The 58,302-nt window shown below is 38.8% G+C and overlaps 5 protein-coding genes across 7 annotated transcripts; all 5 read right to left on the bottom strand.

Annotated features, from left to right (window-relative positions):
• Window positions 1-9,442: 9,442 nt before the first annotated feature.
• Window positions 9,443-33,509, bottom strand: LOC133836155 (steroid receptor seven-up, isoforms B/C). Of its 2 annotated transcripts, XM_062266484.1 has the most exons (5): window positions 32,128-33,469; window positions 22,862-23,011; window positions 18,086-18,637; window positions 10,675-10,832; window positions 9,443-10,562 (listed from the first exon to the last, which is right to left on the bottom strand). In XM_062266484.1, the coding sequence occupies exons 1-5, from the start codon at window positions 32,756-32,758 to the stop codon at window positions 10,446-10,448; spliced, it is 1,608 nt and encodes a 535-aa protein (XP_062122468.1). In that variant the 5' UTR covers window positions 32,759-33,469; the 3' UTR covers window positions 9,443-10,445. The 2 variants fall into 2 exon arrangements, with proteins under 2 accessions (XP_062122468.1, XP_062122467.1); XM_062266483.1 differs by lacking the exons at window positions 9,443-10,562; window positions 10,675-10,832 and having other exon boundaries at window positions 16,342-18,637; window positions 32,128-33,509.
• Window positions 9,522-10,175, bottom strand: LOC133836662 (putative uncharacterized protein DDB_G0277255). Its single transcript, XM_062267253.1, has one exon. It carries the CDS (start codon window positions 10,173-10,175, stop codon window positions 9,522-9,524), a length of 654 nt encoding a protein of 217 aa, XP_062123237.1.
• Window positions 33,510-45,677: 12,168 nt separating the features above from the next.
• Window positions 45,678-45,983, bottom strand: LOC133836661 (keratin-associated protein 19-2). Its single transcript, XM_062267252.1, has one exon. The coding sequence runs from the start codon at window positions 45,981-45,983 to the stop codon at window positions 45,678-45,680; it is 306 nt and encodes a 101-aa protein (XP_062123236.1).
• A 4,428-nt stretch (window positions 45,984-50,411) lies between these two features.
• LOC133838554 (probable cytochrome P450 313a4) lies at window positions 50,412-52,095 on the bottom strand. The gene is made up of 6 exons (XM_062269700.1): window positions 51,890-52,095; window positions 51,648-51,833; window positions 51,507-51,579; window positions 51,323-51,449; window positions 50,688-51,264; window positions 50,412-50,572 (listed from the first exon to the last, which is right to left on the bottom strand). The coding sequence occupies exons 1-6, from the start codon at window positions 52,062-52,064 to the stop codon at window positions 50,412-50,414; spliced, it is 1,299 nt and encodes a 432-aa protein (XP_062125684.1). The 5' UTR covers window positions 52,065-52,095.
• A 2,667-nt stretch (window positions 52,096-54,762) lies between these two features.
• Window positions 54,763-56,716, bottom strand: LOC133838552 (probable cytochrome P450 313a4). 2 transcript variants are annotated; one of them, XM_062269698.1, is made up of 7 exons: window positions 56,481-56,716; window positions 56,227-56,427; window positions 55,986-56,171; window positions 55,855-55,927; window positions 55,677-55,803; window positions 55,044-55,620; window positions 54,763-54,977 (listed from the first exon to the last, which is right to left on the bottom strand). In XM_062269698.1, the coding sequence occupies exons 1-7, from the start codon at window positions 56,623-56,625 to the stop codon at window positions 54,817-54,819; spliced, it is 1,470 nt and encodes a 489-aa protein (XP_062125682.1). In that variant the 5' UTR covers window positions 56,626-56,716; the 3' UTR covers window positions 54,763-54,816. The 2 variants fall into 2 exon arrangements, with proteins under 2 accessions (XP_062125682.1, XP_062125683.1); XM_062269699.1 differs by having other exon boundaries at window positions 56,227-56,434; window positions 56,481-56,539.
• Window positions 56,717-58,302: the final 1,586 nt, after the last annotated feature.

Here is a 58,302-nt window from a genome sequence, read left to right as displayed (position 1 = left end):
GCGTTTGTCAATTCGAATTACGAATTACGAATAACGACAAAGTGCGCTTAACTTATGTGCGTTGTTCGTGTCGGGTATTGCTGTAAAAAGGGTCGCCGCCATAAACTTGATTCCCCTTTAGTGCATGTTTGGGTCTTGGCCCTCTCTCTTGTTGTAGCTGTTAACCGTAAAAATGGTAAAATATTTATAAGGTTCTTTTTTTGTGTTGTGGCAAAGAATGTGCCTGCAACTGCAAATCTTTGATGCAGTGGCAAGTGTTAATTGGAATCAATTTGATAATCTCCCAGCACACACACACACACACATACTATAAACACTCAAACCCACACACCCAAACGCACATCTTTTTGTTGTGCTGAGTTCATGATAATTTCGCGGATGTGCGATTTTGATTGAAAATTACGCTGTGGGGGGTTGCGTCGTCTGGTTGCACTTTTTGTATAAGGCACGTTTTGCCTTTGGTCCCCATAAGCCAATGCCGTTCTGGCAGCGTCATCCCAAGGCACATAACTCAAATTGTATTAATTTAAATGCCAATTTATTGCCAAAAACACGATTCGGCTTCGGGTTTTGATTTGGTTGTTGTTGTTGTTTTTTGTTTTGGTTTTTATTGTGAGAACCAGTAAATAAATGGAGCAGAGAATGCAAGATTAAATATGGGTATGCTAAATCCAGTGCTGTAACTGTAAGCGACAGATTGCGTATAAATATTTATATCCTATACCCATTAAAGCTGGCTAGAAGAGGGAATGATTGAGAGATCCCTTTCGAGACCAGGTCGCAATTTATATTTCGATGGTTTTTTAGTTTTTCAAATATTCTTTAATAAACTTTTCATATTGTCATTGCATCTCTTTAATAACTTCGACCATTTTTATCTGATAGCAACCAAATTTTCAGAAATCGGAAGTCATTAAAATTACGCTTGTTATTCGATTTTTGCGGGGGCGGAAGTGGGCGTGGTAAAAATTTGAAACAAACTTGATCTGTGTGCAAACATAACAAATGCTGTCGAAAAAAAATTATCGCCCTATCTCTTATATTCTCTGAGATCTAGGTGTTAATACGGACAGACGGACATGGCTTGACCGTCTCGGCTGTTGACGCTGATCAAGAATATATATATTTGATGGGTTCGGGTTCGGAGATGTCTCCTTCATTTTCTGCCGGCACAAAGTTATAATAACCTTCTACCCTATGGGTAGCGGGTATAAAAAGTGCTAAAATCAAGAATCAAATCTTGAATCAGGATTGTTTGTATATCAAAATTGAACAAAGAAGGTTTGAAATTCAAGATTATAATCCTGTTTCAAGAATGGAAAAATCTTAAGATTGAACCAAGAATGCAAAATCTTAAATAAAAATCAAACGTTCTGATTAATTGTAAATATGAGATTGATTATGACTCAAATAGAAAGATGAAACAATCTCAATTCAAGATTATATATTATATTATATTATATTATGTTTCTTACTTCAAGAATGAGTAAATCTTAAAATTTAATCAGAAAGATAAAAACAAAACAAATAATTTGCATGTTTTTTTTATATACTTATACATATATGTATTTTCTCAATTTTTTTAATATTAGTTTAAATTATAACACTTTTTTTTATATACGAACCAATTAGAGCCTAAACCAAAGACTACCGACCGACCATACTAAACAATGATTTGCGACATCTTTATTTACTGAGTTTACAACTATAATACCAAAAGTTGAGTTCTGATTTTAAAGGAAAGATATTCCAACATTTTAAAGAACAAACTTATTTTTTTTTAAGGTCGAAAAGTTTTTGCCCAACCGATGAGCAGATGGGATAAAATTTTGTTGAAAAGTTCTTAAATCAATATGCCCAATCTTCCTTTCAATCTAGAATGAAAAAATCTAGAATCAAGAATCTAAAAATAAAATGTTTCTAATCTTAAAATGCAAATTTTACATGAAAATCTTGATTTAAGATTTCAACCTAAAAAAACTTATTTCAAGATTTCTTTATTCTAGATTTTTTCTCTCTGTGTATTGTATTACTATTATATATACTTTTATATTATTTTTAACAATTTACAATTACGGGTTTGATGTTTTCCACCTGCCGATTCGTAATATTTTTTGCAATATTCGTTTTCTTTTTGCACATTAGTCAAGAGCAAGAGCATATGAAAAAATAGTCTTTTCTTCTACTTAGATATCTTAAATTGCTTTCCAAGTTATAAATATAATATCTATATATTCAAAAAACCTTAAATAATTCTGAGTTTTTATGAATTGTGGGTAAAGAAAGAATGGCGCTAAAAATGTAAGGTAATCATAATCCAAATGAATGCAGAAACTTGCATGCATCATTAACGTCAGACGAACAGTCTGACATGGGTAAATAAACTCGGCTGTTGATATACTCGTAGATCAAGAGTATATATTTTACAGAATAGCAGCTGGCTGTTAAATACATTGTATTGCACATACATGCATATGTAAAATTATACCAACTTGTTATGTTATGGTATGCTTATATCATATTTTTATTTACTGTGGGGTATTGATCGGGATGCAACTATTAGAATAGAATTAGTACGATGAAGTTTAAACCCGTCGGCATGAAATGTATGTAACAGGCATAAGGAGGCATCTCCGACCATATAAAGTATATATATTCTTGATCAGCGTCAACAGGCAACACCATATAGCCATGTCCGTCTGTCCGTCCGTATGAAACACTGGATCTCAGAGGCTATAAGAGATACATATATTTTCATTTCCATTTTTTTTTTTATATAATTTTTCATAAGTTTTTCCAGATCAAGTTTGTTTCAAATTTTTTCCACGCCCCCTTCCGCCCAGGCAAATCAACAAAAATCTAATAACAAGCTAAGGTCGAATTTTGGTATATACAATAATATCTACAGTCTTTGTGATTCCTGAAAATTTGGTTGCGATCGGATAAAATTGTTTTATATAATATATATGAATTATTAAAGAAGTACTTTTGTATTGCCAAAAACGCAGTTGTTTTTTTGGCCGACAATCTGGTATATTTTGCAGTATATGGTATATTTTGAATGCGGTACTATATCGATATACCAAATATATCATTTGGTAGATTTTTAATTTTTTTTAAGTATATTATTATATTTTGGTATAATTTGGGAATATTACTGCAATATATTTCATTTGAATGAAAATGAAACCGACTTTGCCATGTTTAACTATAAGCTCACTAAGTCGATCTATGGCAGTTTGAACTTTCCAAAAAAGAGTCACAGAAATGTTGAATGCTGAGTAATCGAGTAGGAATCAAAAAGTCCCACCCACACGGCTAAATTGCCAACCACCCGCAATTTGATTTGGACCTCAAGCTTCAGCAAATGCTGCCCTGTCATGTGGGTCTGCTGATTAACATATTATGCGACAAAGTGCCACCGCAAAGGACAGTCGGACAGTCCGAGCCATAAACAGAGTCCAACAAACGAGCAAAACTGTGGCAATTCAACGCCTGTCACTGCCTGTTTGCACAGATAATTCACGCCAACGCCAACAGAAAGCGAGATAGAGTGAGCAATACAGAATGAGAGCGAGAGGGAGAGAGAGGCACAGTTGCAGATCCAGCTTCAGTTCCAGTTACGGCTGGTGGATAATTGAAAAAGTTGCTGTCGTCGTCGGACTGCGAGTGTATCTCAAATCTGGCGCGATGGCAATCAATGTCAGCGATAGGTGAGCGTTGCCAGTGGCCACAAAATGTCGCTGCGACGTATGGGCCAATTAAGGGTTAAACATTTTGCATATGCAGCCGACAAGTCGAGTCTTCGATTTGCATAATTTCGGGTTGATATCTCCACATCTTTTTCTGCTTCCCTCTCTCGCTCACTCGCTCTCTGATTGTCGACATGCGCACGATACATTAATTTATTTTGCCAAATGGTCAAAGGGGTGAGGGGTGCGGGGTAAGGGGGGAATGGGACAACGCTGGTGTCCAATTTCATTAGGAACGTCAGCGCCTTAGTCTCGGGGAACGGGTAGATGGTCTGTGCCGTGTATCTGTCATTGAAATGTGTTTCCCTTTTTTGTCACATTACGACAATTTACATGAAATGGAATACGCACAGATTTCGGACATGTGGCCCTTTTGTTGTACTCTCTTGTTTGTCCTTTTGTCCTAGACATATTTCGTAATTTAATTAGCAGTGCCAACAAATCCCAGGCCACACCCCAAATCTCGACACTCCAGCCTCCAGTTTGACCCGCCAATCCGCCAATGGGGGAGACTCATAATAAATATCTTACGATTTCATAAGCCATAAATTAGGCAATAGGAATTTGTTTTCCAATTACACATATTTCACACCGCATGCAAAAAAAAAAAAAAAACGTAGAAAAATATACAAAAGAAAGCAGAATAAATTGAAAACTATTTCTATTTGATAATTTATAACGCACAGCAGCGGACCTCCAGCAACAAGTACAAATTGTCAAAAGTGTTTTGCTTTTCGGTATTTTGTATTTTGTATCTTGGCCATTGGCCCACCCATGGCGTAGAAGCCAATGGTATTCAGGCATATTCATACTCATGCACTGGGTAACTGCGACTTCGATCCTTGCCCCCGACCATTGCCACGCGCTCTTAACGAGTCACAAATTCACGTTGCAATTGCCAGTCTTGGCCGTAGCTCCCATCATAACTTCGCAGTCAACAACACCTTCGTCGCGATGGGGAGAAGAGTGGAGTCAAGGGAACTCAGACTGTGACTCTGGCAACACCAAGTTGCATGCTGCATGCTGCATGCCCCATGCTTCATGCCCACCCGTCTAGCCGCGTCGGCGGCCTGCCACCCAACCAGTTGCTTATTTTTGCGTATTAACGCGCGAAATAATATTTTATTTTGACCATCGTCAAAGGATTGAAAAATGCCCCCTAATATCTTTGGGTCTTTGTGACGGCTTTGTGCATGCCTCTGACTCTGTAATTGTGAGTGTATATGTGCATGTGTGTGAGTGTGTGTATGTGCGTTGTGGTATACTCAACTCGTCCTGAGCTGCCTAGTCTTGATAGCACCACACACAGTAGTTGACTTACGATTGCCATTTTTCTTTCTATTGTTTATGCCTTAAACAAGATTTCTGCCTCTTTGTCATAAAGATTTGTTTATGGAAAATGTTTAAAATCACAAGAAAGGTTATTATATACGTGTAAAATGCATAAGCAATTATTTCGCGACAATTACATATTATTAATTTCTCACGTTTTTTTTTTTTGGAATTCGTAAAGTCAGTAACTAAATTATATTGAAATTAATTTTATAGTTTATTTGTTGCACTATAAGCTATACAATCGAGTGTGGTTAAATGTACCTCCCGTTATCAATATATGAAAAAAAATTCGATATAATTATTTAAATATACACACACAAATATAGTGTAATATAATATATTGGTGAAATGAATTTGTTATATTGATATGACAAGTGCCCTTCGCGATTAACAGACAGTCATATCGGCTGTTGAGGCTGATTAAGAATATATATACTTTATGGAGTCTGAGATGTAATCTTCTGCTTTTTATTTCTTTATTTCATTTCGTCCCAGCCTAAAGTTCCCTTCAACCCTATTAAATTACACCAGAAGCTATATTTGATATGTCGATGCATTACTATATTAAAAATATAGCATTATAGCAAGGACCCGAAACCTGCAGCTGTTTTTGCAATGTTAAATTTTCTTTTGAATAACTTCTAAGATTTTATCTAATTGAAAATCAGAAATGCATTGAAATCACGATTTTAGCATTGCAATTCGTTTATTATTATTGTTTTTGGATTAAGAAGGATTGAGGAGGACGTTGCCATGACAAAAATTTAAAATAAACTTGATCTGCGTGCAACAATAACAAGTGTTGTAGCCTCTATCTCTGACAGTTTCTCGGCTGTGGATGCTGATAAAATCTACTCTTTTGGAATGAATATCAATAATCGCCATATGAGCTTCCAAATAAACGAATATTAATTTATTTTGATAGACATTTCATTGAGATAAAATTTAATTACTGAATCTACGCAAGTATTTCGACTTGACTGCTTGACAAATTTCTGAGTAAAACTATAGCGACAGAATCAAGTTATTTTGTAGCATAATTTGCCTCGAATTATTCAATCAGCCGCAGTTTATTCTACGTACTCGTAACTTAAATAATTTTTTGCAGCTGATTTACAGCTCATAAAGATTATAATTTGCTGTACGAAAAGTAGTGCGCAGACACACCTCCAATTCTTTAAGCCAAATTCCCACGTTTCCCAACCGCAGAACGAATCAATCATTTGCCTAGGAAATGCAGCAAAAATTCACGCAGACTCTGATCAAGGCATCAAGACATCAAGGCATGCAAAATAGTTGAATCTGCAGTTGCAACGTTGGCGGCGTTGCAACCGTTAACTATGCCAGCCAGCCAGGCAGCCTTGTTGGTGAAGGTGGCAACAACAATAACAAGTTATCTGTGGATTATCAGGCCAATTGGTCACAAAATTTTAGCACCTTCAGCGCGAAGACAGTGAAGGCATCAACGATGATCGACTGGCTGATCGGATGATCAGATGATCACTCAGTGGCGACCATTAAAGTCAAATCATTTTTCACATTTAGATATTGGCCGCGGGGGCATGTATATGGAAGAGTTTCTGCTGTGAACGGCGGCACAATTGAAGACCCCAACTGCAAGTTTAGCTGCAACGCCAACTCCAACTCCAACTGCAAGTCGGAACCAAGCCATCCAAAATTAGCCCGATCACGATTTAAAAAATATGTTCGACTGGCGACTGACGACTTCCAGACTACAGATCTCTGGCAACAATCTGACTGGGTGACTGACTGGCTCACTGGCTGGCTTATAGTCTGTCTGTCTGTTTGGCTCAAGTCGGTCGCTTACATAAAAGTAATCAAATCAACACCTTCATCAACTCCTTTGGATATGCTAGCCAAAATCGTAACCGCAAAATGCCTTCCTTATTTCAAGCAATTTAGACTCACGGTTCGAGCTGCAATTTAATGCTGTCCTACTCCTCTCGTACTTTGTACTTTTCTGCTCATTTCTCAATGCCAGCCCCATCGGTGGCGATCGCCTGTCGATCAAAATGTTGTTTTCGATATCTAATTTGTCATTCGGAACCCGCAACGGGCCAATCAAAGCCAAACAAGACTCGGAAAACTTGCCGCAATTTGTACATTGCACTGGATGGCAACACTCTGTCTGCGTTGCACGATCCTTTTTTTTTTCGACTGAGTCCACTGACTGAGTTGCTCGGAGCAAGTTAGGGAATCCCGGCATTATATGCGACGATTATCTTGTCGGCGCGTGAAATTTCGCTCCGCCTTCACCCGCCGCCGCCAAAAACAAAAAGAGAGAAAAATTCGTATTCATGGCGTTGAGAAATTGACCTGCAATTGATACCAATCCATGGCAATCCATTACAGAGGCTAAGCGCGCGAGTTGCATGTCTCATTATTGGCAATTTTGGAGCAGTTCGGGTAATTGCTGGCTTCGAATGCGGCTTGGCTTGGGTTGTGGCTCTGACTCTGTCTCTGTCTTTGGGCCTGTCTCTGAACTCAGCCGAGGGTCATTTGTATAAAGGTCACTGTTGGGTTCGTATTTGAGTTGAGCATGACTTGAACATTTATTTTTCCCCTTCATTCATCAGCAGCACCTCAAAACCAAAGCGTTAACATGATTGAGACAAGAATGAATTATAACTGATTATTATATATGTATATAGTTTTTATTAAATAAAATTAATTTAACTGACACCACACTTGCATGTTGAAATTATCAAAAACTTTGTGTTTTATTATACTGATCAATACCTAAATATATTTGCTTGATTACAGCAATCGACGTGCATTGCTTTTGATGTCAAATTCTAATTCTATCATATTTACACTCACATATGAGTCTTTCTGATAAGAAGAAATGTACATACTCGATTATCTACTTGATCTATTATATATATGCACTCGGCCTGCCTCTGTCTAATCGTACGTATTTTAATTTATTTACCATTTTGTTGACATCGATTGTGAATTAATTTACAAATTACGTTTCCAATAACACTAGAAATTGTATTTACACGAGCTCATCAGCTGCATTCAATAAGTAACTGTATTTATTTAATTATCATCTAATATGTCAAATATATTATTTACACCAATTTTACTTATATGTAATGCACAAATCCCATTTTGATTTATACAAATATTTGTGGAATATTATTCGATTTAATTCTCAAAATGTCTCTGACAAATTTATTTACAATCATTTTACTGGACTTCTCGTAAATCTACAAAATGAAATATTTATATTTGACAATACTTTCACAAATCTGACAAAATCAAAAGTAAATAATTAAAGAAGAAACAAAAAAAAAAAACAATTTGCTTTTATCTCATCAAAGACAAAAAAGTTGAAATAAAACAAGTAAATTTCTTTGAAAACGCAATTTTTATTATTATAAAATATATAAAACGTTTATATTTATACATATAAATAAAATAATGCTTAGTCTAAAAGATCGTTTAATAAACTGAAAACTTGCACTGATCTGGTGTTTTTGCCCGTTTTTTTATATGTTAATAAAATAATAAAAAAATTTGCTAAATTTTGTATGCTGTTTTAAAATTGTTTCAAATTTGACATATCTTTGAGATATGACCTCGATTGGAGCAGTTGAGAATTTTATATTCTTAATTTCATTTAAATTGAATATTAAATTTAAATTTTACTTAAAGTAAAATAAAATTGCTAAAGCACACAAAAAATGATTGCCACACATAAAGTAAAAATATATATTTGGTATAATTCTTCAAACCACTGGGGAAAGAGTAAAGTAAAGTACTCTATATATATATATAGTATATACATAGTTAGTAAGTATCTATGTATAATTTGATTAGGTAAATGTATGTATATGTTATAAGAAATTCATAAATAGTTTTTTCTAACATACATTTACATTGTCTTTTTTGCATTCGTCTGTTTTCCAGGGGAACATTTAAGATATTTTGCTTGTTTTCGCTTTCCGTTAAAAATTAAGTAGAACTCAGTGCCTTTAAATATTATACAGATACAGATTACATATTACAGACTACAGTTTAACGATACAGATACATTTATATAGAAAGAGATGCCACCCATTCAATTGGCAAATGGCAACTGGCAACGACTTTAAGCGTTAGACGCTACATTTTTGGCCAGAATTGATCAACTGCAACCATTTGGCAGCTTGGCGATCTTTGCGAGCAAGACGCGAAACTCCTTTGGTTGTTGGTTGTTTAGTTGGGGGCCTTGGAGAAAGTTGAAATCTTTTGTTTATGTACAGGATACAACGACTAAAGGAGATTTAAAAAACAATTAAGCTACTTGATTCATTTTTTTGTTGTTTGTTTTTACATTTTTCATTAGATATTTTTTTTCTTTTTTTGTATTGTTTTGTGTTTTTTTTTTGTTTTTGTTTTTTTTTGTAATATGCATAAATAATTACACTACTTGACATCCACAATAAGAGGAACTTCGCTGATATCGATTAAATTTGGCGGCGATGACAGCGACTGTTGCTGCTGCTGTGGCAGCTGCTGCGATGCCGCGACAGCAATGGTTGTCGGTGTCGACGATGCCGATGACAGTGAACCCGTTGAGCATGAGGAAGAGGCCATGACCGCTGCTGTGGCAGTGGCCATAGCCACTTGCTCATTGCTGTTGTGATTGTGGTTGCTGCTAGTATTGCTACTGGCCAGCAGCAGTCGCTGGTGGTGTTGCTGCAGGCATTGATTTGCATTGACAGCGGCAGCAGCCATCATCATTGTGGCAGCGTCGCAGTAATTAGACAGCATCGTTGTTGTACTCACATTGTGTGGCATTGTGGTTGTTGTTGTGGTTGTCATTGTTGCTGCTGTCGCTTGTGTCGCATATGCAGCAGTCGAATTGGCCATGTAATCGCTGCTGTTGCTGCCACTAACACTGCCGCCGCCACTGTCGTTGCTGCTGCTGCAGCCGGCGCCGAGGAAACCGCTTGAATGCATGTTGTTGTTGTTGTTGATGTTGTTATTGCTGTTGATGTTATTGAAGTTGTTGATTTGCTGATTGCAAATGTTGCTGCTGCTGTTACCGCAGTGGTTGCCTCCGTATGTTGCATGCATGTTGCTTGCAACATTGCCGTGCTCTGCAATAACATTGACGGCGCCTTCACCCCGACCGCCGCCTTCACCACTGCTGTTATTGATGCTGATGCTGCTGCTGCTGCTGGCACTGTTGCTGCTGCTGATGTTGTTGCTGTTGTTGTGGTTGCTGCCAGTGATGTTGTGGCAGGAGTTGATGTTGAGCGTAGTGTTGCTATGATTGGCTGCCACAGCGGCCGCCACAGCTGCGGCTGATGATCAAGTTGTTGTCAATTGGCGCCACATTGTGTGTCACATTGAAGGCAGATAGGGCCAAGAGAAACTGTTGCCGCTGAGCAACATGTCGCGTATCAGCGTTTCGATGGGCGTTTTACCGACTAGACGCACAAAAAACAATTGCTCAATAACCTAACCAAGCGAAAAATGCAAAGATAAACAAAAGTAAAGGAATAATTAGATTTCAGTCTTAAAATAAAGAATGCGACTGCGAAAAGTTTAAGTTTTGTTGAGCTCTACTTACTTGTGAGGAGACGGTTCGCAAGGAGGGCAATCTCAGCAGCAACTTGCCAAATCTCGTAGGCTGATTTGGATACTGTGTTCGACAGTATTCCTCGAGAGCACACTGGGATTTCTCTTGCAGGGATTCAATGTGTGTGACATCTGACAGACCGCAGGCATCTGTAATGGGTAAAAAAAAATAGATAACTTATAGATTGAATGCAAATGAGATATTTGATTCACTCTTTCATATTTACAGTTCACCTACGCTAAAAATTCGATTCCAGCGGCTAAGAGGAGGGGCAAATCCATCGTTAAGTCAACATAAATTGCGACCACGCCCCCCACACACAACTACAACTAGAAATGGCACATGACGGAATACGGCGATTGCGTCACTCGAGCATGATTTACACTTAATTAAGAGCCCGGACTTATGACCAAACGAACAGACGGTCCAACAAGAGGCCATTTAATTAAATTTTGGAAAATTAAACTAAGCGGCAACGCCCTCAACAAAGTCATGTAGCACTATAATAATACGGAACCATAAACCGAAGCAGACTGAACCGATCCAAACGGTTGGGGTTTTCTTTATGCGTCTGACTGGTCGTTAAATAAAAAGACAAAGACATTGCGCATACGCAGCGTGTGCCGTCAAGTGTTAATTGCCAGACACAAAGTTTGCTTATCAATTTTTTCGTGACAGCTCGCTGTTTGTAAATGTGCATGTGCAGTTGTAAAACGTTGTAAAAGTACAACTTCGACAATTTTACACACACGAGTTTTTTTTAGTTTTTCAGTTGTACACACACACACACACAAACTGTGGTGTATACTTATTATTTTCAGGGTTTGACTATTTGAAATTCAAATTAGACATCAGCATTTACAAATTTGCATAGCTTTGAGCATTTTAAATAGTTGCTAAGAATGCCGTACCGAAACCGCATATTAGTTTGTTTGTTTAATTAGCCAGAATGCAGCACTTTCGTAATTGACAAAACTGAATGATTTCAGTGCTGTGATAGATGCACCAAAGCGCACAAGTATTTGAGTATCTTTTGCGTTATCGCGTCGCTCAACACATTACGCAAAAGTTTACAAGTGGCATTAATATCGTCAGCAGCTGCAATTTGAATTTGCAAACTTGCTGCTTAATGAATTGGCCATTTGCTGAAGCTTACGTGCCAATCTGATGGCATCGCTCGAGCCAAAGGCGAATCGCAGTCGCCGTCGCCGTCGCTGTCGTCGTCAACATATCCGATTGCGGCGTGAACTCGAATTTGATTGCATTGCAAAATGCCACCAATGGGACGTAATGTGTCGTTTTAATGTCTCGTATTTCAGTTTTCTAAGCTGCGCTCTTTGAATTTCATTATTCGATTTGCTGCTTGCCACATGCCGCAAGCAGACTCTAAGTAATGGTTATATACTAGTTTTTAACTACACGCAAGCGTACTTCATGTTGTCAACTGTCAATTGAAAGTCAATACACTGAGTTACAAAGTAAAAATAAAAACCTGGCGATGGGTTCATTAAAGTTAACCTTCTCTCCACTGTATTGCCGGTAACTGATAGCTAACACTCTGAGACTTGAATGGAGTTAAACTGGGTTAAGTCTGTTTCAAAGTTAACGTCTCTTTTAGTTGTACTAAATTTAACTTATATCTAAATTACACTTACTGACTAATCACTATTTCATAATTTTATAATTGTTGAAATAAAATATGGAAATATAAAATTTGATATTAATACTGATTTTATTTATATATGTACTCTGAAAATTTGATTAATTATTACTAAACTTATTAATTTATTTAATATGCGCTTTGCTATTCATCTATGAAAGATCAAGTGTTAAATGCTTTGTACTGAGCTATGTGCAATAATAAATAAATGACAAATTCTTTGAATGTTTACAATGCATTAGGAAGTTGTGTGTCAATCGCTAAGTGAATTGTCAACATTGAAAATAAAAAGTGCAGAATTTGGACATTATTTATACGTTCAGTAACTAAGTAAAAAACAAATTTTATTTAAAAGCATCTTCAATTGGTTTGGAACTATTTTAAAGTGCCTCTCTTGGTTTAATACTTTATGATCAAGTGTTAAATGCTTTATACTGAGCTATGTGCAAAAATAAATAAATGACAAATTCTTTGAATGTTTACAATGCATTAGGAAGTTGTGTGTCATTCGCTAAGTGAATTGTCAACATTGAAAATAAAAAGGGCAGAACTTGGATATTATTTATACGTTCAGCTTATTGCACGTAAAAACAAATGTTATTTAAAAGCATCTTCAATTGCATGGAACTATTTTAAAGTGCCTCTCTTGGTTCAATACTTTATGGCACCCGTTGTGGCCAAACTGAACTAACCAACGGGCAAATAAATAAAGCATAAGCATAAAGACTACATAAATATTAAATGAAAACCAAACTCAGGTTTACAAACGCCCCCACACAATGCGCGTAAATCAAGATAAATGATTTGTCGCCAAGGGCAACAGAAATTCAATTAGCAATTATTAACCATTTCATTTCATAAACAAGTCACAACAACAGCAACAATAACGGCAACAATAGTCGTGAACCATAGATACAAATTTGAGTTGGTCCGTTGAGATGAAAAGCTGAGCGAATCACTTCATTGACCATGGTCATAATTGTCAATTATCTTGGCCATTATCTGAGATGCTAAATTGCCTATTTGGAGAACAGAAAGTCAAATAGTTGCACAAGGAAGACATGCAGCAAAATACGAAACAAAAATTGTGCCACAATTCGAATCAATATGCCATGTAAAAATTGTATTTTCATTAAAATGCAGAAGACTTCGATAACGACGAGGAGGACAAAGAGAAAGAAATTCCAGTTTTAAGTTTGGCCAAAAAGTAATGCAAGCATTGCGAGTTGAAGGCAGCACAGCTTTCTCGGGATTTAACTATGGTTTTGGCTTAACTTGGCTTCGATTTTGGTTTTAGTTTTTGGCTCTTTGGCTCATTGGTTAACCGTTTCAGTTCGGCTCGGGCTTCGATTTGGGGACCTTTGAGTCTCCTCCTTCAATCTTTTCCACCTTTTGTGCAGTTACTAACTCAGCGCGGAGATCGTGACCGCGTGTTTTAAATGCATAATGACCGTAAAGTAGTTGATGTAACTACGTAACCGAATTGTGCTTCCAATAACAGCAACAGCAACAACAACAACTTCATGCATATCGAAAAAGAAGCACATTTTTTGGTCACACAAGAACGTGGCACAGGCCCCAAATCAAGCTTCCCTATCGCCCCCTCTCTCTCTCTCTTTCTCTCTCTTCCCGCAGCAGTTCTTTTCGGACAGACTCTGACCATAGGAGAGGTTAAGCTCTTTAACGAAAATTATGAATTGCTGCATTATATTTTATTATATAGTCTTATGGTCAACGAGTCCAACTACGAGCAACGTTGTTGAGGGCGACTTCGAGGCAGCTCCGTGTCTGCCCAGCAATAGTTATAACTTTATTTAGTTTTAATAAGCATTAGGAAAAATGATTTTAGATATGGTCGAAGCTTTGGGGTCTATGTGAGGTCAACTATGAATTTATTTTCAAGCGGCATTCTTACAAGTTGTTAAAGAAAGTCCACCACAGAAATGACAACTATTTGGCGTAGATCCGTAGATCCATCTATAATGAACAGAATTATTATTTAAAAATAGTTGTTATTTCTAACAACAATAGTTGGTTTTATTTTCGTTTCCAAAATTATAGTTGGAGGGATTCATATCAGATTAATCTTAGGTAATGGTTGTCTTGGAGTTTAACTAATAAAACCAGCAACATCATATCATTTCACAATGTAGCGTATCGGTTTAAAGACCGAAACGCGCCCAAGTGATGATTCTAATCAAAGATGTCTGTTCGAAACTGTTAATTACAAGGCACAGGCACAAAAGGCATGTCTATGGCAATTTTCAGAAAGTAGCGCAGCCAGCTAGGCAGTCAGGCAGGCAGATCAATGAGCAATCCACAAAACGATTTGGGCATCAGCAACCGAGTGCAACAAGGCAAACACAAAGGTTGCCTGAGAGCCATAGACGAAGCTTAAAACCAACATAAAATGTTGGTCAAAAAGTGTGGCCAAGACATGAAAGCTACAACTCTTAACAACTGCAACAAACGACAGCAATCAGGTGGAGTGAAGATCTCCGACGAGAGGGAGGCTAGAGACGCAGGCGAAAACGAAGACGATGGCGATGCTGATGCCGAGGCCGCAGCCAGATTGGAAGATGCACCAAAGAGTTGCAGACATGTCGTCAATGTGCTGCCGTTGTTGCTGTTGTCGCTGTTGTTGTTGCTTTTGTTGTTGCTGCGACTGCCTGGGCCAAAAAGCAGAAGATCTTCTAAGTCTATACCCGGTATTTTACTACCACGATCGTGTCTACCAAAATCAGCGGTAAAGGCTGGCAAAGAGGGGGAAATGCTGCTGCGATGCAGCGATTGATCGGCTGCAGTTTATGGACTCATGCAGCCAATTCAAATGCAATTGCTGTGCAACAGTCGAGTCAGAGTTGGAGTCGGAGTCGAAGTCGAAGTTGGAGTTGGAGCTGCAGTCTAAGCACAGGCAACACGAACTCGCGACGCCCCCTCACAACAGAGCCAAACTCCGAGTCCAAAGACAGACACACACAGCGTTTTGGAAATTGGAAAATTATTTTCATTGCTTGCTGCTTTTGCCAGAGCCAAAGCTGGACCTGAGTCTGAGTCTGAGCCAGAGTTTCGGCCAAGGAGCAGCAGTTTCGGCTTGTAAGTAAGCGACATAAACGAGTGTTGTTTTAATGTTCATAATGTGGTATCTCGACGTCAATAAACGTCGCCAGCCACAGGGAGGAGCACACCGGAGGAGGAGCTGGAGGGGATCTGTGTAGTCAGTGTCGCAGATCGAGGACAGACCCGACGCGATGCGACGTGCGCCCGGGACAGCTGCTTGACATGACCAGACAACGGTTTGACAAACGAACTGAGCCGCCAGCACATGGGAACATATTTTAAGAGTTTACAAAGCAATGCAGCTGACCAGTTACTTGAGATGACTTGACCACTAAAAGGGGGAAAATGCAAAATGGGAAACTGAAGCGAATGTCTTACAAAAATAATCATGAAATTAGCTTAATATTATACATATTTTATATTAAATTTTATAAAGAGTTGTTTGTGTTTATAATAATATTTGCATACAAATATAGTTGATTTATTTCAAATAAAAATCAAACATAAAAATAATATTTAAAACTTAGCTTTAAACCATGTGCCATGTTATTTTAATACTTTTAAATATTTTTAGATTCGCTTATAACAATAAATATGCGTGTGTTAGATGTGAGCAGGCGTGTATGTGTGTGAGTGTGAGTGCAAGTTGATCCCAAAGTCCAGAATGTGTGCCGAAGCCAAGTTAAAGATGAAGTGTGAAGTTGTAATTTGTTTGTTTTTCTTAGCTTTTATTTAGAAAAAAAATGCAAAATTATTAAAAGAAAAATAATAATAATGTAGTGCAAAAACTACGAAAACAGCTTAAATATCATTAATTAAAAATTGTTGTTTGTATTACGTTACTCCTTGAAGAAGTAAGTATTACTAAATATTTTAAGCTGAATTCGTAGTTTTGGATGCTTTGAAGTGCAATTGTATGTGAATTAAACAACAAACAATTATTTAATAATCAGAAACCTTAATCAGCATTTTTTTTTTTTTTGTTTTAGTATATCATCATTTTAAGGTTTCCTTTTGTTGAATTTTCATTGATGAAAGTTCTTGTAATAAGTTTGTTAGTTTTTAAGTTTGATCAGCAATGTTCAAGTCGTTTATATTTTTATAATAAAATACAAACGACTAATCATTAAATAATACAAAAAATACTTTTCTTAGGCTTTGCAAATTAAGAAAAAGATTTTTTTAATTTTTAACAAATTTTCATTAGATTCGATTTGAATTCAAAACTTCAATGATTAAAATAATTAGTGATTAGTACCAAAGCATGAACATTTGTTAGTATCCAAAATATTTTAATAGTTCAAAATAAAAGCAATTTAAAAATTAGTCAACAAGCCATAAAGAATTAGTAACAAATAGAGCGAATAAAAACACAATCCAGGATTAATTTGTTTAACAGCAACAGCAGTATGTATATATTTTTTTTCATCTTCGACTTCATCGAACTCTCTTCTACTCATCTTTCAATCATTTTTGGTAAAGTAGTTTCTAGTTTGGTTTTTGTTTTGTTTTGTTTTGGAATTGATTCTAAGCTAATTTAGAAGTAGAATAAATAAGACTTAGTTTAAGGCAATAAATACATAAGAAGTAGGCACTAAATATAACTTTAAATAATTGTAGATACATAATTAAGTACAGCATAGTTACATAAGATACAGGTAATTACAGTAGCTAACCTAAGGCAATCGACTAGTCTAGAGGTCTACCAAGAACTGGGTTTCGATTGAGAGGCTAGCTGAAAGACACTTTCGAGAGATTCGGTCTACAACTGCCATCTACTGCCGGCGAGACTGTATGGCGAGTATCTATAGCTAGGACTACCGAAGCTGCCACCGCTGCCGGAGTGTGCAGCTGCCGCAGCCGCTGCCGCCGCGTGGCTGACACCGAAGGGCGTGCTGTGGTGGAACATATCAAAGGCCGAGCCAAAGGCGCTGCGCGGCGGCGTCTGATAGAACATGGCCGCAGCGGCAGCCGCCTGCTGTTGATGGCCCTGCGTCTGATATGCTCCAGCCAGCGAGCTGTTCGCTGCTGTGGTGGCAAGGGAAGTGGCGGAAGTGGTCGCGGCGGCTGCGGCGGCACTCAGCGGCGAGGCGGCTGAATTAAGAGAGGACGAAGCGCTCTGGGACTGGGATTGGGATTGCGTTTGTGATTGCGATTGGGTGGCAAGCGAGGCGCCAAGGCCACTGCTATTGTTGTGGCTGGCGTTGCTGGCGACGCTGGTCTCAGCATTTGCGTTGTTGGAGCTGGCGTAGAGTGCAGCGAGCAGATCGACCTCGCCGGCACTGGACTTGGCACAGGTGCTGAAAGCGCTGCTAGCGGAGGGCACAACAGCAGGAACAGCAGGCACAGCACTGGCAACTGGCTTCGATTCGCTTTGTCCCAGCGGCAACTGTTGCTGCTGCAGCTGTTGATATTGCTGTTGTTGCTGCTCCGCTTGCTGCACTGCAGCCTCAACGCCAGCCACGCTCTTCATGAACGTGGCCAAGTGCAGCGGGGCCTGCTGCAGCTGCGACTCAAACTCCTGGCGATTGAGCTCGTCGAGATGCTCGCGCACCACGCTGAGCACATCATCGTTGTTACACTCAGCTTCCCCAGACGCCGCCGATGCCCGCTTGCCGAGGAGTGCTGAAACTTTGGTTAGCAGTGCGGGCACATCCTTGTAAAGAATGTCCAGCAACTTACCGGTGGTGAAGAGCACAATCGCCTTGAGGCAGGAGTACTCCGCTGAGTCGACGTGCAGCGCCTTCAGCTTCTCCACCTGCTCCTGGAAGATGCGTATGTGATCCATGAAGGCAACCACGCGATCCGCCGCCATCGGTGAGGCGTGCAGACCAGCGGCAGCCAGCAGGGGCGCCACATGCAAAGGCATCGAGCATTGGCTCGCATTCAGCACGAACAGCTCCGACCAGACGAGACGCAGCAGCGCCACCTGATCGGTCACCTGCAGCTCCGGAAAGAAGGGAATATTTTTGGCCCACTCGACTGCCGAGAAGAGGAGTCGGGCGGCCAGCTCGCAGATGTTGTCAATGCCCATGATGTTGTTCGGCTGCAGGCATTGACCGTAGCGGGATGTGGGATACGGTTCCGCACGCAGCAGCAGCGAAATGTAGGAACTGAGGTACGAGTGGCCGTTGAAGCCAGCCACGCTCATTGGATCGCCATTGGCCAACTGGTATTGACCGTGCATGCCAGCCAGGCCGGTCTGTGTGGGCGGCACGCGGCCACGTTGAACAGCTGCAAGAAAGAAAGAGAAAGAGAAAGAATAAGTTAGTATATTTGATCTCAGCATCTTCAACTGTGTTTGTAATCTTATATATTTTTTTGTGTATCTGTGTGTGTCTTTTGGGTTTTCGGTAATTCAATATGTGCGCCTTTATGCGCTTATTTTGACCGCGACATCACACGCCGCACAATGTTGCGCCATTCAACTGTTGGCAAAGCTGCCACAACGCACAATGCCTATCGGGCACCTCAATCTGGACGCACTCTTTACAGTCTGCTCTCCTCCTTGCTCTGTGCTCTCTATTGTTAAGCAAAACAACGTCATAAGATACTTTTCTGCTTTGCTCTATGGGGATGAGAACAACCCTAAGCACTAAAACCCTTGCAACTTGCAACCCCTTTTGCTTAAGCTTCGTTTTGTTGCCGCAACTGCTTAGATATGCAAATTCAACTAAATACTTTCAACGCATCTTCAAGATACAAGATACATGCACGTGTTTTCAGCTACGCATGATGATGAATTGTTGATGTCGATAAACAAAATAAAACATCTTCAAGGTAGCAACAGCGATTACTCATTTTAGAGTTAAACTAGTATTAATTGAACTACAAAAATGTTGGGTGCGCTTGAACTTTGGCCCAATATTTCGATCTTACACCTGCATAGAAAGGCTTGGCCATTCCTTAAACGCATTTTCCTCACAATGCAGTGCTGGCATGGCGCAACGCTGTACTTAATGTGATAGTAAAGTGGGTTAGCAAAGGTTTTTACACCTTCAAGTTGGAGGTACACACCTAACATAGAGTCGCATTCACCACACCTAACCCCACTCAAGACATACACAGCATTACAGGCTGGGTCGGGTCGTATTTCAGCCTCGACTTAATCGAGCCACAAAATCAGAAATATATTGTGCCTTGGGCGCATTTAAGAAACAAAAATGTTTGAGAGACAGAAAAGCAAATAAAGCTAAACATGATTATTGATCATGCCAAGTGTTGGGTCCAGCCATTGTTTCAGGCACAACATACACACACACACACACACACACGCTCGCATGGGGCAGGCAAAAGTAACGTCTTTTGTTGCTTGCAACGAAAAGCGAAAGCATTTTTGGTCAGTCGCACAATGAGGACAAGATCCTAACTGTTTCTGCATAGGATCAACGCAAAGGGGAATGGAAAGTGGGTTTGTTTATTGCTTTACCCAAGCAATTAAGTTCCGGGGGTTGATGTTGATGTTGTTGTTGTTAATGTTGAAGATCCGAAGCCGAAACCGAAACCGGAAATCGGAACCTAGACTGACCACTGTCCAGCAATGCAACGACACAATTATTTATACAATACATTTGCGTAATTGTGACCCAAGCACATCTTGGACTATACCCATTCCTGTTGAGCTACTGAGCTCCTGAGCGCTGAGCTGCTGATCTATGGGCAGACAGAAGACACAGCAAACCAGTTCTAAGCATATCTCTCTCTTTCGCTCAATCGCTCTTTCTCTGTCTTCCCACTCTCCTGTCCAGTTTGGGCTTATTTATGCGCCTGGGAAAATAATTCTTTGACCACAGAGATCAGCAAAAGCAGCAACAGCAGTTGAAGTTGCAGTCGCAGTCGCAGACTGACCGCAACTAAGTGTTGCAGATGCCTCACAAGATCAACTCGATCGACTTTACAGATAACGCCAGCAACAACAAAAGCAGAGAACAGACAACAAGCTGTAGATGCTGTGGAAGCGCTCTTCCCATTGCTGATTACTTAATGAATGAATCTTCGGCCCCCCCTCTTGAGCACGTGCTCAAGTCCTGGCTGCGCTTTTGCGTTTTCAAAGTTCACTTCATGTAATCGAATATTAAAATTAGCAATCGCTCATAACACATTATAGTCGTTCTTTCAGTGCGTGCCCAAGTGGCTTAAAGCTAATTGCTAGACTAAGTGGCTTAAGCAACTCGTTGATTTCTCTGCCTTCGAATATTGCATCCGGCCTGCAATTTGCATGTCGTTAAGTAGTTGAAAATTTCCATTCTTAATGCCTTAGCTTGCAACTGCATTTCAACATTTTGCTTAAAAGTCCCTCTTTCTATCTTTCTTTTACTTAAAAGAATTCCTCTTCACTGGATTATTTCTATTAAAAAATACCTTTATAATATGCATAAATTAAGCGGTGCCCACCCTTGACTTGAATAAAGAATAAATAAACTCGTTTTTGGACAAATTATTTGTCCAGTTCGCTGAGCCACCCCACCGACAAAATCACCATCACTCTTCCGATTGACACTGCAGTTTAATTAGAGCGACCCCGAAGGTTGATTCTATGCGATTTTTCTGGTTTTTCTTGACCGCGGCAAGTTCAGGTCTCTCAGAGGCATAACCTTTGTGCCGCTTTTGTGCTAAGTAGCGTTCAGTAGAAACACACCGAAAAAGGAACCCAAAATTCCATGCTGAAAATGTATTTTCTCACGATTTTTTAACTCAGATATTTTGTGAATATGTTGAACTAGTTTTTTACGAGGAAGTTGTCTTTAGGACGGTACAACATCATCATCGCAAAGGTGTTGAACTCTTTTGGGTGGTTTTTTATTAGGTTGACAACTCGTCGCCGGTGACAGCTACAGGTAATCACATGGTACCAAGAACAGGTAGCCCAAAAAAAGAGGAGAACAAATGTCCGGTTCAAGCCATGTGTCATTAGCCACAAACGACAGTAGTTAAATTTGTTTGTACTTGGCCTAGGCAAATTTATCATAATTTTGCGCAATGCCAGCGCGTACGAGAGTCGGTTAAATCAATGTTTAGATACATTTAATTACAATGTTGCTGTTAGCTGCATTTTAATTGCCATCGTCGCCAAGCAGTGATCATATACTCGTATACTCGTTCTTAACCCAAATCGCACTAGCTCACATTCAACATCTGCTGCTATAGCTGTAACTATGGCTCTATGTAGTTGAGGCATTATTAGCATTTTGCGAAAAACCTGTCAATATTAGTGCAAATAATAACAGCTTTGTGCAGTAACTCGACAGGTCCCCAGACAGACGTTAATTGTTAATGTCGACAACAGCGACTAACCAAACAATCAGTTAAGCAGTCAGTCAGTCAGTCTGTCAGTCTGTCAGTTGGTCAGTCAATCAGTCAGGCAATCGGGCAGTCAGTAAGTCAGCTGGGCAGTCATTGAATCGAAGTCGCTGTCAATTTGTCGTCGTTTGCCAATTTGTGGACAAAACATTTGGCCCAACTATGCCAAATATTTGCTGACAAATGTTGCCCACAAATTAGTTGCATACATTCATTATTTTCAACTGCCTTTGATTAACTCTCAAAGTGCACTGAACAAAATCGTATGCTTATCAAAAGTATATCAAGAAAATCTGAAATGTGCTCACAGTTTTTGGCTGCGTAATACGTAATTAAATTAATTTCAATACATCAATGGCGCTCTACAATAAAGTGTCGACATACAAATTACAATATCGAGATATTTTCCTTGCTCAAGCGTGCGCAATAATTCAGCTATTCAACCTCTCAGCTATTCATATATTCTCGAGTATTTCTTGTTCTTGTAGCTATGGCATTTTTTTCTTCTTAATTATTAACCAGTGAACGAACAAGTTTGCATTTGATCTTTAGGGTCAGCATGTTCAATTGAAAATACGCATACCCTGTAGCCATGAAAGAGAGTTGAATAAACTTATAGAACTGAACAAAAGTAAAGTTTAAGTGGCATTAGAGTAAAATACTTGTAGAGTTGCAGTTGCAGTTGTCGCTAAATGTGATATTGATTTCGTTTTTCGACTATTCGAAGCATTTACTCTCATTCAACGGGGTTCTATAAGTCTCAAGCACTTGGCACCCTGTCCACATTCCTTGGCAGACCAAATAGATGAACCATCGCCACCAGAGACCAGAGAGAGCAGATCACACTTGTCAATTGTGTGCAGCATGTTGTACGAATCTGACATTTAGTTGTCCCATTTATTGGACGTAGTCTCTAACCCAAATTCACCAAATCAAATACAATTGTTGTGGGCTCTAGCTAGTCGTGTGCTACTTCCGATTTGTTGTTTCTAGTTTGTTGTTCATTTTGTTTCTTGCCTTGGTCTCTGCGCATTTAATTTATTTATGTATTTGCCTCACTGTTTGACTTTTAATTGACCCACACACCCGATGCGAGAAATTTCGAATTTCATTCGCTTAGCGTTAAATTGCATTGTAGACCCCAAAAGTGAAACTTACCTTCGCGTCGCATGCCCATTTTGAGGCACTTTTTCAAACGGCAATATTGGCATTGATTGCGATGATGTTGATCTATCGGACAGTTTCTGCTGCCGCGACATGAGTATGTGAGATTACGTCGCACGGAGCGTTTGAAGAATGATTTGCAGCCTGAAAGAAAGAATGAGAATAAAAATTAGTTTTGTGGAAATAAAAAGAAGAAATTAATTGGTCGAAGAACTTGAAATCCTCTTCCTTAAGCTTACACCCTTCCAGTTCTCTATTCAACTGCAAACTAATTTTATGAGGCACCTTGTACATATTTATAACGAGGCTGAGGAACAAGCGAAGCCCATGTCAGTTGCACCTCCGAAGGCAATTTTGCAACAAGCGAAACAAATTCCATGGCACTTGCATAAAAAAACAAAACCGAAACCGAAACCAGCAGAAGTACCGAGTACCGAGTACGAAAGGAAACCAAAAATTGTTACCACTTGTAAAGCAAAGTACCTAAGCGAAGAACATGCCACCAAATGCGGCAAGTCGCGCTACACTTCTCCATGATGCCTGGCAGTTGTCCTAGTGATCTCCCTTAGACTTGTCTCTCCCTCCCTTGCCCCACGAAGTCTTGCAGTTGATGCCTATGTCAATGGTCATGTTACACGTTTCATGGCTTAACGCCTTCCATAAAATTACCTTTAATGGCTTTCAATTAACAAAGTGTATCTTGGGCACGAAGATACGACTGACTGGGGCTCTTAACACACTCACTCACTCACACACACAGCTGACGCTGAATTGTTTTTTGTTTTTTGGCTGGCACAACACGAATTTACTGTTAATACAGAAGACTAGGCTACGGCTTGTTGGAGGAGTAGTTGGGTAGTTGAGGTTTCCCTATTAAGTACTCGCTGCGATAGGCTTAGACGTAGCTGGCGTGTTGTTTACAAGCTCAACTGCAATTCGATGTCGGCATCCAGCTGAACATGTGTATCACACGAGAGGAGAAACAATGGAAGGGGGGGGAAGGACGGAGAAACTCGTCCTGATGGGAGTCGTAGACGTAGGACTTGGTCGCTTTGGGCCATGCCACACAAAAATTTCTCACAATAACTCAAAACAATGGCATATGCTCATAAAATTCGTTTTAAGCTGTAAAATCATCATCAAACAAAATATGTAAGCTGCAGAGACCGAGCTCAGAGCCACAACTATAAAAGATTTTCAATGCGCACTCTTTCGGCAGAGCGGAGAGAGCAAGGTGGGGGAGGAAGAGGGAGATGGCAACAGAGGGGAGTCTGCATTCTGCGATCGTGTGGACGAAAACGTGGTTAGCGCAATGAATGTGCGCTGTGGGTAAGTTGAGGTCGAACACTTGATGCGCTACACTAGAGCTTAAAGCTTAAAGAGTGCAGCTAAGGAAATAAAGCTTTCGATTAAGAATTAGCGAAAGTATTTGAAAGTTATCTGAATTTACTTGCTTTCTGAAGTGTTTTATATTTGAGCAGTCGACAAAATGTAATTTAATCGAGAAGGGCATGTCGCAGCTTTGATGCCGCGCTAGACAAGCCCAAGATCCAACTGAAAGGTATCTAGGAAATATCCAAAACATACACACATACACACACACACACACGTTGAACACACACTTAGGCTTTTACACCATATGATCTACGAATAACGATATTGTACCAAGTCACGATTTCTGCACAAAACGTACCGTTGCCTTTACCTCTTTTTCCACAAAACTTTGACTGCACTTTCGTTGTTGTTGTTGTTGCTGTTGTGGTTGCTGTTTGTGGGACAGCTGGACAGCTTGGCAGCCTGGCCTGGCTTTGGCTATGGGTTTTGGCCAGCCGTAGTATATGAGTAGAAAAAAAAGAGAATACAAGAAGAATAGAAGAGGAGAAAACGCGGCGATGCAGGCGCTGTCCATATGCGCATATCGCGGCTTTATCTGGAGCTCAGCTTTGGCTGAAAGCAGACGCGAACGATGCGAACGCTGTGCCGTGTCGTTATTGATGAAGATACGAGCAGAAGAAGCATTCAGCTATGAGTCGCAGATACCGTAAACAAAATCTCAGATGGCATATCATGTTATATCAATAACCGAAAAAGGGTGGAGCCGTAGATACTTGAAGTGCAGATGCAGATACAGATACAGATACAGTTGCCGATTGAGCTGTATATAGATGCAGCTAGGCTCTCCCCCAAAAATGTCATGCTAGTCCTGCCCAAGGGCTGGCGAAGGTGGGAGGGAGTGAAGATGAAGCCTTAGAGCATCGAGTGCTGTGTCATTGTCTTGCTATGGCTTCAAAATGTATCTCATAAGCACAGACAGTTTAGCCATAAGCCGCAGCGCACTTTGCGGTAGTTTCAATTACGCTTTGGCTTAATTGCGTGCTGTCTGAGAGGCAGAGAGTACGAGAGGCGTGGCAAGTTGTGAACGCCCTCGCGTGTGTGCTACGCGCCATAAAGCGTTCAATACAGTTAGACTTCCAAGAAGAAGAACAGCAAACAGCAAAGCGTTCTATTAATTGAACTTCCCGAACGTGTGTGTGTGTGTATGTGTGTGGATCTGCACGATACCCGCCACATCATCCGCCCCCTTTCACCCTTGCGTGACCATGGCAGTGGCGATGGACCCACAAATGAAAGTGCAGGCAAACGCGAGACTTTTGCCGCATCGCCGCTTAATTTAAAGCGTGAAATTAGTTTGGCTCGACGAGAGTGCAAATGCAACTGCGAATAGAGATATGAGTGTCTGCGAATACTAGATATTTATTCATTCACACAGCAAGCAAGCGCCTCATAATTGCCTATCAGCGAATGCCAATTTCCAATTTTTGCCCAATTTCATGTGATTTGCAATCTGGCTCGACTCAGTTGCATTCGCTGTTGGTGTTGCATTTGCGGTCAATGCACCGTTGCCAGAAGTGTAACACAAAAGTCAATAGCAGCCCAGACACCGCCCCATTGTTGGCTCATTTTCTAATTATTAAACACACACACATATAAACACACACACACAGAGTCAGAGACTCGGAGCCATCATTAAGTCGCAATAATTAAATGTTAAGCTTACATGTGCAGGCAACTAGTCAAAGTAATTAGCACAGAGACCAAGACTGTGACGGGAGACGTAAGAGGAACGTGAAGGCAGCGAACACTGAGATTCAGTTGGCGGCGGCTTTAGTAACTAAAAGCAGCAGGTAGACAACGTATCTGGAGTACAACCGAAACATAATTGCAGACCAGACACGAACCGCAAAATGCTTTAAACTTGCATGCACTTCGAGTATCTACAAAATGCGCTGATTATGAACGCGCTTGAACTTCAAGCTGATGCGGAAGCGCAGTTGCAGTTGCAGTTGCTGTTACAGGTGGCCAACTGATTACTGGGTAACAGCAGGGCATCCCCATCACTTGTGGGTTGACATTGCCATAAAGCAGCATGCTTTATGCCCCGATATAGGTCAATGGTATCTCTGGCTTTGTGTGTGTGGGAAGCAAGCAGTTGCTATAGCTCTGCAACTGTGGCAAATTTAAGAACTTTCCACTTAATGAAAATGCTCTTGCTGAATACTGAGCGAATCGTAAATTGCTGCGACTCAGATTGAAACAAGCTACGTGCATGCAGCTCTCTTGGATTGAAGAATAATTTTGTATAGTTTTATATATGTATATGCATCAATTGATGTAGTTGATTATCAATGTAAAATTGATAAAGTAGGTTATCAACACTTCGGGTTAAATACTCGATTAAATTCATCTTTTTAAATAAGAAATCTATTCGTTAAAGTTAATCTGTTTTTCAGCTAGCTTCAACGATGAAAACGGGTTTGCCACAGCAAAGGGTTCGCAATTTCCATGGCCTGGCCCATATGCCACCATATGCAGAGCAAACTGCAGCAATTCGCACGTTGCAACAGCCGCAGCAACAACTGCGCCAAACGACGACGATGACGACGGCAACAACATCAACAAAAAGCCGACTTAGACTCGACGAAAATAAAGATAAGCGATTTAGCTTTGATTTAACTGATGCTATGTGAAGTTATGCAGTCCAAACTCTATGTTGCAGTTGCAGTTGCAGTTCAAGTCCAGCTCTGCGGTCATGTACAGTGTCTGGGGCTTGGGCAATGGCAGCGACACATGGCGATAAGAAAGGTTATTGCTACGGATTTGCACTATTACAGCGATGCACACTCTTTGCACCGCGGGGCATGTCGTAGTCGTAGTCGTCGTCGTCGTCATGGCGAGCCACAAGCTGTGGTAAAAATGTTGCAAGTGCATAAGCCACAGAAGATGCCACAAAACGTGCTAAGCAAAAAGAGCAGAAACCAAAAATAAAAGCGAATATATTTCTATGGAAGACGTAGAAAGGAGCAAGGAGGATGCGGATGTTGTTCGGTGGTTGCTGCTGCAGCTGATCGATTAGCCAAGTTAGCTGAAAACGTAAATTGCGCATGAAGTGGCAACAACTGTGTCTGCTGCTGCTGGGCCCAGTGTTGCACGTTGCCGTTGCACGTTGCCGTTGCTCGTTGCAACTGGCCCAGAGAGCCGAAGCTTAACATAATTAATTAAACCGTTACATTATAAAGCGGATCAACTAGCTCAGAGTTGCTCAGTTGCTAGTTCACGATTTTTCCAGCCCAAAAACCGGGGGAAAAGGGGGATGCATTTTCGAAATCACATCGTGTCAGGATGCATTTTTTGCGCCTCATTTGGTAGAGAGGCAGAGGAGGCACAACTTCAGGCTGAAACTGAACTGAAGCAGCAGCTTTATTGGCTTTAACATTTCCTCTAAGTACAGCGATTTGTACTACAAGTCAGCGCTTAATGATTACAATGTCTTGCCGCATTCATGTTGTTGTTTTAGTTACTCTCAGTTTGTTTTTGTTTCTGCCAAAATCTGTATAATTAAGTTTCTGCTGTTGCTTTTAATGAAGGGCTTCGATTTCGATGGCGCTTGTGCCGAATAATTTCCAGGCCAAGTCGCTGGCTCATTAAAATGTTGACAGGGAAAAAGTTAAGCAATTCCCCAAAAAAAACAAACCACAATCGACAAGCAACAACGAGCAACAATTGCTACCCCAATAAATTCGAATATCAATGCTATTATTTTTCCTCACTAGAATATTTTATTGTCACGTCGTGAGGCGAGTCATAAAAATAATTTGTCAAAAGGAAATATTGCAACACAGTCCTAACGGCTGTTTATGCGTATGTTCGATCAAATCGTACGGAAGTTATAAATGTTTATCAAAAAGCGATTTATTTTCATATTCATTCACTCGTAATAAATGATATTTTTCTCCTCCTTTGCGATGCAATGCAAATTTAATACAAGCTCAAAATTTATTAAGCTTTCCATTGCTAATTAATAAGTAAAATACGTTTGCTGCAGGCGTTACTGCCACGCCCAGTGCGCCTCCACAAAAAAACACAGAACTGCATAAGGCTGCAACGTCATAAATTGCAGCACGAAACACGAGAAAAAAAGCAAAACAGATCTGAAAAATGCGCATTGGGCGTAGTTAATTTTTTTTTTTTTTGGTTTTTATTTTGCAAGTCGTATTTACTTTGTTGCTCTTACTTGATTTTTTTAATATTTATTTATTTTGTTGCTTTTTTGGGGCATTGAGAAGACAGCTAATTGATTTATGTGCGCCTTTGTTAAAGCGCAGCAAATGTGTCGACCAAGTGGAATTTTCATGAAATTTATTAAAGGCTCTCACTGTGATCAACTGAAGAACTGCCCCATTCAAAGTGCAAAAGTGAAAAGCCAATGATTTTTATAGTACAAGTACAAAATAAATCCGCTCAAAAAATACTAAAGTGAAATGTGTTCAAGGAGATAAGCAAAAAGTATAAATATTCAGCAAATTTTATATTAATTTTTTGCCTACTTTGCAGTGAATTCTACTTTCATCGAGTCTGCATTTATTTTGTAACTTTCAGTGTGCGTTATTCGTCCACATCATAATGAAGTAAATTAAAAAGCCACACATGTTGTTCAGCAAAAATAACGAAAAAAAAAAAACCAAAAAGCATGCAAATGGACAGCAAAGATACGCGTATGTAGATACAAAGATACATTTATGGACAAGCAGGAACAAAACAACAACTGTGACATTGTTAACATCGAAAAATTTGTATTTTTTGGAAGAAGACTTGACCGTCGCATCGTGAGGTTCCCTCTCTCTCTGTCTCTATCCCACTCCTCATCGTTCTTCCCGTTTCTAAAGATATAATAATAAAACTGAATTCTTGAGCTTGGGTTGCGCTTTAATTGCGGAACGTGGGAACCTATTTAAATGAGTTTACATCAAACTTCCTTTTCGTCGAATGCGAATACGAATGCGAATGCGAATGCAACAATTCTGCCTACAACAGTTGACAAACTGTCTGTGTGTATCTGAGAGATACGCCGAATGGAGTGTATCGCGAGACTTGAAGATACTCGCACTTAATGCGCGCCGCTCGCGCTTAACAATTAGACATGTTGGCAATTTTTCATATGTTTTTATCAAGCGCCAGTTCGTCATGAGTATTTTCCTTTTAGCGCATTGCATTTTAAATCGTTGCGCGGTGTTGTGGAAATTGTGTCTGCGTTGACTTAGTTTATGTTGATGTGTCAGTTAATTAATTACCTGCCCGGTGGAACAAGTACTTAGTTTGTTGCAACTATTTTTCATAGCTCAAATTTATTTGTCATTTTCATGTGGGCCACGCAGATAAATCAACTTAATTAGCTTTTGACATGGGCGCTAAGATACTTTTCTTGTCATAAATAAACGCACTGCATTCAATTTGCAATTCAAAGTGAACTACAATTGAAGCAAAGTTTCTTGGAAATATGTTAGAGTGAAGTGAGGTGTCCATATCAATGCTCACATTAATGCTGGTCTCGCTGGCCAACTAATAGCCATGACAAATAGCTAAATTAATAGGCGAGAAGTCAACTCAAGACTCGGAGTCTGAGCCTGAGCCTTAGACTGAGTCTGTGGCTTGCCCCATTGCCACATTAGAGGCATGCACTCATCATTAATATTATCTGCAGGCTTTTATCAGCGGGCATTTTTCAGGCGGCTTGAACCGTGACTTTTATGAAAGGTTAGACGGCATTTTGCAGCCAATACGACGAAGAGTACGAGACATGAATCTTCCTAGTTAGCCTCGTCTAATGAGTGGGGACTCGAACGCTGTTTTTTTAGTTTTCAGTGCCTAATTTCAGCAAGTGCGACTCTCGAGAGCAGCCAACGAAGAACAGCTGTGTTGTGTGTGCTGATATCAAACAAGTTGCTACTACAATGGGTTTCCTAGACAGGAACAGGAACAGACCGAAGACAGAGAGAACGGAGAGAACAGAGAGTACAGAGAGAAGCGGCAACACGCATAAGCTACAATTAATCTTATGGATAGGAAGAAACACGGAGTGGGGTGGCTTTTGGCATAAATTTCACATACATCGCCGACAGGCAGACAAACGGACAGACGGACAGTCAGACAGCAAGACGTACAAGTGAGACAGACAGCGAAACGAGTTGTGAGAAGTATCTTGCAAGAGCAAAAGTACGTGTATCTTGAAGTGAATGAAGCCGAAAGGACGCGCCGCACATTATGGCATTTGGTTCAGATCCGCAAAACTAAATATCTAACTGCGAAATGATATGAGTCTCGGTCGCCGAGCAACAACAGAGCGCTTTCTAAGCGCTTCACCATTTATTTTGATATTTTCTTGTACTTTTTATTGTTGTTGTTCGTATTTTTGTTCGTGTTGCCTTGCCTCAAACTTGAGACTTGAGACTGAAGACTGAGTGTCCGTCTGCGACTGGCGATTGCATAGAACAAAATAGATTGCTATCGTGGCAACATCATCAGCCGCACAGCCCAAAAGATACACAGCTACACAGCTACAGATACATTGTATCTGTGAGCACATGCATGTGAGGCAAGCGGAGAAACACCTTCAGAATGCAACGAGGCGGTCACCGAGCAACATATTTTGATTGTTCTTCTTGTTATTATTGCTATTGCCATTGTGGTAGTTGTTGTTGTTGCTGTTGTTGTTGGGCATGCGTACAAAATGCTTGGTGATTAATAATAATAATAATAGCGCCTACAATGCAATGCACAGTGGACGGAGTTGTGTGCACATTTGAGTCACAGATGAATTCCAAGCATACAGTGTTTAAGTGAGTTGGTGCCACTGTGCGGCGTATCTATGCATTGTTGCACTACTCATTTCTCTCTGACTAAAAGCAGAACATTTCAAGAGATACGAATATGACAAGTTCAACTTGAGTTTGTACTAAATGCCAAGCACTGCGTGCAGCGTTAATCTTAGACCTCATGAATGCACTTTTTCCCCTTCGGTATTCACAACCCCGCTACTGAAACACAGCACACAACACAACACAACTGTCTGGCTCTGAATGTTACTCTGACGCTGGCTAAGACAATAAAAAGGTGGGCGCTTCATTTAGCAGGCAGCCGCACAATTTGCATGTTTGCACAACAATTGTTTGGCTTAGTACAAAGCGCACCGTATTTTATTTAGATAATATTTTTTGTTGTATTCTTTTCCCCCTGTTTTTTGCTTTTTATCTAGCGATAAGCGCGCCGAACAGAGCACAAGATGCGTGTTGCGGGATCGCGGCAAGCGATTCAAGTGGCTGTAACGGCAAAAGTATCTCTGAGATTCTGCGAAATTCCATTGACTCTGGCGCAAGATATAAAAGTATCTCAATGAGCAAGTAGCTGGTGAGAAAGCCTAGCGACTTGTTACACTGGTAACCATCTAGCAACATTTGATTGAAGCACTGCAATTCAGTTCAGCAAATAGTTACAAAAAGTATCTAAACTGACTGCCAGTCTCCGTCTCCATCTAAATGTCTGACTGTCTGTCTGTCTGTCTGTCCGTCCGTCTGTCTGCAATTCGCAAGCACACACACCCACCTAGACAACTCGCCATACATCTCCAAATTTTATTGCCAACTCATCAAACTGCCATAATTCACCGTAACTGTCAAAATCAGCGGCTGGCAGGCACGCTTTTGAGTTTCCCAACTCGAAAACTATTTAGAGTTGGAAGATTTCTGTTTGGTCATCATCCCACAACAGATCTCAGTTCTCAGTTCTCAACAGATCGCATTGCGATGCGCAGATTGAATTCAACTGGCGATTTCTTTAGATTAACCCCTCGACCCCGCTTCGCACTTCTCATAATCACAATTACAATTACAACTACCACTACAATTACAATTATCCCCTGTACTCACCTTCACAGGTAAATTGTCCGTAGTGCTTGCCGGAACTCTTGTCGCCGCAAACGACGCACTCGATGTTCTGTTTGGAGTCGATCTGTGATCCGCTGTTGCTGCTCTGCGAGTGCGAGCTGTTCGCCTGCGAACTGGGCGTGGTGCTGCCGCCTCCGCCTCCTCCTCCGCCGCCACAGCTGGCCGACTGTGATCCCTTGATGATGGGCACCAGATCCGGACCATGGCCGGACTGAGCGGAGCTTGTGTGATGTGCGGATGTGGAGCCATTATTGGCGCTGGGCAAACTGGACAGATCCTCCTTGATGACATGGTGCGCGCTTTGGTTCAGATTCGCTGTGGAGCCACTGAGGCCGGACAGATCCTGCTTAATGCCCGCCGACTGTTGGCTGGCCACACTGCTGGGCGTGGTGCCGCCGCCACCGCCGCCTCCGCTGCTGCCAGTGCCGCCAAGGGATCCGGGTCCGGCGGAGGCGTGCAGATGGCCACCCAGCGTGGGATCGTGCCAGGCACTGTGCGGCGGCACGCCCAGCGTCATGGAGCGCGGGAGGCCCAGGTCGAAGGCGGACAGCTCCGTGCCGGACTGTGGCCGCGGGTTGAAGAAGCCGGGAGCTGTGGACGGGGAGGCGCACATGACGCCGCCACCGTACACGCTCAACGAATTGTGCGTAATAATTTTGGCGGCCGGATCGGAACACGTGGAATAACTGCTGGAATACACTTTGCACGGTCCTCACTTGGGCACACTGGTCACAATGCAATCAATGAGAGTCGCCAATTCAATTCGATTTTCGAAAAAATTTATTTTCTCTTTTCTACTTCTTTAATATTTTTTTATAGAATTTTTCTTTTGCACTTTTTTATGCAAAGTATTTTTGCTTTAATTTTTTGTTGCAATAATTTGTTGTATTTATTTGATTATTGCACTGCACATTTAAACACAGCACGAAAAACACTTTTGCGTTTTTTAAATTTTTTGTTGTATTTTGATTTTCTTTGAATTTCGTTGTATTTGAATTTGAATCAACACACACGTTCAAAATATAAGTAGTTGAAATTTGTTAACTCGCTCAGCGACACTTGGAAAATATATAAAAATTTTCAAAAATTTTTCTATCTTTGTAAAAATGCGCGTCATGCGAGCAGCAAAATCTCAGCTGTTCTCGTAAGGCCTTTTAGAGCCTGACTGGCAAAACATTCGTGGCAAAAGGTACACGACCCGACCCGACTCGACCGTTTCGACCTAACGACACATCACACAAATCTCTCTCATTCCACCACTGACTGCGGCACCACAGCCACAGCGGCAGCGGCTGCGGCACACAAATACAATTGCACCCTCGATGTCAGCTATCGCTGCGCTGCTTGCACTCCCATCGACCCATTGGCCTAGCTCCGTTTGAGTGGAAATCATCGCTCGCAGTCGCACACACAGCCTGCTGCCTGCTGGCTGCTCTCACTCACTCTCTCTCTTTCGTTGTCTCTTTGGTGGCGGGGCAAGACCTTCAATGCGTTTGGCTGATTTGCTCACTGGCGCTCCGTTTACCACCACCACCAAAAGAACTGCCACCACCACCACCACAATTCTCATCTCACAATCACACACATGCTTACACAATTGCGCTCTCTGCTCTTTTTCGTTGAGTGAAACTCTCCCTGAACTCTCCTGCTCATTGGATTTGGCTGTGGGCTTTGGCCGTCCAACAAGAACTCGTTCTCTCGCCTTCTGTTTGCTTTTCTTGTTGCTGATAGATTTTGTTCGTTCGTTCTTTCGTTCTTATGTTGTTGTCGTTGTTTTGTGGGCTTATTAGTTCCCAGTTGGCGCATCTGTTAGCTGCCTTTCTGTTAATGTTCTTATCTATCCACCCATGCCACTACTTCTACTCTTCTCTAGTTTCTTAATTTGGGCCATGACTTTAAAATGAGCTCCACCTATCCAACAAAAAAACAAAAGTTGATAAAACATTTTGTCGGATAGGTTTTCTGGTTGGTTGATTAAAGTCTGCTGTTTACTGTTCTCTACTTTTTGCCCTTATCTCCAGCCAGCAGCTAAGTAAGTAATGGCCGATCTGAAAAGCATACATGCATATATGCATATATCACAAGCTCTTTCCGATTGGCTACTTTATAGATAAGCTAAAAAACACGCTTGACAATGTCTGGACTTTGAGACTACGTAGATAGTAAATTATTCTTCCCGTAATTTCCAAAATTGTATTAACTAGGAGGATTTCTGAGAATCGAACTGAGATTAGAATAGCTTGAATCATATATTTCTATCTATATTTGCACTAATCGAAAACTATTCCACAAAAATTTACAATATATTTAGTTTTGTATAAAATGGCTTGAAAAGCTGTGTATTTGTATGAAGTTGAAGAAAGGGAAGCTTAAAGTCAAATAAAATTAAAAACAACTTGATAAATTTATCACAATTTTTTTTTAGAATTTAAGCATCAACATAATATTGCTGAATATTAAAATTAACTTTAAAGTATTTCCTTCAGACTATTTAAAGAATAATATATGTTTATCAATATTAAAATGAACTTTCAAGTATTCCTTGCTGGCAGTAAGAGTACTTTCCTCGATACCGTTACTTGGGGGCATTCGCCCCCTAAACGCAGTACTGAAGCCCATTGAATGTTCTGAGTCTACAAAAAATGGGAATGATATTTTATGCTAATTGGATAAGGTGTTCGCATCGGAGGTGTCGCGACATGCAATACGAGTAGGCGCTACTTGAAAAGTGCCAAAACATGAAATCATAATTTAATTTGATTTTAACGAGCCTTCGTCACTCCCCCTCTTCCTTTGCTACCTTCGTACAATGTGCAATGAAATCTGCAGTTGGGAATGCTAACAGCTTTCAATTACAGACGCCAACATACATTTTTGTATTGCATTATGGAATTAGCATTTTGCTGCAATTTGCACGCAAAGAGCGTAGAAATTGAAAATTTAAATGGCTCTATTGCAATAGGGCCTAAACAATTCTTAGCCACGCGAACTCAGCACATCATTTGTCTTCAAGAGAGAAATTGTCAGGGAAAGAGGGAGCTGCAACTGCCAGTGCGAGTGTAGATATATTGGAAAAGTGTCGCCCCAGTTGAGGGGCCAAATAGTGACACGCCACTTGGTATTATTGCCTCTGAGAGGGGGCGTTCCGAGGTGGGGTAAATGTGCATGCAGTGCAAACGTTCAATTGGATGATCAAGGAGCAACTGGCCATTTGAGCAGAGGGTGGGGGAAGTCACTGCAGTCGTTGCTACTAATAAGACAACGCACAACAGCAAGTTGAGTTGGTTTCCAATAAGCGCCGTTCAATTCACTCAACATGTTTCGTCAAGTTTCGTTGAGTCGTTTGCCTTCTCACGTACAGCGCTCTTCTCTCATGCGCGCTTACACACACACACACACACAGACACACGCTCTCTCACTCAAATGCGATTGCTGGCAACGCCCACTGTAGCTCTTGCTCACTTGCACTGTTGCAGCAGCTATCTTTGTCGCACTCGTCAGCCAAGTGTGCGAGCTTATCATTAACTGTATCGGAATTCGCTTTCTGTCTGCTCTCTTCAAAGTAGAAAAACAAAAAAAAAACAGAAATAGAGAATACCAAGTGGAAGAAGCTAAAAATGTTGAGTTTGCTTTTTATTAACACCGCTAGATGTCTCTCTCTGGCACCCATTAAAGTCTAATTCAATTGGATTTGGATGCTGTCGCTGTCGTTGTGCCCCAACACCCCAAAAAAAAAGAGAGAAAAAACACAGTAGAACTAATGAAAAAAAGAAAAACGTTCAAGAGTTATGGGGCGCCACCGCATCCTGCTGCCATTTTTTGCGTCCTGCTTGCGCCTTTGCCATTGCTTTTGAACCTAATCTCGTGGTTCTCGGCACCTCTTGTTAGTGCCTCGTATGTTATTCGTGTACACACGCACACACACACACACTTATGAATTCACTGCAGTCCTCCCGGTCCACCCTCCCGCTATTGGCAATCCATTGTCGTTGTCGTGCTCTGCGCAGAGTTCGCGCAGCCAGCCAGCACCTCCACCCTTTTGGGTTAAATACTGACAACCCCATTTGAGCGCCTCTTTGCACTCGCTGCTTTGGCTCCTAACCCACAACTTTGCCATCATGTTGGCAACTGGCCAGTTTCCCTTCTTTCTTTACCCCCAAACCTCCTTTGAGTGCCTCTGCCCATTCTATTCATCATCCTCTTCTTCGGATTCTTCTTCTGTTTTTCTGTTTTTTTTTTTTTTTTTTTGCCAGTATGCTGAGGCTGATGCTTGGACAGTTCATTGAAAGTAGGTGGCTGTCCGGAACATGTTCTCTTTAAATATAATCTCTCTACGAGTATGTGTACCGTTAAGCACAGTGATTTTACAATGCTTTGAGACTTTAATGTATGATATCATTGTTATTTATTTTATTTTTATATTCAGCATTCCCTTTTTAAGTAATTCTCCTTCTTATCTTCTTTTCATTTAACCGTGTTACAAGATAATACCGCACAATGATTAATCTTAATTATTAATTATTGTTTTTAATTTTCTCTATATTTGAATGTGTATTAAGTGCTTGAAATTTTTAAACCACATTTATATTATTTATTAATAGAATGGACAATTTTTTTTTTTAATTTTTAAGCTTCAATATAGAAATTTAATTATTATTAACTTTAAAAATAATATAATATATATTTGTATAAAAAATACTTTTTTCTTATATCTTGGAATTTAAGCTCCTTTTGTAATTTCGATTTTTTTAGATTACAAAAATTATAAACACATATGATATTATAGCTTGATTAAATTAGGGATTGTAAAAGAAGATTCGAATGATATTAAAATATTTAAGGTTTATTTTGACATTCTATTCCTCAAATAGAGTTAATTTGACAACTAATAATGAATGCAACTTATAAAAAATAAAGCTGAAAATTCTTGATCTTATAAACTGTTTTTTCTCTGAGCACAACGTAATATCAGATGAAAAAATAAATCTATTTTCTTATCAGCAAAAATGGGAATTGAACCAAGGTACATAACATATATGAGAAATTATGTGATTGCATGTAAAATTACTTGTTAGAAACTGCAACATTGAAAGCAAACTACAAGCTACGTATGTATGTATATATATAAGTGTGGTACATTGTATGCATATAGTACACCGATCTGTATACAAATGTGCAGCTTTAAAAGTAGCATGGAAACTTTTCATATTTACACACCTTAACTGGGAGCAGTTCCGTGTAAATAGTTGGATGCAATTGTACGGATGTGTGCAGCAGGGACTCGGGCAGGAAGTGCACTTACATAACTCTCATGCACAGCTACTGATACAAATACTATGTAGTACACACAGCTGTGTATCCACACACATTCTGCAGATACACGTACTTAGACTTTGCACAAACCCTGCTGCTTTCAGTGGCAGACAAAGAAAACTTCGAACTCCTCCTCTCATTCTCTCGCTGGTTCCTCCCGCGCAAGCAACTGGCATATAATTTACATTGTTGCTTGTTTCCTTTAACATCGCACCCTCCCAGCCCCGCCCCCAGCCTTTCATCCGCCTGCTCCCATTTGGCGAGCAGTGCAAACTTTTACATTGATAAATTTTTAGTAATTCTTCTTTGGGTGCGACGAGTCGCGTTGCTTGTTTTTCATTTTGGGGCAAGTTGTGGGCGCACTCTGTGGCAAGGCAAGGACTTTATGAATAAGTGCTAAAATGCCAGAGTCCAGGACCGCAATGGACCGGGCCATGTCATCCTGGTTAAACTGACGAGCAGCAGCATCAGAAGCATACCATCTGCCCCTTCCCCCGTTGTGTTACAGAAAAAAACATTTTTTTTTATTTGCTTGTTGTTTTAGCTTGATGATTCATTGGGAAAAGTAGAAAGCGGAGCTGCCGCCGGAAAATGAACCAAACTGTATTCGCGCACTCTTTCGCTATTTTCGAAAAACACACACAGCATCCAAAGACCCACACACACACACACACACTCTTACGCACTCACACAGCCAAACAAATTGCCATTTGAAATGAAAACCCTCAGACGAAAGTTTGTCAACTCAATATAGTTGATGGCTCTTCGTCTCGATGATGGATTTTGTTTTACACTGTGCAACAAAGTTCGACAGTGTGGAATGAAAACGAAGTATTCTACAGACTTGATAGTTACGAATTTAATACCATTGTATAGGAGCAATGTAAGAGTACAACCGGAATGCTAAGCAACAAAAATATACATTAGGATTTAAATTGGCAGAGCTTCGTTGCCAAGTTGCATAGAGTTATTATATGGTTTAAATAAAAGTAAAATTGTAAAATATAGAGAAGGTTGGACATTGTACTTTTTCATTAAATATTTGTGTATTTAATTATTATCAATATTGAAATACAAAATGATTATAAACTGCTAACCATGACTAACTTTATAATGTAATAAAATGTCTTCTTTAAAATGTAAAAATATTTTCAGCAATAATGAAATTCTAAATTGAAATAAAACAAAGTGTATAGCTTTGTATCGATAGCTGATATAAAACACAAGCTTTTAGGTAAAGAAGTGACGTGAATGACCAATAAGAAATGAATGCAGTTTTGAAGCCTTTTTCGCCCCATCGAGCGGAATACATTGCAACAACATGGAAGTAATTTAGGGGTATCAAATGCCAACCAAACGTATGCACTTTTACGTATATAACATTCTTTATATACATACATTGCCTATATATGTATTTACGGACATATCCGTGAGTGCTCCCCCAGAAATGTATTTCGAGCGCGCATGTCAAAAGGTCACTTGAACGCCAGTTTTTGTATACATATGTGTGCATGTGTGTGTGGCAGTAATTACATGCGAGCCTCCCCTTTTAGTATGAGCAACTAAAGCGCTCCATTTTATTTATGTGTCTGACAACCCCCATCCAGACCGATGGAGCATGAATTCCATTTACGAGTACTTCTCAAATCTCCGACCCGATTCCCGCTGCCCCTTTTCTCCATCTCTGTTTGGCTCTGTGCATGCGTGTAGTATTGTCCAAGGCCCTATGAATTAAACATTTGCGATAAAAGGCTGACACATGGGTAGCTGGGGTAATACGAGTAAGTAGGAGAATTCCGAGCTGGACGAATGGAACATGTCACAAATCATTAGCACATATTCAAATCGGGGACCAGAGGTCAGTCAAATGGGGCGGAGTCCCAAGCACAAAGTAAATAGCTCTAGTGCTTGCTTTTCGACCGACAAGAAAACATTTTCGAATGCATATTTTTGACCTTAAAAACTTTGCCTAATTGCGGCTACAGCCAGACACAGACAAAGGTCAGAGGCTGCTAGGAAGACGCACAAGACCAAAAAACACAATGCAAAAGGATCTCATCTAATGCAGATGCTGATGCTGGACACTCAGGTACAGATTGACGACGAACTCGAGTGTCCAAGACTGACCCCGTGCTATAAGAAAATTAACCTTTGTGTTGTGGACGACGATCGTCCTAGCGACGATCGTTGACAAGTTCAACCCCCAAAGAAACTGCGTCCTGGACCCTCGCAATGGTCAGTAAAATCAATTTTCAGTTTTGCGTAAATTTTCTGCTTGATTTTCTTGAAATTTTACACATTTTAATAAAGGGTTCCGCATTGGATTTACCTGGATTGTCTCGTGTTTTGAGTCTTGAATCTCGAGCAGCAATTGGGGGTTGATTTTTGGGTCGATTTTATACGCATTTCATCTGCATTTATTCAGCGTTTTTGCATACGGCGAGACAAGCCAAGATTTTTGGAGATTTGTCCTTTCTGGTCAGCGTGGGAATCGCTATCGAGGGATATTGGTCAGCGTCAGCTTGCAAAGGACCTTAATCCGATTTTAATGAAGCGCAACGTTTTGCGGTCTGCTGAATTTATGCGTCTTTTCCATGCTGTTTTCATTTTGGTCATTTATTTTAGAGCATGCATTGAAACAATTTTCTTTCTGAGGTTTCCTCACCGTTCTTATATATGTACGTGTCCGAAAGCAAGCACGCAATTGTTGAGGATGATGTTCGGAAGTTAAAGAAATGCAGTTATTATTTTGTAAGCTACAATTAAAATTTGGTTTTAAAGAAGTATAGTTTCTGAGATTCACATGCACTAAGCGCATTGATGATAAATTTCTTATATCCTTTGTAGACCAGTATGATAATATTTTAGAATTGTAAAATTTTCGGACAATCGATTGGATTTTGATCGTTGAATAAAAACGAAAACAAGTTTTTGGCTGAAAACCAATAATATTAAATACAATTGCTTCAGATTAAAAATTGTTTTAAGCTTGTGTGTAGACTTCGATTTTTTGTTAAATTAAATAAATTAAAGATCTTTTTGAAGTCTAATAAAAATTGCAAGATTTGTTTAACAGTAAAAACAAACCAAGTCGAAGTGCGAAGTTTAGACAATAATTTGATAGCTCAACAACGATTTACATTGAAAGCACTTATGTCTCTTTGGTTTCTCTAGTGTTAGCTGAAATTCAATGCGATGAGTGAAGTTAGTGTGGTTGTTGTTGTTGTTACGAGTATGTGGATGCTTTGGATGCGATAATTAAGCAGTCAAAGTCAAACGATGGGAGTCTGGGACCATCGAAAATGTTATGTTTCATCTCAGGCAACAGCAACAGCAGCAGCAGCAGCAGCAGCGCAACAATGGCAACTCATTTCACCCGGTTAGAGTTTGATGAATGATCTCATCAGCGAGGTGTCGGCCCGAACACAGTCGATGATTGGCTTCAAGATGTGGCGCAAAGACAGACACTGAGACTGAAGCTAAGACTGAGTTGTGATGTGGCCCCCGTACGCTGATGAGCCTCATTTGTGGCAAAGTGTGTAAAATTTAAAATTTAATAATTAACAATTGTTTTTTAATACCACGGCAGCAAATCTGGAAACTCGGCTCAAATTACTTTCGCCCAAGCAGTTTGGTAGCTGTCAATCGTCGGCATCAGTTGGCTTCGATTGTCCTATTTTGGACCCGACGCCACAGCCCCAACGCACCGAGATCTCTTTGTTAGGCATGATTAATGATGCGAAATTATGAACTCGCTTGTTCTAAGTGACGTGCTGCAAATGTGGCAGGGGTAGAGACGGAGACAGAGTCAGAGGCAGAGCCAGCGGCAAAGGGAAGGGTAAGGTCAAAGGCAGAGGCAAGCACAGAGTCACCAGCTGGAAGAGCCTCTGTGGCAATGGAAGTGGAGCGAAGGCAAAAGCGAGTCAGATCGGGGGCAAAAGATGTATTGAGTAGTTTTGTTAATCGGTTAAAGAAAAATGACTTAATTAAATTCATTAGCGCCCATGTGTGAAATTCGTTCAATTGGTACTCGATGGTTAACCTTTGGCTGTAAGCTTGGGCATAATGGGATAGAATGATTATCTGTTTAGAAAACTTATGAAATTGCAAAACAAATGCAAAAAGGGATTGGAATTAAAATAAAGTGTGGACTTTTTCCATATAAATGCTCTGCTGTCAGGTGTACTAATTATTATAATGTGCCCATTAAGTTTTCCTTGTAGTTATAACTCTTCAATTGCATTTCGGCTTTTCTCTATACAAAAAAAGTGTTACCACTAAATCAAGAAAGCTACTTGCTTTATCTATTTCAATAAGATATTAATATCTTCTAGCCAGCTTCACCCACTCCAGTCGCCATCAAGTCGCATTAAGTTCACCACACACTGGCCTCATTTAGTTGCACCTTTCATGGCCCGTTTACCCAGTGATGAGCTAACCACACAACCAATGGAGAACGTTCAGGCTGGAAACCTAATCGTACAGTGATTTCCTTGGCTTTTGGCTATTTACTCACACAAAGACCATGGGAAAATCAATACGCAAAAGTCAGTTGGGCAACCGACTGCAAGTAAATGTGCTACATAGATGGATTTACATGGATTGTGGCTGTGTCTGAGTCTAAGACTGAGACTGAGGCTGTGCCTGCGACTAAAACTGGACGTGGACCATAAGTCATCGACATTGATAGCCATCAATCGCAGCCGCTTTCCGTTGCTCTAGCCACAAAGCTGCACAACTCGCGCGAAGTGTAACTACAATTAGTCGGAGGCTGAGAGACTCAGAGCCAGAGACTCGGGATCGGGAACTGAGTCAGAGATAGTTTTGCCAGTTGGCCAAGAGGCAAGTTGGAGCCAACACTCGCACTCACACATCCACACACGGTTGCATGAAAATCTTTTAGTTCGTTACGTTACTCCAACGCATTTTCCAAAACTTGGTAATTTTTCTTATTGCACTGCAACGGCGCGTCGGCTGTCTTGGCAACCAGCCACAGTCAGTCAGCCAGCTTCGGTCTCCAACTCCCCATTTCGTACGTCACTTTGTCAGTTAGTCAGTCAAGTCAGTCAGTTGGGACGTTTGGAAACGTCTTGTCTGTGCTGTGCTGTGCTCTGTTGACGGCTTCAGAAGTCTGCGGCTCGTTGAACCTTTTTTAACCGTTGCTTGGTCAAGAGTTGTTAACCATATTAAAGTGTTCAATGATTAATTACACGCGTCCAAGATTAATTGAAATCAATCAAAGCTGAAGTTAACTAATGGCAACACGTTTGTAATCTCCTCTTACCATATCCAGCACTCTCCTCTCATCCGATCCGTTGTATGCACGCCTGGAATTTCTTATACTATATCACCGAGTCTCACATGCTGTACTCCTACTCTTCTCCTGGCCACAATCACATGCCACACAATCACACATTCGTTTTTCATGCCGCATACATAAATGAATTTATTTATTTCTATGGGTTTATTCTCCCGCTCCTTTCCTTTTATTCCCATGCTTAATTACAATTAGAGCTCTGTAGGTTAACCGCCCAAATACTCGTAACAAGTTGGCAGCTGAGTATGTGTATCATCAAAAGTAAGAGTAGTTCCCAGCGATTCTTCTTTCATTCAATTTATTGCCATTATTAATTTATGCGCAGGTTTTGTTAATTATAAATAGCTTCTACTGCAAAATAGGAAAATATCTCTGTAAGATCTTTCTCAAGTTTTGGACAATCGATAGTAGAAGCAACAATAGGAAATATCGTATCTAACTTACATCTTTCTTCTTCGATACTTAAATATCGGTAAGTCGATAACTTATCAAATGTTAAGTGACTGTTAATTGATCACATCAGAATATTCTTCGATTATTTAGTACATTTGTATATGAGTGCTCAACAATAATAATTTTAATAATTTATAATTTTATTGAAATATATCTCCCATAAAATCTAGTCATTTTGCCAGTGAATGTGAAGATAATTATTTTCTAAAAATAAATACTTTATGTAAAAATAATCATCGAGTATTTCACGGCTTTGCGGAACATATTCAACAGATATTCGCTTCATGCAATTGAGACCACAGCGCAGCACGTGTCTCGTACAAAAGTGTAAACTTTAAAATCCTCCACTAATGAAAATTAAAAGTTCGTAATCATGTGAGATATGTAAAATCACATACACACACACACAGGACGGAACACATAGACACAATCTGATTAAGGCAAGTAATATCAATTGGCTGACAGTATGCTAAATTATGGATTATGCCCAGACAGACAGACGGACATGGGGCGACAATCGGTTAAATACGCATATCGGTTATCGATCGCAACTTTTCAGTGAATGGCAATGTGCCCACATACCGCACGTGACACAGGAGCTTGCGCACTGCAGCCGTAATCGTAACCGACTCGTTTCCTTCCGCCAAAACACCTCGTCACAAAGGCCTCATTGAGGAGCGGAAGCAGTCGGAGGACGAAACGAATCAGCGGTAAGAGACAGAAGAGAAGGTGGAGAAGGAGGACTTGTTAAGCCATTGCCTCAACTCTGTCCACATGTGCTTAATTATAATTACGCAATTTTAATATCAAAACATGCCCGACACGAAAGTCTTTCAAGCGAGCCAGGAAGCCAGCTCATGTCCACGCTGAGGTTCAGTTTCAGGTTGAGGTTTAGGTCCAACCTTTAACTAACTCTAAGCGGCCGAACTGGGGGTTGTTGAGTTGTTGGCTTGTTGCTGACGTTTGTCAGGTTTGCGTTGAAAAGGCGAAAAATGATGAATGAAATACGACGATTTTCAATGACAACAAGCGAGCAAGCAACCCCCGGACTCAAGCAACTGAGCTACATGCCTGACAGGTTCACCCACACCCATCCACCTTCTGGTCACACCTCACTCCAGCACGCACACTTTGAGCTTTGATTGAGCATATCCGGTGGGATTAATGGGGGGATGTTTGCGGTTATTTATGCCCACAAGTCAGTTTGTCAGGAATCGGCGTAGCCAGGCTACCTTTGCCTTCTCTTTCCCTCTGCATCCCTCCTTCTCTACACCGCATCGTTCAGCCAACCGAAAAATATTAGCTTTTATGATATTGATAGAAGCCGATGTCTATTGACAATTAAACAATAGCACAACCACAAGGGGCGGTTCTCGGTCCTTGGTCCTCTTCTTTTTTGGGGGTAAGTACTTGCTAGTTAGCTGGGCGTTCTTATTGCCACAACAAACCTACGAACTCAAGCACCCATATGCCTCACAGGGCAACTCCGATAACCATCTAATGTATTGCTGAATTTGGCGCTAAATTAATATGCAGCCCCGTTCTGCGGCTGAGTTTGGGTCTGAGTTTGCACATAATTTGCTGAGAGCTGTATGTTTATTAGCTGGATTATTAAGTCGTTAATATAATCTGGATGTATTAAGAGCATGGCATGATTCGGGTTTGTTGCGGTCTCACCGCATATGCCGCAAATTTTATTCAAAGCAAATCAAATTTTATAAGAGTATTTTTTTATCGCCAGAGTCTGATAGATATGACAAAAGTAAGGGAAAGGCGTTGCACAAACTAGCACAGCAACAGAATAGAGATCACTTTAAAAAACGAACAATAGGTATTTATTTTGTTTTAACATGACAACAGTTGCTCAAGAAATAACAAACAAGGTGACAGAAGCGGAGACAGGACCAAAGGTCATCTAATAAAAAATTCCAATGATAATTATGACAATCGTACGTGATAATTGCAGCAACACAAAGACCAAAGACCCTCCCACACACACACAGGCACACCTACACTTTCCCCCCAGCACTCTGTGTATGTCTGCAAATGCTCAAGAAAAGCGATGCCGACTCGTGACAGCTCTGGAACATAAACAAACAGACGGCACAGACAAACTTCTAATTAGTAGGTAGAGATATACACAGTTCCAGTTCCGAAAATGTTTCGGGGTCTGAGCAGATGGAGATGTGCAGGGAAGTATTAATAAATATATGAAGATTTGATGGTGTTTATTTTTAAAATATTGTCTGCTAGACATTGAGGCATCAGGCACGCACACTAAGATGTGTGTGGAGGTCAACATATTGCAATGGGCGAGGTCAAGTTTTGGTCCATTTACTGTGATAATTTTGGAGTGCACCACGTGTTCTCGTTCAATTTGGTTGGATATTTCACAAAAATCACAAACACCGTTGTATAAATTTTCAATAGGATTTTATTGCGCAACGTTTTAACCATAGAAACCGCCGGGGAATCCGTAAGCGCCATAACCGCCATAACCGCCGTATCTGGGGTATCCGCCGTATCCACCAAAGCCACCGAAGCCATGATTACGATGACCAAAACCGCCGTAGCCGGGTCCAAAACCATAGGGTCTTCCACCAAAGCCTCCATAGCCTCCATATCCACCAAAGCCTCCAAATCCAGGACCAAAGACCTGGCGTTTAGTACGCACTAGCTGCTCCTGTTGTTCCTCGGCATATGCCAGAGACAATAGGACGCCAACGATCAAAGCGAAGAATATAAAAGCGCGCATTTTGGTTTATTTAATTCACTCGACGAGATACGATATTTGCAAAATTTTAATTCGAACTGTGCTCAACCAAGTGTCGAGAATTGGCTTTTATAGTTCGCAGTTGTGTCATTTATCGTCTTGATATTAATGAAATTCAAGAACAATCTCTGTAGAATTCCCCAATTGTTTACCTAAATCAGATGCTAAACTCGTTTCTCACTGAATGTGTAAACAAAAACAATACCCGATGTCCACTTAATCTTGTTGATGTTTCTTTTTATTTGTGGTGTGGCTTTAGTTTTGACGAAATAAACGTTTTGAAAGCCAAAAAAAATAAAAAACGAGTTCAGATATACTTTCAGAGGTATAGCCCCATGAACATTGAGCTTAAATTAATAAGTGTTTATTTATGTTCGGCTTGGGCAAATTTACAAATATCTATTCTAGATATGCTAACATGTGATTTAAAGTCATCTCTTAGAATTCTCTTTTAGAAGTATTTGGTATAAGTAATTAAGAAATCAGTATAATTGGGGATAAAATGTTATTATTATGATAAGATCTGTGAATTATGATTCATTCACTGTTTCCAGTTTCCGCAAAGAGGCAAACTGGTTGCCATAACTGTGGGCAAGGTATTAATGCAAATAAGCTGCAGAACCGTTTCACAAATTAGTCTAATATACGAATTTAATTTGATTCAAGCAATAAAATGAAGATAAAAGTTAAGTAACATCATTTAATTAGCATAGCATATGTGCGAATCTCTCCTTTTAATAAAGTTTTAGATAAAAACTTTTAACTCTGTTCTGTATAATTTAAACATTTTTGCATGTATTTATCTTTCAAAGAATTAAAATAAGTTAAACATTTTTAAGTCAGCTAAGCGAGAAATAATAATTTAAGACGCTCATATGAAATGCGAGCAGGTCTTTTACAGTCAAAACTTACTCGAACTGTTCCTAATTATACCCGCTACCCATAGGGTAGAAGGGTATTATAACTTTGTGCCGGCAGGAAATGTATTCAACACGTAGAACGAGGCATCTCCGACCCTATAAAGTATATATATTCTTGATCAGCGTTAACAGCCGAGACAATCTATGTTAGTCATGTCCGTCTGTCCGTACGAAACACTGGATCTCAGAGACTATAAGAGATATAGAGCTATAATTCTCATTTGCTTGGCCGACAATCTCGTATATTGTGCCGTCTATGGTATATTTTGAATGTGGTACTATATCGATATACCAAATATACCATTTGGTATATATTTAGTATTTTTTGCAGTATATTCGGTATATTTTGAGAAAAATACCGCAAAATATATTTCTTTTATTCAAAATGGTTAGCGGGTATCTCACAGACGAGTACACTCGTCTGTTTTTAGAATATTTTAGTCACTACGAAATACAGTGGGACAGATATTTTTAAATATTGTAACGCATATTCGTCAAAAGGTGAGGAATCGAAGTGAATGATTTCTTTAAAGAGACGTAAACCTGCAAACAGGTGTGAAACTATATTTTTGTCACTCACGATTCGATTGTTTTTTGGTTTTATTTATCAAAGCGAAGATTTAGTATATTAGTTGAACATTAACACGGAAGCTGGAAGACTTTCAAATATTTAACAGAACCACATATATCGCTTAGAGTAAGCACAAAATCATGTTTATGCTTGGAAACTCCCAAAGTGATCAATGACTCGATGCTAAGCAGAAGCATATTAAATTACAATAATAACCGAATAAACAAATATTCTTTTGTTGTAGCTGTCCGAGTGACTTGCTTTGATCTCGTGTATGTTTCTTTTGATATTCGAAGCGATGCGTCAGAAAGATCGCCAAATCGACACTTCCACTTTGTATTACATTCGATTCTGCGCCATAAATCAATGAATGCATGTGAGTTGGACAAGAGATCGATTGTGAGAGAGAGAAGGAGAGAGAAAGAGAGCCATCAGAGATCATTATTATCGTTTATACGCTGATATCCATGGTCGAATACTTTATATACTTTGCACGCGGCTCCAAGTTGTCCGTTGTCCGTTGTCTGTTGTCAGTCCCAAGTCCCAAGTTGCTAGTTGCACATGTGCGGCACAGACATTGATATCTTGACAACGCATTTTCTTATAGCCCGTCGAGTTTTCACTTCGATTTTCGATATGTGCCGTTAAGATATTGCTCGCCGAATGTATATATCTCTGTGTGGTGTGTGGTTGTGTATGTGCGGTTGTATGCTTGTGATTTAAGGGTACCGTAAATCACGTCGCTTGTCTAATTTCGTCTCGCTTGAGATTCCCCACATACTTGCCAACTCAATGGAATTATTTCTTCATCTCTTTGGCTTGTCAAGTGCTTCCAGCATAGTCTCCGACTCTGCCCCACAAATGTGGCACATTTTGCACATGTACACATGTATAGATATACAAAATGTATATATCTCTCTGACTCTCTATCTGCCTCTGACTTTGTATCTGCATCTTTATCTGCAACTGTATCTATGACAAGAGTTTTCTGCCTTGTTTTGTCTGCCTACATTTATCGATAGCTGTTTTGCACTTACAACTGAAGACTTACTTTTGTTGCACAACTTTTAAATTGTCATTATAATTGTCTCTTTTTCAGTAACTACACATTAATGACTTAACATGTCCAAGTCAGTTCATTTCCCAATGAGTGCAGTCGTCAGTATTCCTCTCGAATGTAATGAACGATAAATAGCTTTAATTTAAGTTGTTAGTAATATACAAGTTGTTTCGTATTTAATCATCATCTAAGCCATCTAGACCTCTGCTTAGTGGTTTATTTGCTTGCATGGTAGTTGATTTGCTCGAGCACAAAAAATGTATTTCTCTAAAGTCATAAAGACATTAAATAGAGAGGTTATTTTTTTCATTACGCGTTTTGAGATGAAAATTTATTGCAAATTTGTAATAAACTTATATTTATATGGGTTGTGTTATAACATTCTAAATCTAGCTAGTGATGACAGTACAGCTAATATATTTATTACTTATTGAGCCCCAATGGCTCGAAAATACGTTACTCAAATTAAATTTTAAGTTGTCCAATTTAATGAAACGGTTACGTCCGCTCATCAACCCATTCAAAATACAAATACTTTTAAAGTAGAGTACAAAATACAAGTATAGCAGATTGTTTCTTTGGCTGACAATCTGGTATATTTTGCACTACATACATATCAATATACCAAATATGCAATTTTGAAATTTTTTTCAATATTTTTGTGGCATATTATTTTGATATATTTTGAGAACAATACCGCAATATTTTGCTTTTTTATAAAATGAGTAGCGGATATCTTTCTTACTTGTTTGTCATATAAAATTACTAACTTTTAAAGCATGTGGCATGTGAAAATATAGGTATTTGTAATTTTTAAAAGTCGTCCATTACATTTAACAGATTTTTTACTATTTTAAGAAGATACTCCAATAAATTGGAACATTATTTTTTCGTATTTTGATTCTGCGTGATATTTATTTCTGATTTGAAAATTGAAAAATAAGTTTTCGTGGTTGTAATATTTTTTAAAAATGAAAACTGAATTATTATTTTCTAACTTAATTTAACATAAAATTTAAATAATCTTAAAAATATTTTTGTTATGTTTTTCGAGAACAGTAGATTCTGTGCGCCTTAGAACAAGTTTTATTACAGGTGTATATCTAACATATGCACATAAATTAATATATTCGCATAAATTGTAAGCAAGCGAACAAAATGTCAATGGGTCTTTTGCGTTTTGAGTCATATTAACGAATTTAGATTTTTATTGAAATTTATTGAAACACCTTTTGTCAAATGTGATTTACAAATGTCTTAAAGTGTTATTCGGTTTTATAACGAGTCTAAAAACACAGTTAAACGAGAAAACCTTTGTCAACACTTACTCAATCACGCTAAACATTTAAGTACAATAATTTAGTGAGATCCAAAGCTCTGGTAATACAATATTTTTCATATACATTTATTAATCATTATTAGCTTCATTTGAATAATGTAATTTTATTGATAACAATGCATTGTCGGACTTTAATAAATATATTTAAGTATAAAAGTCGTTTAAAAGTATGTCGAACGACAATGAACTAGAAACGCTTCGAAAGCGAGAATAAATCTTGTATATATGCATGTTAGACTGAACTCTGATATATAATTAATATAATTAATTTGTTACGGAAAATATTAAATTTACATAATTTAGTTGTTAAACAATACAAAACCCAAAACTTCAAATTGGTATAGGATTTGGAAATCGGCTATCTTTCAGTCCAGTACAATTAACTGTACATTTTATATTTAAGTATTTTAATTATAGATGTAAGTATGTATTTTACAAAAAGTATCTTAATTCTATAATTCTTTATCACTTGACCGCATTCTACTCACTTTTTTTTAGCTAATCCAAAATTAAAATGAACTCAAACTCGACGCTCCAGTTGCAGTCCCGGCATTTCTTTGAATTTAAGTGTAACATAATCAACTACAAATAAATCTTCGAATCGGTAGCTTGTGCTAAATTTAAAATTTCGTAATATTTTGGCCAATGTCAGTTTTATCACCATTAAAGAATATTTTGCACCTAAAAAAATAAAAGTTTAAAATGAACTAGATTAAAATTCGCACCGAAATAAATAGAAGTTGAAAATTAAATAAATTAAAATATGCATAATATTAATCAATAAATTTTTTCATACCTATACAAGTTCGTTTGCCTTTCAAAAAAGGCAAAAACGCATATGGATGTTTATCTTGTAAATTTGATGGCAGAAAATTATCTGGATTATATTTATGTGCATCCGGCCCCCATACGTCTTTACTGCGATGTGTGTGAATAATACTAATGCCAATTTCAAGACCTTTTGGTAGCACAATGCCATTTGAGAGTTTAAAATCATGAGATATTTTACGGGCTGTCATTGGGAATGTTGGCATCAATCTCATGCTTTCATTGATAACCATGCCCAAGTACTCTAGCTTTTGTAGATCCTCATATGCGACTTCAAAGTCTCCAGTATTAGGAAACACCGATTTAATTTCCTCAAAGACTTTCTCTTGATATTCGGGAAACATTGCTAGATTCATCAAAGTATACACCATTGTAAGTGCGGTTGTCTCGAACGCTCCAAAAACGATTGTATTTGATTCTTCCACGACATTTGTATAATTAAATAAACGGTTTCGGAACTGCTCAATTGCGACATCAACAAATGTTATGTTCTGAGTCTTTGTTGTATTATTATTATAATCCCTCTCGAGTTTTGCGACAATTATCTAAAAAGTCGTAATGCATAATTAAATTAATGCGATATTGTAAATTTGAATAGCTTACCTTTTTCAGAAATGATTGAATGGTCGACCTGGAATCGTCTACAATTTTTAAAGTTTTACTCCATGGCCGAAAAATATTGAAGTTAATCCAAGGTTTTAAGAATAAAACAACCCCTGCTGCAAAAAGACTTCAAAAAGACAACAAAATGGTTAAAATAATATACAAATGGTCTGATCTGAAATACCTTTTATATTTATTTACAAGAGTGTCGTTTTGAATCATGTTTTCCTTCTTCACTTCAGATCCCATCGTGGTTTCTGTTATTGAATGTTGTTAATATTACTAAAATATGTATCTTATTATCTCTGAATTTAATTTCACTTACGAATCGCGGTTCTAAAAGAAAAGTTTTGAAATCGGGAAAGTAACTCGTTCTCTCCCTTGCCAACAAATGCGTCCAACTCTTGAACTAATGAACTCGACTCATCATTGAAGATAGTCATAAAGCTGAGCAGGATATTATGTCCAAAAGCAGCATTCAAAACCCTCCGATGCTTGCTCCAAACGGGATCTAGAATAGGCAAAATGTAACAAAGCAAAACAAAACGCAGTACAAATGTAACATACTATCAAGAGTTAAAATGGCAGAGCCAAGAAGCTGTTGAATAACTCCGAAAACTAAACGACTTTTGTTAATGGCATTGGGTACGGTTAATAATTCCTGAATCAATCTTGGATCACTGACTATATACATAGGTGTCGGTCCCATCCAAAACAAATATGATGGTCCATACGTGCTCATTAAATTTCCCAATGTGTTTACGCCTTTAAGTAAAATAAATTAGAAACTAAATAGACCACATTTTTTTTTGCGTACCTTCGTTATTCCATAACTTGTGTAAGCTGCCTAGAAGGGGATATCCAATGGGACCAGGTAACTGAAACATCACTCGGTAAAAACCTCGACGTCGCCATAGCAAATATATCCAGAGAATCACTAGATAGACGAACAACAGTTGGATGAACAACATGTCAGCTTTGAGACATAGAAATATATTGACCGTTTCAGGCCTTCTTCAAAGCTTATATAGGTTTTTTAGGGACCAAACGAGATAAGCTGACGGCCTTCAACTTTATTTTGATTTTATGTCGAATCTCGAAAATAGTTAAAATAGTTAGCAAACCGGTGTTAATGAATAAATATTCAAGCTATGCAAAGGGTATAAGGGTATAATATCTTAGTGGCAAATAAATCTGTGTTCATTCGCTCTGGTTTTATAGACTAAAAATGGGTATCGGATATTTCGCGGTCGGGCTCAACCTGCTGTGGATTTCTTAGTTATTGTTAATGGGGATAATGACCGAGAAAATAACAATACAGTTTTTACATATTTATAAATTCTATAAATACACACTGATCTGTACAATGCGTACTGGAAAGATTGATTGTGTTACATGTAGCATAAATCGAAGAATTATTGCTTAAAATAATGTAAATGAATCTATAAACATTTATTTTGGAATTTGAGAAACTCGTAACGCAGTTAATTTTATTATAATTGCGCTGTTATCGGAGAACATCAAAGATATTTGGGAGACTCGTATTATTCAATATGTATAAGTTTATATCATTAAAGATTTTATAATTCTTGATTTGTATGTTATGTATGTTGAGGGCTAGGGTATATTGCTGTCGAGCACTGCTATGGAGACATTATTCGAATTTTGCATTCTTACCATTTTGTCGTGTATCATAAAATTTTTCATTGATTATCTGTAAAAAAACTGTTTCAGTCGTGTCGTAGCTAATTTGGTTGACAATCTGACCTACTTGGATACTCTATGGTGTATTTTAAATGTAATGGTATATCAGTATACCGAATGAATGATATTCAGTATATTTTTGTATTTTTTACTATAGCATTTGCTATTAAGAATATTACCCCATTTTTATACCCGCTACCCATAGGGTAGAAGGGTATTATAACTTTGTGCCAGCAGGAAATGTATGTAACAGGTAGAACGAGCCATCTCCGACCCTATAAAGTATATATATTCTTGATCAGCGTCAACAGCCGAGACGATCTAGCCATGTCCGTCTGTCCGTATGAAACACTGGATCTCAGAGACTATAAGAGATATAGAGCTATAATTTTTTTTCGACAACATTTGTTATGTTTGCACGCAGATCAAGTTTGTTTCAAATTTTTGCCTCGCACACTTCCGCCCCCGCAAATCAAAAAAATCGAATAACAAGCGTAATTTTAAAGCTAGAGTTGCGAATTTATATATATATATATATAATTATTTATTTATGATTCCTGAAAATTTGGTTGCGATCAGATACAAATTGTGGAAGTTATTTAATAAATACTTTTGTATGGGCAAAAACGCCTACATACTAAGGCTCTTAGTTGCTTTGGCCGACAATCTAGTACATTGGTACATACCATTTGGTATAGTTTTAGTATTTTTTCAGTATTTTCGGTATATTTTGAAAATAATAACGAAATATTTTGCCTTTATTAAAAATAAGCTGTCGAGCACACTCGACTGTAACTTTCTTACTTGTTTCTTTTTTTTTGAAAATGGGTAGCGGGTATCGCACAGAGGAACAATCTTGGTAGTAACTTTCTTAAAAGTTTATATCATTGACTGTGCGAATACTGATTATTTGAACGATTGAACATGCTTTTATTTTGCATGAAGTGAAATCATTTTTCTCCAAGCCAGAATCCATAAATAAAATGTAAAAAGTAAATTTGGCAAATTTGTTCTTAAATTGGAGAATAGTTGAATTTATATATTTAAATTTTAAATTTTTCAGGAATTCATGCAAAATAAGTGCTTCAACAAAGTTGCTTTGTTATTAGAATTAAACGACCATTATTAGCTACAGTTGAATATGATCGATCTACGATCCATTTTTCATAAAAACAAAACATTGAGAATGTTGCTCAGCTGAAATATTCCACACAAATATATCAAATCATACCATACATTAAAGATATACCATGCAATGCAAAATATATCAAAATGTTCACCAATGCAATTAAGCACCGGAAGCTTCATTTGAATATTTGATTTAAAGCTATTTATAAACTATTCATAAACTTCTTAGTTTGTTATCCGTGAATATTTAGGAAGCATTGAGGCTCTAGTTACAATTGGTAACTGAGAGTTTTATCTTTTAAATTAAGTTTGTTATTCGATTTCATTGATTTGGGGGGCACTCTCTATCATAATACAAAATTTAATGTGCTTTATAAAAATAATGGTTGCTAGTACTCTTAAAGCCTTGGGAGTAAATATACAGGCAGGTAGACAGGCGGCAAGAGAGCTGAATTTGGACATTTCGGTTGTTGACCATCAAGAATATTTAAAATTTATGAAGTCGAAGATGGTACGGGAATAATAATAAGCTCGAAGATCTCTTCATTTTTTTAATTTTTAATTTTAATCAGGTCAAATAAGGGCTTAGAATACTTTTATTTATTGGTGTTTATTTTTTATTTGATAAAAAATCGAAATTTACAATCGTAACTGTAAAGATTTCAATTTCGTCGCTCTAGTTGCAATCCAGGTAATTTCTTTAATTTCAATGTAATACCATCGACAAATTCTAGATCTTCAAAGCGAAATTTTGTGGTTAATTTATAATTTCTTAATATTTTAATCAATGTAATTTTCATCGAAATTAATGCATATCTCCAGCCTGAAAAGATATAAATTAAATTGGGCTTAATAAAATATCGGAAATAACTATATTAGTTAGACATACCTATGCAGTTTCGCTTGCCCTTCAGAAAGGGAATAAACGCATATGGATGCTTATCTTGTAGACTTCTGGGCAGACAATTATCTGGATTAAACATATCTGCCTCTGGACCCCAAATGTCTTTGTTGCGATGCATGTGGAAAATACCAATGCAAAATTGAAGTCCCTTTGGCAATACAACTCCATTTGATAGCTTTACATCTTCAGTAACTTTTCGTAGGGACAATGGAAGGGCGGGCATCAGCCTCAGGCTTTCATTGATGACCATGCCTAAGTACTCTAGATTTTGTATATCATCATAAGTGACCTCAAAGTCTCCAGTATTGGGAAATACAGACTTAATTTCCTCAAAAACTCTCTCCTGATATTCGGGAAACATTGCCAAGTGCATCAAAGTGTATGTTATTGTAAGAGCGGTTGTCTCAAATGCTGCAAAGACGATTGTATTAGCTTCATCCGCTACATTTCGATAATTGAAAACTTGGTTCTTCAATTGATCAATGGCGAGATTCACAAATGAATTTGTCTTGACCTCTGGTTGATTATTTCTAGAAGCTTCCTCTAGTTTGTTGTCGATCATCTAAATCAGAATTAGATAAAGAAATTAAGGGGTTTGTGAAAGACCTTCTTACTAACCTTATTAATAAAGTTTCTAATAGTCGAATTAGAGTCTTCGACAAGCTTCCCAAAGTTGGTCCAGCAGCGAAAAAATTTAATTCCAAGCCATGGTTTTAGGATCATTTCTATTCCAGCCTCCAAACAGCTAATCATAATATTTATAACAATATGTTAAATGTTCAAGTGATAACATTACCTTTGATACTTCTCCATTAATGTTTCATTTTTATATATTTCTTCTTCTTTGACATCAGATCCCAAGGTAGTTTCTGTGCATGTGAACCGGTGTTAATTAAGTCTGCTTTGAGTTCATCAAACTAAGCTTACGTGTCGCAATTCTTAAGGTAAAATTTTTCATATATGAAAGCATTTCATTTTCCCCTTTACCAACTAGATTATCCAGTTCCCGAATCAAGCTACCTCCCTCATTATTGAAAATGGGTATAAAGCTGAGTAACACCTTGGGCCCAAATGCAGGATTCAAAACCTTGCGATGTTTACTCCACTTTGGGTCTACGAAGCAGAAAAGTAAAAGCTTGAAAGATACAACATTTTTAGTAATACTTACCATCAAGGACAAGAACACCACTACCAAGAAGTTCTTCCAAAGTATGGTAAGCAATTCTCCCCTTACTCAAGGCATGGGGCGCCGTTAATAGGTCTTGAACCAAACTGGGCTCAGTAACAAAATATACTGGAAATGGACCAAACCATCCCAAAAATGCTGTTCCATATTTTTTAATTTTAACTGCTAAGGCCCGTAAGAAACCTGAAAGCTAACATTTTATTTTTTTACAACTGTCTACTATAGTTATTATTTACCATTTTCTATCCAAAATAGGTGCAGGTTTCCAATTATGGGATATCCTATTGGACCAGGCGTGCTGAGCATTAATTGGTACAGTCTTCGACGACTCCATATCACGTATATCCATAACCCCACTAGTAAAGTAATCCACGAAAACATTGTATGAACCTTATGCTTCAGAACATATAAACACTTTGACTTCACAGAGTTTTAGATTTGTGTTTTTATACAAAGTGTTTGAGATTAACTTTATTGACAAATTAAAATTTCGTACATGTACACATTTAGCAAAAAATTAAAAAACAAGTAAAAAAGCTACAGTCCAGTGTACTCGACTATAAAATACCCGCTACCCATTTTGAATAAAAGAAATATATTTTGAGGTATTTTTCTCAAAATATACCTAACATACTGCAAAAATACTAAAATTATACCAAATGGTATATTTGGTATACCGACATAGTGCCACATTCAAAATATACCAAAGTCGACACAATATACCAGATTGTCAGCCAAAGCAACTAAGACCCCTAGTAAATAGCCGTTTTTGCCCATACAAAAGTATTTCTTTAATAATTTCCGCAATTTTTATCTGATCGCTACTAAATTTTCAGGAATCATAAATACTATAGTAATTATTGTTATTACCAAAATTCTCTAGCTTTAAAATTACGCTTGTTATTCGATTTTTTTGATTTGCGGGGGCGGAAGTGGGCGTGGCAAAAATTTGTAACAAACTTGATCTGCGTGCAAACATAACAAATGTTGTCGAAAAAGTTATAGCTCTATATCTCTTATAGTCTCTGAGATCCAGTGTTTCATACGGACGGACGGACAGACACGCAGACAGACAAACGGACAGACGGACATGGCTAGATCGTATCGGCTGTTGACGCTGATCAAGAATATATATACTTTATAGGGTCCGAGATGCCTCGTTCTACCTGTTACATACATTCCTGCCGGCACAAAGTTATAATACCCTTCTACCCTATGGGTAGCGGGTATAATAAATGAGAAGCAATAAAATGTATACTTTTACGAAAATGTATGGAACAACCCAAAGGTGACATTTTGTACTTTGAAATTTGGATATTTATAATTTAGGAAGATTTTTCAAACTCTAAGCAATTACTATACATTCTCAATTTCGCTACGAAGCGACATAATGTACTTTAACTAACTTTTATGACACCAATTATTTACTCAACGTCAGCATAGAACGCAAATCTAGCACTGACCAGTAAATAAATGAATTGTATTTTATAAAAACGAACAAATATATGGGAGTACATTGTAGAATGTAATTTTAAATGAAAGATTACAAAAATGACATAGCTTTATTTAATTATGGCGCCACTGCTAATGGTGTAAATTAACTTAAATATTAAAGGTCTGGTAAGCACATTCTGTACTAATAAAAGTTAAAATATTTTAAAGATTATTCCAATTCAAAGTCAAGTAAAGCTTGTGTATAAATCTCCTTTTTTGTAGATCCATTCTTTGCCACGTAAACAATTTATGGTATACATTAATAATTGCGGCGATGACATGCACTAGATTTAGTTACCAAATCAAACGAGCTGTAAATTTGTGACTATACTTGACGATTGTGACCCCCATCCATGACACATTATTCGTATACACTCCTGCTTTTAGACAATAGGTGAAAACTGGAACCTGTCATTTCGCTGTCAGGTAAAAACTTATTTGAACATAACCGAATTAAACCATAAACCATTTGGCTTGTCATCAAAACAATAACCACCCTCCATTGAATCACGCAATGAACTCGGAAAATAAAGTTTCCATATGATATCATTGGTGTCCCCATGC

This window comes from Drosophila sulfurigaster, chromosome 2R (assembly GCF_023558435.1).
Source record: "Drosophila sulfurigaster albostrigata strain 15112-1811.04 chromosome 2R, ASM2355843v2, whole genome shotgun sequence".
Taxonomy (NCBI): Eukaryota; Metazoa; Arthropoda; class Insecta; order Diptera; family Drosophilidae; genus Drosophila; species Drosophila sulfurigaster.
This window is presented reverse-complemented; position numbering and strand designations above follow the sequence as displayed.

Coding starts and splice junctions, on each gene's coding strand:
- LOC133836662 (XM_062267253.1), bottom strand. CDS start 10,175: ATGCATGCAACATACGGAGGCAACCACTGCGGTAACAGCAGCAGCAAC.
- LOC133836155 (XM_062266483.1), bottom strand. CDS start 32,758: ATGTGCGCCTCCCCGTCCACAGCTCCCGGCTTCTTCAACCCGCGGCCA. Junction 23,012..32,127: donor CGGACAATTTACCTGTGAAG/GTGAGTACAGGG, acceptor TCTTTCTTTCAG/GCTGCAAATCATTCTTCAAA. Junction 18,638..22,861: donor AATGGGCATGCGACGCGAAG/GTAAGTTTCACT, acceptor TCTTTCTTGCAG/CTGTTCAACGTGGCCGCGTG.
- LOC133836661 (XM_062267252.1), bottom strand. CDS start 45,983: ATGCGCGCTTTTATATTCTTCGCTTTGATCGTTGGCGTCCTATTGTCT.
- LOC133838554 (XM_062269700.1), bottom strand. CDS start 52,064: ATGAGCACGTATGGACCATCATATTTGTTTTGGATGGGACCGACACCT. Junction 51,265..51,322: donor TTCAATCATTTCTGAAAAAG/GTAAGCTATTCA, acceptor ACGACTTTTTAG/ATAATTGTCGCAAAACTCGA. Junction 50,573..50,687: donor AGGCAAACGAACTTGTATAG/GTATGAAAAAAT, acceptor TTATTTTTTTAG/GTGCAAAATATTCTTTAATG.
- LOC133838552 (XM_062269698.1), bottom strand. CDS start 56,625: ATGTTTTCGTGGATTACTTTACTAGTGGGGTTATGGATATACGTGATA. Junction 55,928..55,985: donor TACCTTAAGAATTGCGACAC/GTAAGCTTAGTT, acceptor TCACATGCACAG/AAACTACCTTGGGATCTGAT. Junction 54,978..55,043: donor GGGCAAGCGAAACTGCATAG/GTATGTCTAACT, acceptor ATATCTTTTCAG/GCTGGAGATATGCATTAATT.